The 61,463-nt window shown below is 35.8% G+C and overlaps 6 protein-coding genes across 7 annotated transcripts; 2 read left to right on the forward strand and 4 right to left on the reverse strand.

Moving 5' to 3' along the window:
- The first annotated feature begins 4,438 nt into the window (after positions 1-4,438).
- On the forward strand, positions 4,439-8,178 carry LOC123539710 (uncharacterized). Its single transcript, XM_053546588.1, has 3 exons — positions 4,439-4,662; positions 5,388-5,514; positions 7,470-8,178. The coding sequence occupies exons 1-3, from the start codon at positions 4,572-4,574 to the stop codon at positions 7,678-7,680; spliced, it is 429 nt and encodes a 142-aa protein (XP_053402563.1). The 5' UTR covers positions 4,439-4,571; the 3' UTR covers positions 7,681-8,178.
- On the forward strand, positions 7,788-11,671 carry LOC128546217 (insoluble matrix shell protein 1-like). Its single transcript, XM_053544904.1, has 3 exons — positions 7,788-7,808; positions 8,090-8,309; positions 11,142-11,671. Exons 1-3 carry the CDS (start codon positions 7,788-7,790, stop codon positions 11,471-11,473), a joined length of 573 nt encoding a protein of 190 aa, XP_053400879.1. The 3' UTR covers positions 11,474-11,671.
- A 64-nt stretch (positions 11,672-11,735) lies between these two features.
- Positions 11,736-19,536, reverse strand: LOC123539699 (steroid 17-alpha-hydroxylase/17,20 lyase-like). Its single transcript, XM_053546581.1, has 8 exons — positions 19,170-19,536; positions 18,671-18,740; positions 17,528-17,915; positions 16,407-16,545; positions 15,044-15,212; positions 14,150-14,251; positions 13,050-13,229; positions 11,736-12,088 (listed from the first exon to the last, which is right to left on the reverse strand). Exons 2-8 carry the CDS (start codon positions 18,731-18,733, stop codon positions 11,768-11,770), a joined length of 1,362 nt encoding a protein of 453 aa, XP_053402556.1. The 5' UTR covers positions 18,734-18,740; positions 19,170-19,536; the 3' UTR covers positions 11,736-11,767.
- Positions 19,537-22,842: 3,306 nt separating this feature from the next.
- LOC123539673 (flavin-containing monooxygenase 5-like) lies at positions 22,843-27,196 on the reverse strand. Its single transcript, XM_053546596.1, has 5 exons — positions 27,070-27,196; positions 26,228-26,439; positions 25,135-25,344; positions 24,489-24,584; positions 22,843-24,216 (listed from the first exon to the last, which is right to left on the reverse strand). The coding sequence occupies exons 1-5, from the start codon at positions 27,179-27,181 to the stop codon at positions 23,209-23,211; spliced, it is 1,638 nt and encodes a 545-aa protein (XP_053402571.1). The 5' UTR covers positions 27,182-27,196; the 3' UTR covers positions 22,843-23,208.
- Positions 27,197-32,577: 5,381 nt separating this feature from the next.
- Positions 32,578-38,551, reverse strand: LOC128557534 (uncharacterized). The gene is made up of 2 exons (XM_053544924.1): positions 38,288-38,551; positions 32,578-33,925 (listed from the first exon to the last, which is right to left on the reverse strand). The coding sequence occupies exon 2, from the start codon at positions 33,841-33,843 to the stop codon at positions 32,578-32,580; it is 1,266 nt and encodes a 421-aa protein (XP_053400899.1). The 5' UTR covers positions 33,844-33,925; positions 38,288-38,551.
- A 7,471-nt stretch (positions 38,552-46,022) lies between these two features.
- LOC123539665 (uncharacterized) lies at positions 46,023-55,618 on the reverse strand. 2 transcript variants are annotated; one of them, XM_053546608.1, is made up of 2 exons: positions 55,307-55,449; positions 46,023-47,972 (listed from the first exon to the last, which is right to left on the reverse strand). In XM_053546608.1, the coding sequence occupies exons 1-2, from the start codon at positions 55,315-55,317 to the stop codon at positions 46,637-46,639; spliced, it is 1,347 nt and encodes a 448-aa protein (XP_053402583.1). In that variant the 5' UTR covers positions 55,318-55,449; the 3' UTR covers positions 46,023-46,636. The 2 variants fall into 2 exon arrangements, with proteins under 2 accessions (XP_053402583.1, XP_053402578.1); XM_053546603.1 differs by having other exon boundaries at positions 46,030-47,972; positions 55,239-55,618.
- Positions 55,619-61,463: the final 5,845 nt, after the last annotated feature.

A 61,463-nucleotide genomic window follows, 5' to 3' on the forward strand; every position in this document is an offset into this window, starting at 1 on the left:
AATTTTGATGTTGTTGTTGTCGTTATTTATGATGATGATGATGATCATGATGATGATCATCATCATCATCATCATCATCATGGTCATAATAGTTGCAATTTAATTTTGAGCAATGCAAGAGTTATAACAGAGTTTTTATTTTTTTTTTTTTTATTTTGTTAGGTTAAAATGTCGCATCGACACAATTATAGGTCATATAGCGACTATCCAGCTTTGATGGTGGAGGACGACCACGGGTGCCCCTCCGTGCATTATTTCATCACAGGCGGGCACCTGGATAGAACCACCGACTTCCCGTAAGCCAGCTGGATGACTTCCTTCACATGAAGAATTAAATGCTCCGAGTGAGGGTCGAACCCACATCGTCGAGGGGCAAGTGATTTAAAGTCAGCGACCTTAACCACTCGGCCACGGATGCCCCTAACAAAGTACTGAGGAAGAACTGCTCAAGTTAAAGAGCAGACAGATTTATTCAAGGGCCATATATCCAGAGCCACTGGGACAATCTGGATGGTTATCAAATTTGACCGACATAATACATGTATGTCCATAGATATTGTGACCGAGCCTGGTGAATATTGGAATAAAAATACTACTCAAGTTAGACAAATGACACTGTCAATGTTAGATTTTTTATTATTAAAAGGCCTTAACTCCAGAGTACTTGGTTAATCCTGGTGGTTATAGAACTTTGCCGATATAATATACCCGTAGATATTGTGACCAACTTTGGTGAACACTGGATAAAGACAATTCAAGTAAGACAACGGAAATGTCAATGTACGGATTTTTTTAAAAATTCAAGGGCCATAACTCCAGAGTCACATGAACAATCCAGGGGGTTATCAAACTTGCCACAACATATTAGATAAAAAGATTACCAACAAAACAGAAAAAATAACAACGTACAACGCTAAAACGTAGTGTGACCCAGTTTGGTGAATTTGGGATTAGAACTGGTTCAGTTAAAGAGGGAACATTTATTTTTCGCAATTTTGAGCAATGCAGGGGTCATAAGTACAGCTTATTGAGGATCCAGTTGGTAATCAAACTTAACTGAGATGTAATGCCAATAAACATTATGAGCCAATTTTATGAACATTGGATATGAGCTGCTTTAATTGGAGAGCGCACAGTCATTTTTTTTTTTTTTTTTGCAATTGTTCAATCTTTTTACAGAATTTGATTTTAATAGTGATAATTGCATGGGCCATAACAAGAGTTGGAAGATCCACTTGGTTATGGAACTTGTGAGATATTATGCCCATAAACATTGTGGCCAAGTTTAGTGAGCATTTGATAAAAGACATCTCGTGTCAGAGAGTGGAAATCTTCTGTGGATGTCAACCACCCGCCGCCGAACATGTTTTCGTAGTTATATGGAAAGAAATATTTTAGTTATTTAAAAAGTACTAAGGGCTATAACTCTATTGTTCCTCAAGCCAAGTTTTATTGAAATTTGTAGGACTATATTGCCCAATACATTATAACCATTGTTTACTGAAATACTCCTGACTACGTCTTAAATACAAATTGCAATAACTCCTTCTTCTGGCAATTGGACTGAAACTTTGAGAGCCGCATTTCCCTATTATAATAACAGTTAAGGTTTAGGTCCATGTTTCGGAGAAAAAAGTTCGAACGTCATCAAATCATAGAAAGAAAGCATTGTTTTACATGAAAATTTAACAGCGTATAAAATATTTATATTATTCTACAAAACCATTGTCAGTTTACTGATATATGTATCGAATTCCGGAAAAGGACTGCATGAAGGGGCCACACTTCTGGACAGTTCAGCGGCTTTAAAAACTCACCATTTTTTAAAAGCTGTTACATGTCTTCGTTTTGATGCATTTGCAACATCGTGCGAGTGTTTAAACTTTACAAAACTAGGTAAAACATCGTTTTTGACAATTGTTTACATTTATTTCTTTACAAATGGCATTCTTATTTAAAGGGGGACAACTCATTAAGAATATTTTAAGTATCCAACTCTGTGGGACAGAACAGTAAAACATATATTGGACAGATAACTTGTGTGTCAAGATGCTGTTCATTTACTAAAAAAATCTGTTGTTTTGTGATATACTGCTAAACCTTAACATTGATACCAAATTTTATTGAACTAGTCTAAACTATGACTTGATGGAATGATACGATCATAAAGTCATATTTGTTTTACCATTGACTTTTGAAAAATAAGATTATGTCGTATTTTGAATAATATTATTCGATATTACTGAAATTTCGACATACAGTTCAAAAAGTAAAATTTCAAAATTTTTAGTAATTTTATTCGTGTGTTTGAAGATTTGTTCAGGATAGATAATAGTGACCAAGTTTGTGTAACTAGGGCAAGTTTCATCCAAATGGCAGCATGTTAAACAAGAGCTGTCCATAAGACAGCCAAGCTCGACTATTCGAAATATTGTCACAGAAGCAGGAAATTATTACCCAAAATGTTAAATATCTAAAGAGTTTTAAGTTCAAAAGGGGACATAATTTGACCAAAATGCATATCAGAGTTATGGGACTTGATGCTATCAACTAGTTTTATAACCCCGAAGAAACATGTTAAGTTTCAATTCAATATCTGCATTAGTTTTGGGATAGTAACTTGCATGCAAAACTTTAATCAGAATTTTCTAAGTCCAAAAGGGGGCATAATTTGCTCAAAATACATGTTAAGAGTTATGGAACTTGAAACAGAGAGGTTGGTAATTGACCTAGAAAAAGAATAAATAAGTTTCAAAGCTATATGCCTTTTGGTAATAGCTGTATGTACTTGCACGCAAAACTTTAACCAGGATTTCTAAGTCCAAAAGGGGGCATAATTTGCCCAAAATACATGTCAGAGTTATGGGACTTGATTCTATCAACTAGTTTTATAACCCCGAAGACACATGTGAAGTTTCAATTTAATATCTGTAGTAGTTTTGGAGATAGTAACTTGCATGTAAAACTTTAACCAGGATTTTCTAAGTCCAAAAGGGGCATAATTTGCCCAAAATACATGTCAGAGTTATGGGACTTGACCCAGTGAGGTAGGTAATTGATCTAGAAAAAGAAAAAATAAGTTTCAAATCTATATGCCTTTTAGTAACAGCTGTATGTACTTGCACGCAAAACTTTAACCAGAATTTTCTAAGTCCAAAAGGGGGCATAATTTGGCCAAAATACATGTCAGAGTTATGGGACTTGACCCAGTGAGGTAGGTAATTGATCTAGAAAAAGAAAAAATAAGTTTTCAAATCTATATGCCTTTTAGTAATAGCTGTATGTACTTGCACGCAAAACTTTAACCAGAATTTTCTAAGTCCAAAAGGGGCATAATTTGGCCAAAATAAAGGTCAGAGTTATGGGACTTGGTGCTATCAACTAGTTTTATAACCCCGAAGACACATGTGAAGTTTCAATTCAATATCTGCATTAGTTTTGGAGATAGTAACTTGCATGTAAAACTTTAACCAGAATTTTCTAAGTCCAAAAGGGGGCATAATTTGCTCAAAATACATGTTAGAGTTATGGAACTTGACCCAGTGAGGTTGGTAATTGACCTAGAAAAAGAATAAATAAGTTTCAAAGCTATATGCCTTTACATGATAGCTGTATGTACTTGCATGCAAAAACTTAACCAAGGTGTGACGCCGACGCCGACGCCGACGCCGACGCCGACGCCGACGCCGACGCCAGGGTGAGTAGAATAGCTAGACTATTCTTCGAATAGTCGAGCTAAAAACAGTGCCAAATATGAATTGCAAAAATCCGTTTTCATTACGAAACATATCGACGGTACCGAAACACCAGCCCGTAGATAAAGAGTATTTTTTCTGTTATAGCAAGGGCGAGTCATTAGCAAATAAGGTCTTTATGCATAGCTTTAAATCTTGCTTTCTGTCAAACAGAGCTTTAAATTGTTTACTTTGGTTATATGGCTTAATGCTGTTACCGGGTTTTTGATCTTACTAAACTGTATGCAAATCTTGTTTTGGCAATCGCAGAAATTTCGCTTTGTTATGTTAATGATGTTGATATGACCGGCTACAATACGTTACCTTTTCAAGTTGCCAGTGACCAGCAAATGCCGAGTCTAAACCCCGTATGCGGATTCCTTTTTTAAGAGCGAAAAAACGTTAAATAAAAAAAAAAAGTAAAACACGAGAGTTTCGCCTACATTGGCTGTATTGAAATGGCGCGATCGTCTACTGGGACGATGTCTAAACAGAATGAGTGAAAAAGATATGATTTATAAGAAAAATACATTTTCCCGCCCAACTGCAGTTACGGGGTTTTTAGACAGCGCCGATATGTGCAAACGTGTGTACCTTCTGAATCACACCTGTATCATAGATTTATATGTAACACATTAAAACTTGAACGTAAAAAAAGGAAACAATATTGTGCGTAAACAAGGTGGTATGAGGAAACGGTAGTTACAACGTCATAAGCAATGTCCGCCATGTTTTACAAGTTTGAATCATTAATTGTGGAATGTTATTGACACGGCGGTACACGAAAAAAGCATTTATATAGTTAATGCATTCGTTCGTCAGTGACTTTCACATTCTATGTCTGTAGCGATTCACATTAATATGGAGTTGGCTTTTTTTGTTTTCCTGAATTTTCTCCACTTTGGAATTTGTGGATTCATAAATGAAGGTAATTTGTTCTCTGCTTTAATTTTTACTTCAGTCTATAACACTAATTTAGCCTTTAACCTGGCGAAAGATGTACGAACAAGCGCTAAACTTTCATTAAATTATGTGCTCGGTTAACAAAAGGAAGTTCCTATTTTTAAAGCAAGTCCGGACTAGAACATTTACGAACTCAAAATAGCATATTTTCCATACGTAAGCGCTATCTTTAAAATAGTGTTGTTTTAAGCGTTGTTTTGGGCAATCATTTAATGTGACATTTCTCCGGTTTTCTTGCTATAGTTTTAACCATTTTCTGCAAAAGTAACACATGATTTGAATGGCCGTAGACAAATAACGAAAATGTACAGGTCATCCGGAATTCGAACCTGCGACCTCCTGATTGAAAGTCGTGTTATCAACTTATTGAGCTAACAGGGGAGATGAAATGTAAGATTTAGGCCACCTGGAAGATTCTACAGATACTCTAAGAAGAGTAGTATTCAGGATTACGGACTGTTCGAAATAAAACCTGGTTCAGTCAGAACAGCCAAGTGATAAATATTTACGACAATGGCAAACTGGTCTTTTTTCCTATCCACTTTGGCCCTAATATTAATAGGAGTAATCACCAGAGCAGATCAGTGTACTAATTATTTCCATGTGTCAACAATTAGAAAATTTTTCCAGAATTTCTAAAACATTGTTCTGGGCGGCGAAAGGAATATGGCCGTTTATTTACATCTGCAGGTTTTGCACAGTATGGCGTTGAACTTAGCGTGTTTTCCGGACGTTCCAGCCCGTCTTGGACTGTAGACAGGAACAACCCTCTCTATCCCCGGATAGCGGCTAGAATCAACAGGGCACGGTCAACAAGGTCAGCCATCTATATACAGATAAAATTCAGATACACGCATTCTGCATAAAATATACCTGGCGTTTCAGTAATGTCGTTCAGAAATTGTATAGGAAGATCTAGATAATTCGATTGCGTAGCGGTTTGATGTTTGACTCCTAACTATGTTTTCGTTCCTTATTTCAATGTAACATTATTTCATTTAACTTAGTTTACATTAAATTTTAGTTTAGTCTTCTTTTTCCTCTTTCCTAATAATACTTGGATACACTGGCGATAAGGAATATTTCTTTCAGATCTTAGATTTCTTAAGATTTGTTTCATATGTTCTGCAGTAGTTCACGTGTACATTAAGAATGCTTAAACATATCTAGTGTATTTCTTTCAATATATGAACATTCCAAAACCCATGCTGAACGTGGCATTACTCTCGCTACTAAGTTACGCAGATAAGGCATAAAAAAATAATATGTGACATTGCCAGACATAGGATTCGAACCCACAACCCCAATTTTGGCAGATAAACGCTTTACCGAAACAACACTGCTTGTTAGATATACTGTGCGCATTTTTTACTAGTTTTAATAAATGTAAACGTAATATCTCGATTCACGTTCGGGCAACGAAAATTAACTTAGTAAATACGCAAATCTAAGAAATACTTACGAGTGCCAGGTAAATACCTATGCACAATATTTAAAGAAACATGAGAAAACCAACATAGTGACTTTGCGACCAGCATGGATCCAGACCAGCCTGCGCATCCGCGCAGTCTGTTCAGGATCCATATTGTTCGCTTTCAAAGACTATTGCAGATAGAGAAACCGTTAGCGAACAGCATGGATCCTGACCAAATTGCGCGGATGCGCAGGCTGGTCTGGATCAATGCTGGTCGCAAAGCCACTATGTTGGTTTTTCTCAAGGTGCGGCTCATATTATGTTTAAATTTCATATTTGAACAATTATTACTACAGAATATCTAGGTAAACAAATATATAAACGTGTTTGTATGGATATGAACAGTAATGTCTGTTACATTTAAAATAACAGTATATATATAATACCACTACAGAAGAACACTTCTACTGAGGCCACTCATGTGGTCTTAATAGATGGGTGATCTTGTTATCAGATTTTTCTTTATGAATGCTATGGACCAATTTAAAATGCAAATTTATGTATGTAGCTTCTGACAGCATGTAGAAATTGAAACATGTTTGAAACGCTTGTTTTTATCATGTTGTTTTTGTTATTGTTGTTTTTGATTTGCTAAAATTATTTGTTCGTGTAAAACGTTATGTATGTTTTTCAAATGCGATGTCAGTACAACTTGTTTATGGCGATGTATAATTAATGTGTAACAAATTAAGAGGTGTTGTACGTAAAGGTCAAGACGTGACTGTTAGGTCTAGGTTTTTTTATCTAAATCACGTATAATTTGTGACGTCAAACAATTTCCTTGTCCAGATGAAATAGACGCAGTGTCTAAGTCGTTGTAAAATAAATAACATCAGTTCCGCGTATCAGACCTACGACCATAATTATTTTTCTACGCTTAATTTATTTAGACAGTGTATAAAATATACACTGCATTGTTCTGCAATCGAAACAAAAAAGTACCTGAACTAAAGCTATTCAAGATGAAAACTTCCACTAAACTTGCGGTTGACCGGCCAGCTAGGTCGTCCGCGTATGAAGAATAATCTCTAAATGGCCGAAAACAGGTCAAACTGGCCATATCTAACATATTATTTATATACTGGCGTTCTTAGCCTATCAAATATTACATGTACCGACTATTTCTTATCTCAATCCTTAAAACATGTCATTTTATTGCATGCCTTTAACTCAGAACTTTATCAACGAATACCATCAAACAGTAAGCTACTTTCAGCCTAACCACTTCTTTTTTTGTGGTCAGCCAAGGGCAAATAACTATGACATTGAGCCATTTGTCTAACCTTTATTACCTCCAGGATGAGCGAAAAGCTTGGATACAGTGGTTTCGTCGTAGAGATGAAAAATCCATTTGGACAGCGAGTGTTCAAGACAGTCGGTGCGGGTACAAATCCTCGACTAGAGTTGTTGTTACTTAATTCATCACCTTATCCAATCGAAAGATCTGTACGACGTCACGTGATTGACACAGTGAGAAGATCGGTAATGTATCGACGGAAATCAATTTGATTATCAAACTTTGCATGAAGGAGTTGACAATTATTAGATACAACGACTTAAATGGTGCCATATCGTTAAATATTCAAACGAAGTGGTTGACGTGGTTCGGGATCATCATGGTGCATGTTGATTTTTTTGTAGTTGTTTTTAAGATAAAATTGCCCAGAAATATGAAAGCCATTGATCATTATTTTGTTTTAAAGATAACTGTAACATTTTTAGGCAAATATATACCATTTTATTCTTCATATAGAACCAAAAATTGTACATAATGATGTTAGTTTAGACTAGGTACTAGTAATTATGTATACTTGTTTTTAGAAATTTTAAATACATGTATGTTAGTTTCATAAGGTCAATTTATACGGTGATTTTTAATAAAAGTTATATAATTTTTGATTGATTTATTGTTTATTAGAACTTTAAAGTATGTGTCCATTTTCCAAACGCCTTCCAGACTCCACCACAACCCTACATAAACCTGCAGGCCAGGTTCCCAGACAGACCTAGTTTCCGAGTCCGCAGTTGCCGAATTCCGAGGTTCGATCCTGAAAATTGGAATGCCCCACCAACTATCCGCCGAAACAATTGTTATAACTATGCTACACAGAGACAGACAAATAGCTTTGCTCAACCAGGTCAGTATGTGTTCACCTTACATCACACTCGCGTTCATATATGTTAGCTATAACGCAAGTGGAATGATTCTCATAGCCAGATCAGTACGTGTTAGCTGTAACGTCATATAAATTGTTTTCCTAGTCAGATCAGTATGCATTAGCAGTAACATCAGTGAAATAATTTACCTAACCAAGCCATAATATGTGGGTGTTGTTCACGTAGTTAGATCAGTGGAACGTGTTAGCTAGAGATCAGTAGCGTCGATATCAGTATTTTAAGTATAGCGTCCACATGTGGATTATCAAGACATATCAATATAAGTGTAGCGTCTATAGAATGGTTTATCTAGACTTATCAGTGTATGTAAGTATAGCGTCTACAGAATGGATTACCTACACGTATCAGTGCAAGTTTAGCATAGAATGCCTTGACTACACATATAAGCGTAACTATGTTAGTATAACGTCCACAGAGTGGATTACCTTGACATATGAGTGTATGTAGGTATAGCGTCCATAGAGTGGATTTCCTAGACATATCAATAAATATAAGTATAGCTTCCACAGAGTAGATTACCTTGACATATCAGTGTACGTAAGTATAACGTCCACAGAGTGTATTACCTTGACATATCAGTGTATGTAAGTATAGCGTCCGTAGAGTAGATTACCTAGACATATCAATGGATGTAAGTTTAGCGCCCACAGAGAAGATTACCTTGACATATCAATGGACGTAAGTATAGTCTCTACAGTGTAGATTACCCTGACATATCGATGGATGTAAGTTTAGCGTCCACAGAGTAGATTACCTAGACATATCAATGGATGTAAGTTTAGCCTCCATACAGTAGATTACCTTGACATATCAATGGATGTAAGTATAGCTTCCACAGAGTAGATTACCTTGACATATCAGTTTATGTAAGTATAGCGTCCATATAGTGGATTACCTTGACATATCAATGGATGTAAGTATAGCTTCCACAGAGTAGATTACCTTGACCTATCAGTGTATGTAAGTATAGCGTCCATAGAGTAGATTACCTAGACATATCAATAAATGTAAGTATAGCGTTCACAGAGTAGATTACCTTGACATATCAGTGTATGTAAGTATAGCGTCCATAGAGTGGATTACCTAGACATATCAATGGATGTAAGTATAGCGTCCACAGAATAGATTACATTGACATATCAGTGTATGTAAGTATAGCGTCCATATAGTGGATTATCTAGACATATCAATAAATGTAAGTATAGCGTTCATAGAGTAGATTACCTTGACACATTAGTGGATGTAAGTATAGCTTCCACAGAGTAGATTACCTTGACATATCAGTGTACGTAAGTATAACGTCCACAGAGTATATTACCGTGACATATCAGTGTATATAAGTATAGCGTCCATAGAGTAGATTACCTAGACATATCAATGGATGTAAGTTTAGCGTCCACAGAGTAGATTACCTTGACATATCAATGGACGTAAGTGTAGTCTCTACTTTGTAGATTACCCTGACATATCATTGTATGTAAGTTTAGCGTCCATAGAGCGGATTACCTAGACATATCAATAAATGTAAGTATAGTGTCCACAAAGTAGATTACCTTGACATATCAATGGCTGTAAGTATAGAGTCCACAGAGTAGATTACCTTGACATATCAGTGTATGTAAATATAGCATCTATAGAGTGGATTACCGTTCACAACGTCCATTGCTTGGTTTACCTGAATTATCAGTTTGTATTGGTATAAAATCAATAAAGTAGTTTACTTGACATATCAGTATGTAGAAATATAACATCCACAAAGTAATTTACCTGACATACCATTATGTTTGCATAGTGACCATAGAGTGAGCTATAAAATCTTGAGTATGGTTTCCGCAACCAGACCTGATAGCGGGCTGTTACGAAAACAAAACAAAAAAATATTCGAGTTTAAATCTTACTTTAGTAGGATATTGATATAATTTTTCGTCTGTTTCAAAAATGAAAAGTAGGTCAATCATTTCTCCTCTGTGTATCTCAGATAGCCTCAAGATTGAGTGTTGCCACGTTAAAATGAGCCACCATGCGGTATGAAATGTCGTTGAGAAACAATTTTATAAGGCTAACGTAATGTCTAATCTTGCATACCGTATATTTCACGCACGGTTCAACTGCGGAACCGCTTCTTTTCATGAACAAATTTAGATTTAAAGAAAAGGCTTTACAAGTCATGTCACCATTCTGTCAGTTTGCCCTTCGAAGCACAATGTGAAAATTGGCTGAAGGAAAAATTAAGGTTTTTTTAAATTGGTCTAACAAAAAATCAATTTCAGGGCACCACTGAACTCTTTATATCATCTTTGCAAGCTTAAATTTGATTTTGTAGTGTTCAGCGTATAAGGAATCTGATGTCTGATTATAAAAATGAGCAAAATCTGACTCGAAGTCGTAATAAATGAAGTCGTTTTTATATAATTGTCGAATAGTCAATAAACACATTTTTTCACAAAAGATTCAGAATTCAAAGTCTTGGCCTTTGCCCTCGTACTATTGTCCATTTTAATCGACCTGGCGGGGCGGGGTTTCGCGACGGTCCACTGCATTATTGTGCAGGATATGTAGTATATTCGGCAACCTGATTTCTTATTCACTGGCCATCTACCTTACACTGTAACCACTGTAGCTCTACCTATTTTGCTCGTTTTTTGTGATTACCATTATTTGCATAAGCCAGAGATTAACTCTGCCCCGCCAGGTCAAATAAAACGCACTATAGTGTGACTAATCTCCGATAAACATTTATTACTACACCATTAAGAAACAACAAGTTAAATAATATTATAGTATATTTTTAGGCCGAGCGTCTGGTCGAGGTTTCTCCAGACCTATGACAGCCCGGAGTGTTCTCAGCGCCACATTTCGTGATGGTCTGATTCCACTGCCCTTCTTCAACCCAAGAATGTTCCCAGGAATATGTTACATAGCTTTGGCCATCTGGCCGGACACAGACTACCATTTCTACCGGCTCGACAGTAATATGCTTTGGTCCCATAAGCCTGGTAAAACCATGGCCAAGAATACGGACAATAGTGGTGATCTGATTGTTGACCCTAGACATGCCGACAGAGGACAATATACGATATTTGCAGGTTACCTTGGAAACCATCCCGGTGTTAGGGTTATTTAAGCCATCCTATGCACAATCATGCCGTTTATCAGTATTATTGTAATTCGACAGGGTTTTAATCTTACAAATATAAATTTACAGATTTGATTTACGTTTTTCTCTAAACTATTTTGATTAAAGTTTAAAATGAAATAAAAATAAAACATGAATAATTTGTCCGTTTACACAGCAGCTCGTATGACATAGAAATTAAATGTCTTACAACGGCACTGATCTCGGTATTGAGACAATGAATAAAAAGGAAATAAAGACAATCAAAAGATAAAATTTCCGAGTTATTTATTTAAATACAAATTATCTGACTTCAAACCGAAACAGCAAGTCTTTGTCTGGATGAACAACAGCGTGAGCCCAGTCTGTCACAAATCTGAGAGTTCGAGTCTCTGGAACCTTTGAAATATTGAATCTGTGAAGCATGACAGCTGTGGCAATTTTAAGCTCTAACCAGGCGAGGTGCTGGCCTATGCACACTCTCGAACCAGCCCCAAATGGTATGTACATTTTAGAGGATACCCGACTGGTGTTGTCCAGAAACCTAAACGGAATAAATTCTTTCGATTTTGACCACTGTCTCTGGGAGCGATGAATACCCCATGTGAACGCTTTTATGTCAGTCTGCAAAATATCAAATCATATTTTATTAATAAACTGGGGCTTCTGCAAATCAGATATTAAGCGTATCATAGATTTAGGCGCCCATTAACGAAAGGAGCAACACACTTCTGAGCTGAGTTGCTTTGCCTCATTACACATACTTGGCCCAACATTTACTGTCATTACTGAAAACTGAGAACCCGACAATGATGCAGCATTTCGTGGTGTGATTTTCAGCAGAATGGAAATAGTATATAAACAGCCGATGTGAATGATTCTGGTAGAAATGGTGTTGGCATACCAACCCCAAGGTCGCCGCTTCGGACCCTATTGCGGCTGCAACCAAGGCTCTAAATAAGGCACCGATAAAGTGCTTTTCTCAGAGGCGAAATTTACTTGGTTGCAGTCTCTATGCCTGTAAAGGACTTCCTTCCACAACAGCAGTCTTTAAGTGCTGTTTGACGGCCTTATAATGTCTCTCCGTGCTTGGACTCAATTTATTTTACATCTCTGACCCTTTTAGATCATGAGGTCTATTCAGTGTGTTTTCATAATAGAATTCAGCACAGCAATTTGGCACGTTTAAACAGACTTCATCAAACCGAGTCTGCTATTACTTTGCTCGGTTGCGTTCTATGCTTCCAAAGGATCTTCGGACATATTTCATTAGGGGTGATTCAAATAACCGTCATTATTACAAATCAAATTACTTGTATTCATTTTAGGTATTGTACCCTTAATAATATTCGGCAATTTCCGTGAGATTACATATTCTATGTATCTTACTTCGGCATTCTTCGGCGGTCACAAGCATTTTTCGTACCTGTCGGAAAATGCCGATATCGCATACGGATAATATGTTATCAAACGGAAATTGCTGATTATCGTAATCGGTCCACTACCTTAAATATCCCAGGGTACATTTTACTCATTTAAGAATGCCTAGAGTGAGCATCTACATATAAAATACAGATATACATACGTTTGCTTCGAATGTAAAATCTCCCACATTGACCTCTTCAAGCGTCTGTCTGCTGATGAAAGGAGCTATCGGGTACACACGTAAAACTTCTTTCAGGACGGCTTCAAGTTTTGGAAGTGCAAGCGAAGGATCTTTATACAGAGCGTCGATATTTTCGTCAACCTCTTCTCGCAGTTCTTCCTACAACAGTTTAGAAGTATTTACGATAACACTGTTAAGCTCATACTTATCACTGACAATGAAAATGTATCAAGCGATTTGATTTCAATTTTTAATAAAAGATACAAAGACTTTGAGTGTTGACATAGCGGAGATCACAGCGTTACGTTAGATTGTCACATCCTCTTGTGACAATGACAATGACAATTTTTCTATTTGACAATTACCCATATCAACACAAATACAGCTGATATAATAATATGAATAAAACACTGGTACCCAACAACGGTTAAAATATAGTATTACAAATAGACCACTTCTATCAATTCTAACTAGAGTCAAGATTGGTATAAAATGGAATATACTAAAGGACATTATACGAGTATGATATAATTGTGATGTCAACTTGGCATGACTTGTACCAAAAGTCGCCCGCAATGTCTATATATAATAATATATGAGCCGCGCCGTGAGAAAACCAACATAGTGGCTTTGCGACCAGCATGGATTTAGACCAGCCTGCGCATCCGCGCAGTCTGGTCAGCATCCGTGCTGTTCGCTAACGGTTTCTCTAACTGCAATTGGCTTTGAAAGTGAAAGCATGGATCCTGACCAGACTGCGCGATGTCTGGATCCATGCTGGACGCAAAGCCACTATGTTGGTTTTCTCATGGCGCGGCTCAATTATAACTTATAAAACAATATAACCCTATGGGGCATACCGAAAAATTCAAGACAGTTATGCAGTATATTGTGTGGTGCGGATAACAGTTACTGCATTCTCAAGAAATGGCTGATGTTTTCAGTCATTTTCAGTTTGAGTTCATTCAAGTTCATGCGGTAACCGACACAATTCAATTCAACATCAAACGTTATTCATATCTCAATGAAAACTCAATTACCGCATTTCTCTCCTTGATATTTGCCATATAATTTATTACCTGTACATCTGTATAGGTGGTTAGCAGGTAAACCAGCACTGGTATTGTAGCAGCTGTAGTTTCAGAACCCGCCATTAGGAACAATTTCATATTGTCTCGAGCCTATGGTTAAAAACAATATCAATATATATAAAGGTATTTAGGTCAAATATTTGAGAAAAGTCTCAAATCTCTAATTAACAGTTTTCCTTATTTATACAAAGACTATATTTCAATTATATACCATTCTATGTATCTCAATTGGTGGTAGCGTAAACATTCTTGACTAAAAATATTTTAAGGCTAAAATGCATTCATCCTAGGAACATTTTACTCCTGAAAATACCGAACTTTTTTACATGAACATGCAAAAACCGGAGCTGAATTGCAATGGAAGTGTTATTGCTCAAAATTGCTGAACTTTACAATGAAAGAAAAAAGCACTGCCAAAAGGAATTGTTGATTATAAGTTCGAAAAGAATCGATATATTTTGAAAAACTAAAGGTTCTTACTACCACAATCTGTTTTTGCTTTTTGTACTTTTTATGTTTGCTTGTTGTTGTTTGTTTTTTCTTTTGTTTTTTGTTTTATTTTTTACGAAATCTGTGATTGCTTGTTTCTTCACATAATATGAAAGAGATGCGAGCTGCAATGTAATCTAAGTCTACAAATTCGGCATTATAACCTACACGTAGACAAGGTTCACAGACTCCAGATTAAACGATTACATTCCGACCCGTCGTAACATTATTTTAGATAAATGAGTATAACCAGCGGCATTCTGCAAATCAGCAAACTGGCTTCCTTATGTCAAAGATGTTGTGAAATACTTATTCATAAAAAGCACCGGAAATCTACATGGGATGTTCATGTATTTGATATTGATTTTGGAATACAATGAATACTATACTGACCAAGTCAAAACCACACGCCTCGTGCAGTTTAACCACTAATCGTTTCTCTTCGTGACGATCTTCTATTTTCAGAGCGTCTGCTAGGATTTTTGTTGTGAGCTTTTCAAATGTGTCGTTTGCTTCTTTGAACTCCTTACTGTCAGCAGTTATCTCCCCTAACGCGTAGCATCTGTAATAGTAGTTTAACCTCTTTAAAACGACACCTGTATAGAGCAGATATCTCCCTTACAGGGGCAGTAAATTTTCAAAAATAGGCTAATTTGTTTATAAATCAACCTCACCAGAAGAAAAAAACATCTGTAAAGCAGACATTTTGTTTATAGATCAACCACTCCTTAATAATAACCTCTGTTAAACGAACACGTTTTCCGCGCAAAGCTCCTCTACAGGGTTTGCATTGTACATACATATTTTGTACTTTTATATAAAAATAAAACAAGCTGCTCATTCAAATAGAAACACAAAATCATATGACACAAATGAATTAGAAAAAAAAATCGAAAGGATCCGTCTCTACAAAGGCAATAGAAATCACATTAAAAAAAGATAATATTGTGTAACGGGCAACAGTTGACAATAGCTGCGGCAAACTATATCCAGTTTTAACTGAAACAGTCAAGCGTGCGAAGCGAACGGGAAAAAAAACTTTTTTAGTAAGACCTGCCATTCTTTCATAAAGAAAATACCCGGAGTAACTGAAAATGGAAAACCGATTGACTAAAAGGCATGAAAATAAAAATGTTAAGAGAAGGTCATGCTCAGGAGTCAGAATGCGTGATTTTAAGTCTTAACCTCGTGTGTGTAAAAATGATATGAGCCGTGCCATGAGAAAACCAACATAGTGGCTTTGTGACCAGCATGGATCCAGACCAGTCTGCGCATCCGCGCAGTCTGGTCAGGATCCATGCTGTTCACTAAAGGTTTCTCTAATTGCAGTAGGCTATAAAAGCGAACAGCATGGATCCTGACCAGACTGCGCGGATGCGTAGGCTGGTCTGGATCCATGCTGGTCGCAAAGCCACTATGTTCGTTTTCCCATGGCGCGGCTCATATGTACTTAAAGATGCACTACGCACAAATTAATGTCATAAACAGAAATATGTACGACAATCATTTTTCACTTCCTATAAATTACCATAACCTCAGATCATGAGGATCTCGAGGTCATAATACTGGATATAAAGTGTTAAAAAATCATGAGAAATCTTAGTTATCACACCGGAAAGTACTGAACCAGCTGTCTCCATGCTGTAACCACTACATTTTCGTTTCCAGTACTGGCAGTAGTTTTAAAACTTACGAATTTAATTGTCTAACAGATTAGCTTTAGTAGGCCTTAAACATAAAGCTGGTTATACCTTACCTGTGTAATATTGTCATCAGACATTTCAGTAGTAGTTTTTGTTGTCCCTCCAGTGCGTGCATGTCTAACTGCAACAACATATGTCCCACAACATCCATAGCCATCCGTAATGACCAGTCCGTGACATTCACAAGCTGACCTGTTCAAATTCATTTATAGTCCATTTTAATCAACCTGGCGGGGCGGGGTTTCGCGACTGTTCACTGCATTATTGTGCAGGATATGTAGTATATATTCGGCGACCTGATTTCTTATTCACTGGCCATCTACCTTACACTGTAACCACTGTAGCTCTACATATTTTGCTCGTTTCTTAGATTACCATTATTTGCATAAGCCAGAGAATAAATCCGCCCCGCCAGGTCAAATAAAACGCATTTATAGTTCTTCTTAACTAGAAATCTTCTTAACTACAAAAAAATTCAAAACAAATCTTACACTGCAAGAACTGAAATAAATGCGTAAGTTAACCACACAAATAATCTAGAAACATACTTAATAGATATGTAATTCATTAAATTTATTAAATGATAATGGTTGATGAATTTTACGTGTTTTCTTTATTCAAAGTTTAAGCAGAATAAATATGATCAAGAAAATGAAAATATTATACGAAAAAAAATGTAAACAGAAGAACAGCTTTTCAAAAAGCAATAATTTTACTAGCCTGGCTCCCTGGCTGCATGGTTATTTTTTATATATACTATATGAATACTGCAAGCAAAATAAGTAAAATCTTAAGCCTCTAAAATAGCACATCTATCTTCGGAGCCAGGGGCAATAAAAATGTCAATGCAGAAACAACCTGCCTGAGTTACTTCCCTCTTAATGAATAAACTTATATATATGTAAATAAGAACAAACATAGGGACGGGAGCCAGTCAATAATTTTACTAGCTGATGGCCGTTCACGCTACTTTAAAACCTTAAATGAAACCATTTTGTGACCGCATTGATTTACTTATCTGGTGCCAAAAAGACTTGGTACTACAATCCAACTCATCTAAGTTCAGTGTCGAAACAAATTAGTGCCAAAATGACTAGACCTCTTTAAATTACATTTAGATGGTAAAACAACTACATAACCACAATAGTTTAAGCCTATAATACAACATGCTTACCTGCATTAGCTTCGTCTGCTATATTATCACAGAACTTCTCCACATCTTTGATTATCAAATTTCCTTTCTCTTCAAGAACAGATTTTCTGAAGATAGTCGCTATCGCCCGTCTGACTTCCGGACTCCGATTTGTTGAACCCAGTATCGTATCTTTAAGTGGAGAGTTTTCTAAATAATCATGCGCTCCTTTCTCCAGTTTGTTAATCACAGTTTGTGTTAATTTCTGATCGAAAATGTATATTTTGTTATCAAAGCGGAATAAACCAAAATCTTCGTAGAAATCTGTCAGAAATTCAAGTTTTAACAGATTGTCGTCTCCAAATACAGACTCCAGTAATTTGTTTAAGATAAATCCCGCCTCTGGAATTGTTCCTTTCCTATGTGGCAACTACAATATATATATATATATAAAGAAAACATTCGATTTAAATTGTACATGGATTCCAACAATCATCTCCCATTTTGAGCCTGACCGTAGATGTTCATATGCAACATTGAAAAAAAGAACTTTTCTATTCATGTAATTATGAATATTCTAATTGTACTGCTGATTTATGTTTCTAACAGATGAAATAAAAGCGCTATGGAACTTTAAATAGATACTGTGAAATCATTAATATTCGTGGGGGGATTAATTTTCGTGGATTTCGTGGTGGAGTCAATCCACGAAATTTAATCCCAACGAACAACTTAAATTCCCATTCATTTATGTTCGAAACTTTGAAATCCACGAATTCATATCCCCACGAAATTACCGTTTTGACCAAAACCACGAAATTTAATGCCCGTGAAATTTAATGATTTCACAGTATATGAGGAAATAAAAAAGGCTAGGATAGTCTTATTCTTATTCGTTGGTATATACTGCATTATTTTCTTGATAACCCAGCACAAAAGTATTATGACCCCTTTTCATGATATTTTTGTCGTTTTAATCATACATTATCAAAGCCCCATCCATCACGCACGCAGCGAACTCCAAAGCTGGAACTTACGCTAATGTATGTTTTTTTTATATCTCTTTATACACGGGTCTTGTAATGTTTGTTCATGACTTTTGCGAAGGTTTGCTTCTGCAACAGTGTGCTCATAACATGATTAGGCCCCTAATAATGTGCATAAAAATGTGCATGTATACCATACCAGACGTTGTAGAAAACTGAGAACTGCGAGGATGCATCTCGCCAGTGCGCCTACTAAAGACATTTCTCACCTGAAAATGAAAACAAATAACACCGAGACTGAAAACTAAGATCAAATCACATCTTGAAATCATACAGTACACACAGGGCAAATCGACTGTAAAGAGTTATTATAAACGGGAAAAAAAGATCTCGTGAACTGTTTTTCATATGCGGAAAGATCAATGTATCAACATTAATGCAATATATGTATCAACATTAATGCAATATAAGTCTGTCAAATATAAAGGTGCTAAACGTCTGTGACTACTAAAGGTCGGTGACTTTCATGGTGTTGAATCATATTACGGTGCACCGACCTGAGGTTACTTAGTGTAAACAGTTAGTACACGGTCATTAGCGGTAGCTCGTCTGATGGTGCGTAATAATCGCCCCAGTCATGCAGTGTAAATGAAATAGGTTACAACGACATAATAATTTGCACAAAAATGCGTTCTTACCGGTGCTACGTGAATCCTGATGTAACGTGTGTATTACAACATTGTTCTTGAAAGACTGGAATTTGGGCACATTATGATCCAGATCTGTAGGAATTCGAGAATTTGAACTTTCAGAAAGTGTTTGAATATTTCACAGCTTTGAATGACTTTTAACAGTATGTTTACTTCCCATGCCTAAGTTATGCAAAGGTCAAAAAGTTCATTGCAGTTTGCAGTTGTCATATCAGGTATATTTAGACACAACTGACCTAGGTACACAAACTTTATCTGGAGACGCCGAGGTCTACCTGTCTTACACACAATATTGTTATCAGTGCCATAATAATATGTAATATCCAAACTTTATCTTGGATTTTGAATATCCGCTTACAGCCGAATCTTCAGATATATTTAAAAGTGTCAAATTAGTGGCCTGAAATCTATTTTGAAAATGACTGAACATAAAAAAGTTAAAGCTGAATCAACGAAGGCGATTGTCACCTATGATGGAATTTTCAAAGGCATGTACGACGACCAATTGCAGGAAATGTTCCAGGAAGGACGTCGAAATTTTGCGAATGGAGACTGGAATGCTGGTATGAAAACATTTGAAAATATGTTAGAATTGTCACAAGATAAACCAAAGGATACGAAAACTCTGGAGGAGATAGTGAAGGAACTGAGAAGATACGAGTCGTGTAGAATCGAAGCTGGAACTAAGCCGGCCAAAAGTGTGGACTGGTCAGCTGTTGCGGACAGACCATTGGAGAGACTTGATGAATCATTGTTCGCTCTACCTCAAGGCGTGTTCTTCCTTGACATCGGTCATCCAGGGAAGTCTGGGTTTGTGCGACTGGTCGGCAAGAAATTGTTGTCGGATTTTTTTCTAGCGTTCAAGATTCCAGAACTGTTCTGCAGTTTAGTGAAAGCTGATATGGTATTAGGTCTATATGTAGACCAACGCGTCAGTGACTCGAATGTTACAATTTTCTATCATCCAATCGACAAGTCTGAAAAACTCTGTGTTATGCAAAGCATTATGTCTAATGGAGGAGCAGACACTGAACTGACATTTCCGTTTCCGCTCATGCGCAGTACGACAAGATGCGAATGGGGTTCTCCGCCGGAAGGATGGGAAGTCGACGACTCGTATGATATTATGCTCGGTTGTGGCGAGGAACGCATTCGGGCTTATTCAATTCAGTTCCTGCAATCTGCCGGGCTGGAGAAACCAATACTGTACGACCCAGCATGCTCTACGGGTGTGTTTCTGTCTACCCTTCAGCAAGCTATTCCCGGAAGTTATACAATCGGGCAGGATCTCAGTAAGCAGATGGCAAACTTTGCGAAGGATCGGGTCGATGAAGCTCACTGTGCAAACGCACTGGATCCAAAGATAGAACCTGGAACCGCTGATGCAGTATATGTAAGGTTTCTGAACTCTGAGGTGATTAAAACTTGCGAAGCTGAAGAGCTGTTCTTGGCATTATTACCGACGGTTAAAAAGGGCGGATATATCATCACATTTGGACATACACCTGTACTTCTTTCGTCGTCAAACTTTCGGCGGCTGGAAGGATTTCAGCTTAAACAGTCGATCGGCGTGGCTGTTGATAAGTGTGGTATATTTCAGTATTATGTGATTCAAAAGACCTGATTATCGTTTTTACATGCTCAGATACATGTGGTGTAGCCTAAAGATAATTTTTGCAAGTTGGTACATTTGACTTATGTAGCTTTTCTGAAAATGACATTATACTGTTTCACATTTTAAATAGAACTCTTTGTTTTAGTCATTAAAATTAGTAAATTGACTGCTTTTCTTTTAGTTTTCTATACTAAATACTTAGAGACGTCACACACTTTAGGTCGACTAATTTAAGGTTTCGGTTAGTCAGTCACATTTAAGCAATATTATGTTACATTTTTCACTTGTAAAATATTCTATTAGAGATCTATGTAAGATACGATAAGACACATTACAAATAGTTAGATCCCACTTAGAAATAAATATGTTAATGTTTTTTTTTTATAAATGTTGTAATTACTCGGAGCCACACTTTATTAGACAGAAGTTTTTTTTCTTTTGCCAGCATTTTTTAATGAATGATACGAAAATAATAAATAGATAGTTAAGAAAATTGGCAATGATTTACGGATAATAAACGTAAAGCCATACAATTTTGAATGAAAAACAGACAATTTCAAAGTATTGCTCGGACATACAGTCACAAAGTAACGTGTTGGCGCGTAAGCTATACTAACATAAAAATAGCAAAAATCACAACTCTAAAAGTTGTTTAACCTTGAGCCTGCTGGCGGCAAGTAATTCAGCCTTTGCGACCTGTGCAGACCAAGATCAGCCTGCACTGTTCGCTATTCAGTCAGTAAATTTTCATTGAACACCCCTTCGAATAAAAAATGGTACTACTCAAATTGAATGATGGACCAGTCAATTTTAGACATTTAGCAGGCTAAGGGTTAATTAAGCATGAGCAGGCACAACGGTCGTTACTCAATGAATTACTTCTATGCTTTGATTAAAATATTTGTTGCACATATGGCACTACTGGCACTCAGTATAATGACTTTTAAAGTTACGTTGTGAGGATAAGCCAGTTTCAGTGGCAGATAAATCTGGAAACTACTGGCGCCCAGATATACACTTCACCATATCTCAAGCCTTGATATTTGTCCATAATCTACAGAATCCTGTTCGCCCCCCCCCCCCCCCCCCCCCCACACACACACACCCTCCGTCAAAAAAAACAGCAGAATTTTAATTTCCCGATGCTAGAGCGAAAATTAAGACGATAATTATTGCCCTAAAAATCTCGCGAGGATTGTTAAATCTCTCATGTATATAATACATTATGTTTTGGGACAAGGCGACAATGCGACAGTTATTGCATTGTCGCGTGTTGGTGAGGCGAGAATTAAAGTGGCACGAACAGGATTCCGTAATAATCTTTAAAAATACATTGAGAATAGTTTGAAATGTGGCCTATGTTTGCAACAAGATGTTGTTAATAATATATCAACATATACATCGAACCAAAATATGATGTTATTTGCGTCTTTTTTTTTTATTTACGACCTCAACCCAGATTTAGCAAGTCGCAAAATACCCATTTTGAAATTACTATATTTTACATGAGGACGAATTTTGATATGTAGTATAAATAAAAGAGTTATCAGATATACAATAGTGGTATCAACTGACGATTTCTGATTAATTCACATTTAGTCTGCTCGGTCTGGAAGTTTATTTATTTATTTATTTTGTTTGGTTTAACGTCGTACTGACACAAATTTAGATCATATGGCGACTTTACGCTAAATAGCTGATGCCCAGGAAGGTGCCGAAACAACTATGTGCGTAACGACGAATATTCCTTGCTTTCTTAATACAATTTCTGAAGGGCCGTTATTGAATTCAATGGTATATATCATGTAATTAATTAATGCAACTTTTAAACCCTTGCACGTTTCAATTCCATTTTCTGCAAGTTGCCGAGAGACTGTTGTTACATAAAATCAATTAAGGAATCGTTGCTTTAGCAATTTTTTTAACAAAATTCGCTCACCCGTTTAATTTATTCATTTTAATCTAAATGTATAAATAGATTTATACACAATGCTGACTTAAATTATATGTGATTATGGCATAGGTATGAAATGAAAATAAGAAACATTTGATTAAATATAACTTTATTCATAAAAGAAAACAATTTGTTTTATTATATGAGAGGTAAGCGTATACTTCTTTTGCTTTCAAAATGTAAAAACAATGCATGAGGGTCAATCTAGAAGTCCTCTTATAAAGAAATGGTATACGTGATCATCAGGTTAAAATCTAAAAAGAATAATTATTACTTATGGTGACCTATATATATTTACAAGTGTTTTTATATCTTAAGATGAATAGATGGAATGTACTGTCACCAAAACTCTAAAGCATTCATAATATTTAACTATAACATGTCCGGCTACAGAGGACCGTTGCAACCATATGAGCTACCAAAAACTGAGTATCTTTTTGAATGTTTGTGAGTACCCTTCAATTTCTTATAAGATACGTGTGATATCCATTCGAAAACAAGAATGTCATCAGTATTAACCCTAAAATAATAATAGCAAATTTCTTGAACAGTTCGATCCACCCGTCATACAGCCCATCCTGTTCATGGTCCCCAGCTTTTCTTGTTTGCATAGGGTACCAGGTTTTTTCTCGCACGTGACCAATTGCTTTTCTTGCGCCTTCCCATTTTCCAGGACCTTCTAGTCTCCATTGTGGAGGCGTAGCTGGACAGAAAAACACCCTGTACCAGAGTTTGAAGTCTTGGAAGAACAGTTTCCAGAGGTTTGGTCTACATCCGATGAAATTGGCGACTTCGTCAATGTACTGGATGAAATATATCTGTGTCGTATATCGAGGGGAGTCAACATATTTCTTCCTAATGAATTCCCGCCAATTTTCTACAGCGTTTAATCTTATGGCATTCGTTGGCAGTTTACTGTGACCGGCAAACACGTTTGCTGCCCATCTTGCCTGTGCTTCTAGTACTGGAGGCAGGGGACCAAACGGCTGGACGAGTCCAATGACTGCTAATGTGGAAGGGTTCAATTCCGTTGGCCATACCAGTTTATAAAGATATGAAAAGTGGCCATTCCTCCTAATAATTGACTCATCCAGGAAAGGAAAGCTATAAACATATCCAGTCCCTAAAACAACAACATCGATGTCCTTGACCTCTGTACCATCAACAAAGACAGCGCCGTCTTCCGTAAAATGCTTTACATCGTTGTGTATGCTGATGGCACCAAGAAGGATACGGTTCGGTAAATCGTCGCTTATGGTAACACCGGCTGATTCGAAGTTGAAATTTGGTGAAAGACCATAGTTACGGTGTTTGTATCGGTAATTCAGTTTGTAGAAATGGTACGGTCTCATAAGTTTCCATGACAACGCCTGTCGGAAACGTGTGATTGCAATGTGGTCGTACGGAACGCCGTAGTCTGCTGCACGCTGTATGGTGTACGTTCCTCGACGTGTACTCATATATACCTATAACAAGATGTAAAGAACTAGTTATGATTTTGTTTACGTTTAGCCTTACTAATTAAAAAACTAAGACAGTCAAAGGAAAAAACAACAGAAACACAACTTCTGGCCAAAAATACAGTCTAACCTGCTGACTTTGTTTTTATATTATCTGTATCAAACCAGTTTGAACTGTCTTGTGAGACAAACTTCTGAACAGTCACAAATCGACAAAATTTTACGGCCTTTTAGCTGAGATACGAAAATAAATTTGAACTATATAATCCTGATCTTACATGTTTAGCGTGCCGGCTAAGCTCACATCCAACATCAGCGGCCGAGTTGCCAATACCAACAATCAGTATATTCAGATTCTCATAGCCTCGGAAGTCCTGAAAAATATCAAACATCTTGAAATCATACAGTACAAACAGGGCAAATCGACTGCACAGAGTTATTATAAACGGAGAAAATATCTTGCAAACTGTTTTTCACTGATGTGCGGAAATTGACACATTACATACTGGTATCTAAAAAGTATCCCTTTTATTATGCTCAATATGTTGTATTTAAGTACGAGGAGGGACATCAGAGCTTTTGTCTCGTTCTCATGACATAGTATGACGATATTTTCCTATCTTTTACCGACGTAACATAGTCCCCGAGTTTACTTTTTTATATGTCTTTTCCGCACTGAGTTATTTTTATACCGTTTCAACGACATTATTCCGATTTCATTCTTTTATATTTCGTTCCCACTATATAGTGTACATAGTCGAGTTTCTATGTCGTTGGAACGAGATAAAAATAAAATTGAATGTCCCATCTGTGCTTCCGTATACACCATATATCGGTATGACCTTTACCTTGTAGCCATAGGCATATAAATGAAAACAAATATACAGTTAGGTGTAATAGGTATGAAGATCTTGGAACCTTTACCTTGTAGTCGTGGGTATGAAGAACTTTTCCTTTGAACTTATCTAGCCCTGGTAAGCTCGGTCGGTTCGGCTCTGTCAAGTGTCCGTTGGCGATCATCACAAAGTCGAACTTTTCTTTGCTGGTTTTATTGCATTTCAAGTCTCTGGTTGTAACGATCCACTGACCAGTCTCTTCAAAGTTTTCCGCCTTTTCTACCTTTATAACTTCGGTCTGAAATTATTAAGACCTAGATTTACATTCTTTTCTCTGAATAGTTATTGGTTAAATTTGACGCCAAAGATGTCCAGGATGTAACAATAATGATATGGTTCATTGACGTAAGATCATCGAATCCTTGAGCTGGTCTCTAGATAGTAGGTAATTATAAATACAGAATTTGAAATATACGCGAGGAATGTCTTTAAAGGGACTGACCTCCAGATCGTTCGACAACACAAAAAAATATTTTTTAGATATCTGGAAATAAATGCTATATTTCTTAAGAGGGCATTAATACTTTATAACTGACAAACTATATGTTACGGAAACACATGAGAATTTGCTGTTTTACTACTTTTTACGATGAAACTCGAAAAGCGTTTATAACGCTTTACTCCACGTAAACTGTCTCGATTATAAATATCTATATTTTGAAGTCATAATTCACTAATTACGACGACGGGAAAATGTCAATATTGCCGCGGCGGTCCGGGGTTCGATTCCCGACGCAGTCATCTTTTTTTATTGATTTGGAATTCTAAAAATATTTTAGAAACAAAATTTCACATACTAATGTTCATAATATGACCAAACTTCAATTTGAAAGAAAAAAATATTTTTAGCCAAATCTGGAGGTCAGTGCCTTAAATGTAAATCCATCTAGGATAGAAAGGTATGCTTGAAAGATCAAGCAGAATAAACCAGAAATGATTTCGTTTTACCAAACGTATGGAGATTTCTTTGGGGACAAAGTACATGATTCCGTAAGTATGTCAATTACACATCAATACATACTGCATATCACGGGCAATATAAAAAAAACTCGGTGAGTGTTTATAAAGTAAGAAAAAATCGTGCATGATACAATATGAAACGAGCATTGTCACAAAAATACCTGTAATTTGATGTATTTCATCAAACCAAAGTTTTCTGCATAAAGATCAAGATATTTCTTGAAATGGGTGTGGTGCATGAAGTTTGGGAATTCTTTCGGTATAGGGAAGTCACTGTAGCATGTCATCTCTTTACTCGTGTTGATGCTGCACGAGTTATATAGGCTCGGTTCCTGGTCATTGGACGCGAAATCTCTATAATGCCATAATCCACCTGGAAAATGAAAACAATTTGGAGTGTTTGAAAGAAATAACATAAATTCATTTCTTTCATGTTCGCTGATACGATTGACGGTCAACAACTCGAAGAAATGTACTTTTCAAGCTGGGATATACTTACTGATCTCATACTATTATATATATTTAAAATTTAAATTTAAATCATAATATAAAATAAAAATATATAATAAGCATTACAGTAAAAGCCACCAACTTTTAAATATCTAAAAGATCAAGTTTATGTTTTAAATCCTATGTACCCTGTTCAAATTGTAGAGTAGATCTACTGTCTGAGCCGACTTTTCTGTAACGAGGTTTTTCCTTGATAACTTCAAGGATATAAATAGAAACTTTCTTATTATTTAAAATTTGAGTTTCATTTCAAAATTTTTTAAAAATTCAATTTTTACTTTATTTTTTGACGGGATATAATGTAACTTTTTAGACATCTTAGGTAGCATAGAGAAGGGAGTTGTGTGTTATAGCCCCATGCATATAGCAGACATTGCCTTTATTTTTTTAAAGAAACAAAAAAAAAACGTTACATTGACAACGTTTGCTTCGGATCCTGGTATCCGAAAATTTACTTTTAAATAATCGTACTGCCAAGCTAAGTTATACTTACCAATATCAAAATCTTTTTCAAAACACGAAGGTTGGATTCCCTCTTCTAGGCACTGCTTGACGCCCGCCAGGCCCGCTACCCCCGCCCCTATCACACAACATGTCTTCGACATCAGGAAAATTCTACATGTACAATATTGAATGAGATTGTTTCACAATGTTCCTTGTATTACATTCACATAATAATAGAATTAATTCTAAAAATATTCGAATGCAACTATTCTAAATCATATCAAGTATTTCAATAATACGCGCGCACACGCGCGCTTTTAGTTATTCGTCTGCTGGTAAGTTTTGACTGTTCAGGACTGGCTGTTTAATTCGCAAGAAAAAGAAACTTTCTACTGAATTACTTTACTATAAAACATTCACTTTTATTTTTGCATTTACCAGAATATAAATTGATAGTTTAATGTAATGTGATACAACATCGTTATTCGAATAAATGAATATGGTATATATAATCAGTAACTTTATACTTACAGTTTCCACAATCCGCTAAGTCTCTTGCTACTTTTCTGAAGTACTGTACTAAATTCAACCGGCAGCTTAAAACTTGCGTAACAGTAATTTCATGATAATCAGCTGTTATTTCTCTCAGTTTTATAATATCGTTATAAAATATTATGAAGTGCTCTTTAACCTTTATCTGAAAGAGGACCTCTATAATAGTGGTCAGAATGGTTTGTCTTTATCATAGTATAACGTTTCATTTCCATTATTAACCGTTTCATTCAATGAATCCGTACACAGGTTTTTCTTTCTTTCGCAAAACAAGATACGTCTTAAATCATTCTATCTTTTGGCGAAAGATTTTCCCTAGGCCATTCTTTCCCACGGTTGAGAGTTAGATGATGTATTTTCTATGTGGATTCGTTTTATATTCTGACTATAAGTTGAACTGTAGAATCTTTTTTTTTTGGGGGGGGGGGATTTAATAGCAAAATATTTCTAGCATGACCATTATTTTTGGTAAATTAGCTTGTGGTCATATGTGAAAAAAAAAAACATGTACGATCATCTTATGATCAATGTTTGAGGAGAAAATATAGCAGGTTTCTTTTTATTATGATTCGTAACAGTAATAACAGACTTTTTCAACCAGTAGTCATTCAATCAATGATTTTTAAAAAAAAATTCGGTAAAGTGTAAGTGCTACGATGTCCACAACCTTAAACAATTAAGTGTATGAATACAAATATGCAAATTTATTGTTACGCGAACAACAAAATAAGATCTGATGTAACTCGACCTGAAGCGATAATATTCAGCAAGTGGGTTGTTCCTCGCCATTGTATCATACCGCAGTACTGTCCTAGAGGTCACGTAGGTAATAATACAGAAAACATGGAAACCCACAGGTCGCCCAACATGACAAAATTGAAAGGGTTGCAGGCTCGGTTTGGCTAAGTTAGTTCATGGACGGTACTACCGCTTTGTTTGTTTCTGGATAATTCGCGCTGTTTTTAACAGTTTTTCAGTTATGTAACGGCGGTCAGTTAGCCTAAGCAGTGTTCCTTGATTCTGTTCTAGTACAACTCTGTTCTCCGCAAGTAACTGTCAACTTCCCCACATGAATCAGCGGTGGAGGCCAAGTGATATCAGACAAATCGTCAGGAAGAACATGCGCCTCGCCTGAGGATCGAACTCACGACCCCGCGATCCGTAGATCTGCGCTCTCCCTATTGAGCTAAGTGGGCGGGCTATTGAATTAGTGGGTTCGTGACATTGGATCGTATATGAACCTGCAGCGATATTTTAAACCGGCAATCTGTAGCAAGTCATGGGATAACAGGTCCGTTTAAGAGATAACTACATTTTAAACTTTAATCTTCCGTGAAAAAAATGGCCATTCTAGTGTCGTTGATAATCAAGTACCAAATTATTCCCAAAAAATTGATTTATGTTAGATAAATCCATGCATTTACATAACTGAAGCCAAACAATTGTTGCAAAATGGAAAACAAAAACTCATAATATTTACTGCAACACTGCTTAATCAATCAAAATCATTTAACATAAAATAATTTTGGAAAAAAAACTCGTATTAACGGTTAAACTTTTCGTACCAATGTTCTCAAACTGAAAGAAATGTCATACATATTTACCTTTCTTGACCGTGGTCTCTTTTCGTTTAAACCATCGAAGTGCTTTTTGATTTTAATAGTCCCTATTTTATTCTCAAAATATGAAAATTTCAATTTCTTTCAACCTAAGCCTGAGGACTTTAAATTCCTGTCATCTTTTCATTATTAGAAATATTGAAACAATCAAACTGTTATGAAAACGTTTTCTGCTCTTCCACTTCAATTATAATCATTATAAGTAAAATAAGTCAAGGTTGATAAAAATATATGTATCAAAATTAAAACGACTGTTTCGTCAATTACCCATTTTTTGTTTGTTTGTTCTCGGTCAGAAAAAAGTTAAATCAAGTTAAGATTAAGTTTGTCTGACCGAATGTCAGGCATTCTGTCTAGCACTTTCGTCAAACTTGCCGACATTCGGCTATAACAGGCAGATTTGCACTTGCTTACTAACATAATTATACTGGCTTCAGGACTGACATTCTAAGTGCATGTTTATGTTTCACATGAGTTTTCTTTCACATTAATTCCAGGAAAATCGAAAGCTTTCTGGTAAGGACTAAATCAGTATATATAATCAACGGCAGGCTGTAATCAAACGCTTTTGAAAGAAACCTAAAAAGCTGAATGACTTAAAAAAAATATTTTTGTTCTTGTTTATAGTAAAAAAAAAGGCCAAGGGGTAAGTTTTGTTGTATTTTCACACATATTATCAAATAAAGAACAAAACTGTCCATGAAGGACCAAATCAGTGTGTGTACGTTAACTAAAATATGCACTGGAAAAGTATTAATTTTGAAAGAAAAGGTTGAATGTTTTGAAACAAAACTTCTGATTTATACTAAGAATTCCTAAGATGTCACTTTCTATCCAGTATTAGACAAACTGATTAGCAGCAGTTGCAGCCACCATCAGTGCTTTGAGTTTTTTGAATTTTTAGTACCGCAAGTTAAACACAGCCATAGTCTTTTCCGTCCCAATTTCGCCTCACGAAAGCTAGTCGGACAGACATGATAATATTGAATTGAATCAGTCGTAAAATGAGTATGTATGCATGTTTTTTCCTTATGTCACTGGATTGTTTATTTAAACTGCTTTTTGAGAATTCGTCTCCCTGACTTCATATATTTTCTTGTAAATAACTACAATTCAAAAAACCTTTTACTCTTAATAAAATGATGGTTAAAATAGTTTAAAAGATGCAAGGTGAATTGTTTAGTGATTACTCACACTGTGAAACAGTTTTGGAACATGGTTTTAAAGATCTATGTGGCTAGAAATGCAGAGATTTATGAACCTTGTTTTCAGGGGTCTGTGACAGTGTGGCACATTTCAAATGACCTGTTAAGATTTGTCTTTACTGTGAAGTGATTTTTTAGATTCCACTGGAATTTTGAAGCAAGTTTCCAGGAAAACAATTATGTTCTTTTACAGTTAAGACAAGAAATATTCGTCGGCTAGAGATGTTCTCAGTATGGTTGATAAAAGACTCGCACTGAAACGAAAACAAATTTTCCTGTAGACATTTGGCACGCACCTGATCTTTTTTGTGGTATGCAGAAATTGCTTCAGAAGTCAAACATGTACATGTATATCTATTAACAACTGGATCATATATTAAAGACATACAAGTTTCTCTTCTTGTTTATTGATTTATTTAAGCATACCAGTAATACATGTATACTGTTACAATTAATTTATTCAATATTCAGAAGAAAAAAATTCAGTTGACTATGTAGCTTTAATGGTCTGGGATACATCTTGTTTAAAGGCACTGATCTCCAGATTTTGGCTAAATGGCTTTTCCTTAAATCTGAAGTTTGTCGTTTTATGAACATTAGTATATGAGTCTTTGTTTCTAAACTATCTTGAAAATGCCAAATCCAGAGAAAAAAAGATTTTCACGGGTCGGAAATCGAACCCGGGCCGCAGCGTCAATTAAAAACCTTTTCGCTGTCTTTACCAATATCGCCACGGAGGATTACATATTTAAAGCGTTGAATATAGTTATGATAAAGGCAGTTTGCCTCAATTAAAGCGTCACAAACGCTTTTCGATCTTCATGGTAAAAAAAGTTAAAACAACTAAATCTTATGGGTTTCCATAACATATAGCCTGTCAGTAATTAAGTTTCAAAGCTTTCTCAGGAAATATTGGATTAATTTCCTGATGCCTACTTTGTTGTTGTTGTTGTTGTCGTCGGACGATCTGGAGGCCAGTGCGTTTATTATGTTAAACAGTTTTAATGAAATCTACCAATGCTGGTTTTGACATATATATATTACATGTATAATATATATACATCTATGGATCATTAAATAAAACAGACAATCAAATGTATCATGAAATCGTCAGTCCTATCTTTCGATTTTATTTTCCTGTGTATGGTTTTGTTTGGCCGGTCGTTTGCAGTTTACGAATAATGGAGGCCCTCCTGAAACCGCAACCCGTAGACGTCGAACGACTTAACGAAAATGTTCAATAAATGAGCCGCGCCATGAGAAAACCAACATATAGGCTTTGCGACCAGTATGGATCCACACCAGCCTGCGCATCCGCGCAGTCTGGTCCGGATCCATGCTGTTCGCTAACGGTTTCTCTAATTGCAATATGCTTTGAAAGCGAACAGCATGGATCCTGACCAGACTGCGCGGATGCGCAGGCTGGTCTGGATCCATGCTGGTCGCAAAGCCACTATGTTGGTTTTCTCATGGCGCGGCTCAAATGATTTCAGCAAATTCAAATTCTTGAGCCTCTTACGGATGACATCAACTTTTCCAGATATATAACGCATCAGCTGGAGACGGTTTTGCACGTTTTACGGTAGCTGGGCTTGCACTGAATTATTTTTGTTTTAAAGCAGTTACATACTCTCAAACATCACCAGAACAAGAAACGAAAGTATTATGACAGATATATGCAGTATTTTTGTTAAACCATAACTGAGAGTCAGGTCTGTATTGCAATTCAGTGAACTCGTTATACGGGTTTCGAAGGCAGCTGGTATAGCAGACTCTTTGCCGGATGGAAATGTCTGCGATTTTCCTAGATTCTATTAAAACACAGCTCACCATATCAATCCGTATTTAGCATGGATGTGACTAAATACAGAGTTGGTGCACCTGTGATATATTACAGACTCCGGTATATACCGGATTAACTAAATTTGAAAGAAAATATCTTAAATGTATATATTTTGTAACCATGGTGATACTAACCCTAATCTCTAGTCAGTATATTATGCATTTGATACTCTAAATGCGTGCGGACATGCAAAAAATGAGTAATTTTGCCGTGCGCTCCAATGGATAATAATTCCGCGCAGGCGCAAAACGGCTGCACCAACTCTGCAATGAGAAACATTCATTTAGCATTGTCTTATCATGGCAGACAGAAGCTTTACTGACTGACAACTACGTCTTCTAACGATATATTTCAAAGACTTTGATCTTCTCATGACCGTATGCACTTATTATGAGTTGTGAGCGTTTGTCATCGAAACACATGGCTAAAATGCCACCTGTATCTGTGAGTAGAATTTGTTTTACAATACCATCAACTATGGTTACAAGGTTACCACTCTTGACATCACTGATGCATACAATATCGTCGCGAAGCTTGCAGATAGCCTCTGGCTGCTGTACTTCCTTAAATGTATTCTTCGATAGAAGATAGCCGTTGCTATCCATAATGATAAGTCCATTGTATCTGTCAGCAATCCACATCTCTTTCCCGTTACTGGAAAATGCTAAACCGATTGGACATCTGATAGATTCAAAATATGACCTCATTAATACCCCATTTTCATTGTATAGCTCAATATGACCTGGGCCTTCTGCCAACCTTGCTTTCCCTCCACCTCTACCACAGCAGACAAAGATAACACAATTGTTATAAGATACTCCCCGGCATTTATCTCCAAGAGTAAATGAACTTAACAATCGCATTTGTTCATTGACTTTGACAAACTGAACTTTCTTTTCATGTAACAGGGTAACAGCAAACTGATCGTCGAATATCTTGCAAATACCGAAGGGAGAGCCAGGCACTTTCAGACAGGATACAAGGCTATCAGTGCCGTTTATCTGTTTGAGTTTCTTGTTTAAAAAATCAGTCAGAAGTATATTTCCCCTGGTTGTCAGGCAGATTCCTTGTATGTTATCACGCCTGTTGTCGTCTTCTTTTACTCTGCATTCATATTCTCTCTGCATTGTCATAGAAATATTGGGCGATAGTTCAGTTAGTTTTCCCATTACTCGAATTTCGTCTTGAAAACACTCAAGGGCCCTATCAAATTTTATCTTAAAATCTGGAACATGTCCACTCTGCTCCATTTTGTCAACTGAATCTTTGATTTTCTTTACGCTTGTATTTGTTGTCTTCATTTGAACAAATACTTCTGAATCGGTTTCATCTTTAGCTGCCTTTAGCTGTTGTTGACTTTTACCGAGTTCTGCAAGTACCATTTCAAGTTTCTTTTCATCGGCTTCAATATTTTGCATTTCCCCTTCGAATATTACTGTAGTTTCATCAATAAATTCTTGTTCAATCTTATCAAGGTGGTCATTAATTTTCTTTCTCAACGCTCGAATGTCTTTCAGTATTTCATCTTTATTCTGTTTTAGCTTCTTTAAGTCAACGTGTTTCTTTTTAAGTAGCGTGCTAAGACGAGACTCTAGACTCGTCATCTTGGACTCTAGATCCTGAAGGTCTTTGCGTTTTCTTACATCTTTCGCAACGTCGGGTATAAACTGTATTCCACGACAGACACTGAAAAGGAGGATATAATAGTAGGTAAGTTGAATTTTATACCAATTTAGGCCATTCCTTTATGTCGCGCTGGCATGCACGCGATTTACGTAGCACGTTTCGTTTGGTCGCCCTGGTGCGTGCTAGTGCGGCATAGCGAAACTTTTGTGTGTCGCTTTCACGTACATTCCGACGCGACAAAACGAAACTAACAACACGACATAATGTGTGCACGAAAACTACACACAAAATTTTCAAATTTCTGTTATGGCATGTTTGCGAAAGCCCTAGTACGTCACAATGAAATGTGCTACAAAAACCGCGTGCACGCTTACGGAAGCATGGAGGGGACATCGGATTTCTTATTTTAATTTATCTCGTGGCCACGAATTATAACTAAGAAAAAAAGAGAAAAAAAATGTTATCTCGTGGCAACGAGATACTAGTATAACTAAGAAAAAAACATAAAACAATTTCTTAATTCGTTGTAAGAAAAAAAAACGAATTTGCTAACTCGTGGCCCTTGTGACCTTGACCTTCTATAGAGTGACCTCAAAATCAATAGAAATCATCTATTCTGCGTTTTCAATCATCCTATGAAGTTTCAATATTTTGGGCCAAGTGGTTCTCAAGTTATTGATCGGAAACGGGTTTCCACATTCAAACCCCTGTGACCTTGACCTTTAATTGAGTGATCCCAAAAACGATATTTGTCATCTATTCCATAAGCCCTATTATCCTATGAAGTTTGAAGGCTCTAGGTCAAATGGTTCTCTAGTTATTGATCAGAAATGAAGTGTGACGGGCGGGCGGACGGACGGACAGGGCAAAAACAATATGTCTCAGCCAGTTGGTGTAGACATAAAAATATCTAACATAAGATTGCTAATTTTCAATCACTGTGCGTATTTCAAACATATTTGCAATGGCAGATGATAATCCTATTCAATCCTATTCATTATATCAATTTCACGCGGTTCGCTGTATAGCATGAATTATTACATACTCGTTTCTATTCCCCGTTAAGCTACACTGGTACCGGAAACATTTTTCCATACACTGACGCCTGAATTTCATATAGGGTGCGTGACGTAATTCAGTGTGTGATGCTGCACTATTTTTTCTATTTAGTTCAGTATTGTCAATCCTATTCAGGCTATTGAACATATTTTTGATATTTACATAATATTTATACGTGTAGATTTGTATGTAATAAAAAGGTTATTATTTTTGCATCGGGAAATATGCACTCGTTCTTCAGCGGAAGAATATTGCGCTCCTAAAGTCGCGCAATATTTTCGCAGAAGAACTCGTGCATATTTCCCGATACAAAGCTAATAAACTATAAATATTTGTCTTAAGCGTACCGTACTGGATACAAGGTAGTGATATATTGGTCGGTCTTTATGCACGTTTTTCTCGTGGTTGAGTATATATGTTGTAAAAGTGTATTCTACCAGGCGACTTCACACAAAACTAGATTTCCATTTTTAAAGTTATAATGTGTTATTTCATGTGAATATTCATATGTAAAAACGGTTGTAGCTTCATGAAGATTTTTCAGCTTCGAAGTAAGCTTATATTTATTAGAATATGCCGTGAATATTATTTTTATTTTTGAATAGGTTTTCGTTTTCAAGCTTTTTTACTAAGGGATTCCGAAAATGATATTTTTCGAAAATTGTTTGAATGTCTGATACATTATCATAGTCATTTTATGATGGCTCTCTGTATTCTAAGTCCTTTATTTGATGACAGAGGTTCATTAGAATACATTTTACATGTAAAAGAATATTATTAAAGTACTACTTGCTATGTATTTTTGAAAACACATCCAACAGCAACATGTTAACTTCATTTTGCGTATGTATTTGTGGTACAGAACTATTCTATTGGCAGGTTAAAAATGCAAATGTGGACTATTGACATTTATAATATTGTTAGAATGACGTATATCCGCAAGGAACGAGGCCCGATCGACATTCGGCGATCTGACATTGACAAATGGGTACAGGTTTCCAGAGTAATTTTCATTTAGCAATTCAAATGTTTTTGAGCTCTGGTTTTTTCCTGGGCGAGTCGGTTCGCACCATTATTTTCCATTGGAATTTGCTAGAATTACTTTAGAATTTCAATTTTGACTTAGTGGATTTTTTTTTACGTTAGAAAAATTACTTTAGAAATTCTATTTTGTTTTGGATTTCGTGGGATATTCTTTCTATGTTTGAAGGCAAAGTTTCGTAGATTATTTTACTCAAATATTTCGCGGATATACGGCTAAATTTCTTTTTTTTGCAATATCAAACTATAGATATTGAGAAGCGATTATTAAGATAAACAAGTGCATGTATTAACCTTTATGATATGTATTATGTATGCATTTTGTTTTTGTAACCTGGCTGCACTATTCAATCTTAAATAAACCGCTCGTCTGGCAGACTTTTATTTCGATAAGACCATCAAATTCTACACGTAGGAGAGAGACAGATCTGTGTCACTTTCCAGCTGAACAAAATATATGGGAAATGAAAGAACAACGTATTAGCAATTGTTCTAGCGGAAAATGAAAATACAATAAAATTATTTATGTCCAGTGGAAAATGGAAGCATATTACAATATAACTTATGTCAATGAAAATTGAAAACGAAATAACATTTTGTAATAACTCGTGTTCTAGTCATCAAGATAGCGGTAAACGGAAATATATTATAATAACTTCTGCCAATAAAAACGGAAAACGAAATTACAATATAATTACTCGCGTTTTTCATTAATTCAAGTGGAAAACGAAGATATAATATAATCACCAGTGTTCTCAACAAGACTTATAGAAAACATGTACATGTACAATTCATTTATAATGTTCTACATCAGCGTTAAATGAATATTTAAAGATATTCAATGGCCATCTTTCACTAAAATATTTTGTCTTTAGAAATTAACTTCAACTTGAAATACAGATCTATAGTTGCTGAAAGCTAAATTACAAAAAAAGCCTCTTCGTACAGCAATACAGCAATGCATGCGGAAAACGAAAGTGCAATATAATAGCAATACAAGCGGAAAACGGAAGTACAACATAATAACTTGTGTTCTACAGCAATACATGCGGAAAACGAAAGTATAATATACTAGTGGTAACTTGTGTTCTACAGCAATACATGCGGAAAACGAAAGTACAATATAATAACTTGACTGTATTCTACAGCAATACAAGCGGAAAACGAAAGTACTATATAATAACTTGTGTTCTACAGCAATACATGCGGAAAACGAAAGTACTACATAATAACTTGTGTTCTACAGCAATACATGCGGAAAACGAAAGTACAATATGATAACCTGTGTTCTACAGCAATACATGCGGAAAACGAAAGTACAATATAATAACCTATGCTTTACAGTAATACATGCGGAAAACGAAAGTACAATATAATAACCTGTGTTCTACAGCAATACATGCGGAAAACAAAAGTACAATATAATAACTTGACTGTGTTCTACAGCAATACAAGTGGAAAACGAAAGTACAATATAATAACTTGTGTTCTACAGCAATACATGCGGAAAACGAAAATACTATATAATAACTTGTGTTCTACAGCAATACACGCGGAAAACGAAAGTACAATATGATAACCTGTGTTCTACAGCAATACATGCGGAAAACGAAAGTACAATATAATAACCTATGCTTTACAGCAATACATGCGGAAAACAAAAGTACAATATAATAACTTGTGTTCTACAGCAGTACATGCGGAAAACGAAAGTACAATATGATAACCTGTGCTCTACAGCAATACATGCGGAAAACGAAAGTACAATATAACTACCTATGCTTTACAGCAATACATGCGGAAAACGAAAGTACTATATAATAACTTGTGTTCTACAGCAATACATGCTGAAAACGAAAGTACAATATAATAACTTGTGTTCTACAGCAATACATGCGGAAAACGAAAGTACAATATAATAACTTGTGTTCTACAGCAATACATGCGGAAAACGAAAGTACTATATAACTACCTATGCTTTACAGCAATACATGCGGAAAACGAAAGTACTATATAATAACTTGTGTTCTACAGCAATACATGCTGAAAACGAAAGTACAATATAATAACTTGTGTTCTACAGCAATACATGCGGAAAACGAAAGTACATTATAATAACCTGAAAGTACATTATAATAACCTGTGTTCTACAGCAGTACATGCGGAAAACGTAAGTACAATATAATAACCTATGTTCTACAGCAATACATGCGGAAAACGAAAGTGCAATATAATAGAAATACAAGCGGAAAACGAAAGTACAATATAATAACCTGTGTTCTACAGCAATACAAGCGGAAAACGAAAGTATAATATAATAACCTGTGTTCAACAGCGACACAGGTTGAACAGCAGACTGTGTCATGATCAGGACAGTAGACATCTATAACCCTTCCTCCATGTTAGGTACACCTCTGGCTTGGCAGCTGCGGTCTCTGTACGTTCGATTGTTGCAGTTTGTCCAACATCTGGTGCCCTTTCATGGCGGAAAACTTGTTATGATCATTGACACATGATGTACACAGATTTTCATCACACTCCACACAGTGTTTCACCGCAGCAACATTTTTACCTCCCTTCGAAAAGGGTGAAGGTGAACATGGAAAACTGTGAAAATCATCTGATCCTTTATAAACAGATTCTCCAAGTTTACGACCGTCAACCGCCATGATTGGGTATTATTTACTTCCTTGACAATAGGGAAGCCTCGGCCATCTCCGGAATCCTCCGTTAGTGTGAACAGAGTGACTTCCGTGATTGTATTCGACTTGTGTAAGATAAATCTTGTATCGAAGCTTTAGGTTTTAAACAGTGGTTACTTCCCTTCTTCGTGTATGATGGCTACAAATATAGGCACATTAGATATCTGGAAATAAATGCTATATTTCTTAAGAAGGCTTTTTAACTTAATTACTGACAAACTATATGTTACTGAAACACATGATAATTTGCTGTTTTACTACATTTACAATGAAAATCGAAACAGGTTTCTAACGCTTTACTCCAGGTTATGTGTATCGAATATAAATATATATATATATTGAAGTTGCATTGGTTACGACAACAGGGAAAATGTCTTTATTGCCGTTGCGGTCTGTGGTTCGATTCCCAATGCGGTCATCATTTTTCTTGATATGGAATTTTTGAAATAATTTAGAAACAACAACTCATATTCTAATGTTACTTCAATTTGAAGTCAGTACCTTTAAAGCTGCTCGCCCTCAGTTTGGTCGAAAATATTCAATTTCACAAAAGCAACATTTTTATAACAAGAATGTAAAATGAAAAGGCATGATCAACAAAATAAGCGAAAATCTACGTAACGTTCTGAGAAAATGGCTTATGAAAACAGGTTTACGGATTCACCGCTCTATATGGATGGCGTTATGTTGGAAAAATAATAAACCGTTTGCAACGCTTTACTTTTTCCTACATAACCATATAGTGCTGTGAATCCGTAAACCTTTCTGCGGGCGAGCAGCTTTAATTAATACAGGACTCCTTAATAAATGAGCCGCACTATGAGAAAACCAACATAGTGCATTTGCGACCAGCATGGATCCTCAGGAATTGGCAATTTATGGGATTTTTTGAGTGTTTCCCAACCAACAATAGGACAACACTGGATCTTTCCAGACAGAGAGATATGCGTGTATTGGTGCTCTACAATGAGCGCTTGAAAGAACCGGGTTGTCTTTTCATAAAGAATGTTTGTCTCTATGTTCCTGGAGCTTTGTCTCGACTTGTACCTCTGGTCAGATGCCTCTGTATCTGCATTGTCAGAGGATGAATTCGGTCCACGAATGACTTCCATGTATGCCTATGTATGTAAAACATCTTTGAAACTCATTGTCATGAAAAGGTGCTATATAAATTTGGTAGTCTATAATATATTTCTGTTGGTTGCACACAAGTATCTGTTTTGCAATTATGAGAGCAGTTGTGCTATTTCCTTGATCTGCATTTCGATATTTTTGTGCACAAATGCAAAGTTTAGAGAAATTATGAAACGTTAGTGACAGCAGATATTATCCTAGACATATAGATATGCAAAGAATTGTTAGATTTTGGTATGTAGGATTAGGAATACCCTTTTAGGCTTGGGTTTTATGGTATCGCGGTTTTTTACTGTTTGGAAGTACATTTGAGGCTATGTAGAGGAGATGGTAGTGTGTTTTGCGTTGGAAACTGATAAAAAACCTGCTATGGATAAGATTGCATCTTTTTTGCTACAACAAGCGGTCATTATGGAAGAAACAGGATGCAGATAACAGATGTCCATCTGCGCAGAAATAGATATTCGTCAATAGCAAAGCATTTCAAAAGAAAAATTCTTAAAATATGCCCAGAGATAAAAGTAGTTTAATGTAACAATAATGGACAAACGTGACATAACTGCTAATGAATAATGGACAAACTTAACATTTCTAACTGTGAATAAAGGACAAACATGATCTTTCTGCGGGTGAATAATGGACATTACTGCCAGTGAATAATGGACATTTCTGTAAGGGAATAAAGGACAAACTTGACCTTTCTGCTGGTGAATAATGGACATTACTGCCAGGGAATAATGAACAAACGGGACATTTAAGGACAATCTGGACATTACTGCTAGTGTAAAATGGAAATTTCTGCCAGGGAATATAGTACGGGGGCCAATAAGGTCTACCATGCATCCCCCTAGACTTTTTTCATTGGTACCAAATTGTTCGGCAGGACCAACTCTTTCAAAATAAGAAATGTTCCCATGAAAAAAACTCTTTTGAACTATATATGATTTCACTGTTTCCATGGGAACCGTTTATTTTTGAAACGGACAACCACATAGATGATAAACAGTCATATCTTGGTCAGTTTTGGTGATAAAACAATAAAAATTGTGTCAAAATGGAATTAAAAAGATATTGGCCTTTAAATAGCAGTATTTTTATGTTAATTAACTAATTTGCATATTCATGAATATTAATGAGAATTTTACAAAATGACAAAAATGTGTTAAAAAATAACATTTTCTAAGGTTCAAATCAATTTAAATGTACCAAACAGCTTTGATCTGGTCTTAAAGTTTCTCGATGTGTTTTAATATATCATTTTATTACGCTGATGGTATCATTTTTACTCAAAACTGGATGTGCTCAGCTAATTTGCATAAAATGAACCAGTGTCACAAACAAGGAATAAAATTCTGAGACCACTTAAACTGAAAAAAAATGATATAATTGATTATTATCAATGAAATAACAATTTTTATGTGGTATATAATGTTCGCAGACATTGCGTTAACACTTTATTGCAGGAAGAATAAAAATGTGACATACATTACACATGTTACGTTACCATTTCAACAACCTTAATGTATTTCATCAATTATTTAGAAAATATTCCAGAAACATAATTAATATTACTTATTTTGTACTATAATAATGCAATATGCTTCTTTATTTGTCAGACAGTGTGACTTTTTTCCGTAACACACTTTACAATACGTTACCACTACGATTCTTTTTAAAAAGATATTTAAGAAGAAATTGAAGCCCAAATTGTCACACGCTGATTTATTTAAACTGTTAGTGGTAAGTTTTAAGAAGGTCTTCTCCTGTTATTTCAGAAATTGCCTAAAATATATATTGCAATATCCATGTAACTATAATTTTAGATTGAATTTCAATAAAACATAAAATAATATCCATCTGTACGTTCATAATATTATGATCATATAGCTGATATGTGCAGTCGTCCTGTGAGTAAAAATCAAGTTTCATGCATTTTAGAAATAGAAGCATTAAAAGAACATATACAAAATCAACCCTAGCTCGATAGGATGAATCATAGGGTCTTAAGTAAGATATCCGGATGAGACCTTTGCCCACCATGACGATTCAATAAAGATATTGTGTCTGAAGTCAAAAGACTTACACCTGTATAATACGGAGAACTTAGCACTTGCCTGTAGAGAACTGAGTAGTTCCGGTACAAAATCCAGGGACACTTTTTAGGTTAACTGCTCAACATTACATGACTGAATTTTTGTTGCAAAGCGGTGCTAAACCAAAACTAACAAACAAAAGAAAATATGCAGGTATTTAAGTAAACACTTTAGATTTAAAACTTTTACCAGATTGACAAAACTGTTTTAGTGATACCAAAATCAAGATATAAGAAATATATAAAACTTTGTAGATATGAAATAAAGAAAACTATTGTTGTCATTTTGAAACATTTACAAGAATGACAGAATGTACAAAATATTTTTTGATATTTTAAATTGTAGAGACAAGAACTAAATTGCATTATGTGATGGAATATTCCTGGATATACAGGAACATTAAGAGAAACACTACTAAGAGAAGCTATGCATCAATTATAACAAATAAAGTTTGATTATCAATTAAGTTACATACCAACGGTTAGGACAAAGGCATTACCTCTCTTTGTCAAAAGTTCAAACTGTAGAAAGATACTCGAAAATATGTTACAAATTGCTTCAGAATCAAAGTGTAATCAAATGTCATTCATATAAATAAAGTGATTTTTGAGAGCCTATGACCTTCTTTTGTCAGTTTCTTTCTATTTTATAAATAATAATATGTTACATTTTATTCATAACACCTAACCAACAAGAGAGCAAATATGCTATATTAGGTAACATTAAAGTGAGAATATCGTAAGTCACATCTTAATCAAGACGTGCAGAATGTGATTTTCTTGTAACACTGCTGCCTCAAATGTGTGCAGTTCATATACTATCGAATCAAATCAGCTGTTATTTTGCTTGGTTGTGTTGTTATGCTTCCAAAGGATCATCTTAAAAAATATTTGCTATCACAAAAAAGTCTTTAAGTGCCATGTGATGTTTATAAAAAGTCTCCTCGTACTCGGTTTCAGTGTTGTTACATTTTCTGGCCCTTTTGGATCATGTTTACTAAAACATAATTCCTCTTAACTCCCTGGGGCCGAAATGCGACTATAGGCGTTATATTTTCTACCCCTATAGCGTCGATATGCGACTATACGCGCGTTATCAGGACTCCCCAGGACGGCGATTGACGAGTATATTCGAGGCACCGAGATCACGATGATTGCGATAAGTACTTGTTAATTTTTGATAATCTTGACAAAAGCAAAATTACTTTGCATACTGGCTATTATTTCTTTGATGTAATAATTACTAATTGTACTAATAATTAGTTCCCTTGTTAAAATAAATGTCTGTAACTATGCGGTAATGTAAATGAAATAAAAAGACGATCTCCGCTGTGTTTCGTTCATACTGTATTTCAAAAGAGTAAAATAATGTCGTCGGCCAGAAATCTTTCTTAAAATGAAGAAAATATTTATTTATTATCATGCTGATTCTCAAATATCAGTTCCGTCGGATGATGATTCCGACGATGCGATTCCATTATCAGACAAATGAATGGTCGGAATGTTAAGTTTTAGAAGGCTGAAATATTGGTACTCTTACATCACATACGACACAAATGGATAAAAAATAACACAACAAAGCATAAAATACAAATATATATATATGGACTTAATCAGTGTGTATGTAATTAATGGGATGCAGTAGAAAAGTATTCAATTTGAAAGAAAAGTTGAATGTTTTGAAAAAAGTTCCGATTGTCACTTTCCAGTATTTTACAAATTGATAGGCAGTGCTCTGCAGTCACCATCCGTGCTTTGAGCGCTTTGATTTTTTTATTTTCATGGTACCGCCTATAAACACAGTGAGAGTTAGACACAGTATTAGTTTTCCCGTCACAATTTCGCCCTACGGAAGTTAGTCGGACAGACATTGAATCATTCGTAAAATGAATACTTATGCATGTTTTTTTCCTTGCAAAATATCCATTATGACGCTAGATTAGTTTATTTTAAACTGCTTTTGTGGGAATTCGTCTCCCAGACATCATATATTTTCTTGTAAATATTTAAATTAAAAAAAAACAACCTTTTACTCCTAAAAAGATAGTTATGACAATAGTTAAAAAGATGCGAGATAAACTGTTAAGTGATTAGCCACACTGTGAAACAGTTTTCAACATGGTCTAAGTGACTAGATTTGCAGTGATTTATAAACCTTGTTTTCAGGGATCTGTGACAGTGCGGCACCTTTCAAATGACCTATTAAGATTTGGCTTTACTGTGAAGTGATTTCTAAGGAATTAAAAAAGATTTCACGGGATTTTTGAAGCAAGCTTCCAGGAAATCAAATATGTTCTTATACAATTAAGACAAGAATTATTCGTCGAATAGAGATATTCTCAGTATGCTGGTGGATAAAAGACTCGCACTGGAACAAAAACATATTTTCCTGTAGACATTTGGCAAGCACCTGATCTGTTTTGGGGTTCAGAAGTCATACGTTTTTATTATATATCTATATAAATTCTGTCGAAAATACTGCCTGTATTTCACAAGTAAATATGAACAGCAAGAAAAAAAGGCCGTATTGTACCTTTTGTATTGTATGTTGCCGGACTATTTTCATTTAATATTTATGACCTGACACAGTTCTATAAATAGCGCACATAAAAACTTAAAACTTTAATCATTTCTATTTTAACATCGACAAACAATAAAGATTTCGTTAGATAACAAAACGACAAACAAAAAGACGGAGGTATATAATAAAAGGATCATTACAACAGTAGCTTGATCTTGGATTTTGTATTCGGCTCTCGTAGATTTTGCAAAAACGATCAAATCTGGCAACATCCACACCAGCCGAATACAGCATCCCAGATCGATGTACTTTTATATTATTTTTTTAGATTTTTTAAGCATACCAGTGATATATGTATAACTGTTACAATTCTGAAAAAAAATAAAAGTTGCCCAGGTTAAAAGTAAGAATGGTACAAAAGCATCATTTGACTATCTGGAATATATCTTGTTTAAAAGCACTGACCTCCAAATTTTGGCTAAAAGTGACTTTTGTTTAGAATTGAAGTTGGTCATATTATGAACATTAGAATATGAGTTTTTGTTCCTAAACTATCTTAAAAATGCCAAATCAAGAAGAAAAAGATGCTCGCGTCAGAAATAGAACCCGAGTTGTGGCGGCAATAAAACTTGACTTTTCAGCTGCTTTACCAATATCGCCACGATGGATTACTATTTAAGTCGTTGAATGTAGATAGTTATAATAAAGACAGTTTAACTCGATTTAAGCGTTACAAACGCTTTTCGATTTTCATGGTAAAAAGTAAACTAACTAATTCTCATGTGTTTCCATAACATATAGTCTGTCAGTAATTAAGTTTCAAAGCTTTCTTAGGAAATATAGGATTAATATCCTGATGCCTAATTTTTTAAATAGTTCTTTTTGTTGTACGATCTGAAGGCCAGTGCCTTTAATATGTTGAACAGTAGCCTATTAATGAAATCTACCAATGCTGGTTATTGACATATATTTATTACATGCATAATACACATCTAATGGATTAATAAATAAAATCGACAATCAAATATATCATAAAATCGTCGGACCTATCTATCGATTTTATTTTCCTGTGTATGGTTTTGTTTGACTGTTTCACATGACTCACTTGTCAGTTTATGGATAATGGGGGTCTTCCTCAAACAGCAACCCGTACTCGAACGACTAACGTTTGTTGAATAAATTGCCTTTTAAACATGATTTAAGCAAATCCAAATTCTTGAGCCTCTTACGCATGCCACGAAATTTTCACGACATTTAAGGCATCAACTGTTAACTGATGACGGCTTTTGCATGTTTACGGTAGCTAAACTTGCATTGAATTAATTCTATTTTAAAGCAGTTACATACTCTCAAACATCACCAAAACAGAGAAACGGAAGTATTATGACAGATGATCGTATATCCTTTCCGCAGCCTTAACGTACTAAAACGTATTAGCGTCTGATGGCCCTTCCACGCTTCCGTAGAAACAACATTTATTATACGAAACTTATTTTGAAAATATTTCTGAAATGTCTAGGTCTGCAGCTTTCAAATACGGTTATATCTTACATCTGAGGCATATACTGACACTCTCAGACAACATCAAAAATGACATTCTGAGCGATTTGATGAAGTTCCAAAATTATCAATGTACCCTTGGTCCGTTACGGACCCCTGTGGGATTTCTGTTTATCCAGAGCTCAAATATTTTTTCATAGATTAAAAGCTGACATGCTGTACTAAAGCCCAGGTAATTTCAATTCGTAATAAAGTGCTGAAAATTGACTCCCCAATAGCAAAAAAAAAAAAAAAGAAGTCCACGCGCATACATTTAGACGGGGTGACCCCTGCGCGTGAACCCTGACTATCTACGAATCAAAATGCGGCTTTCGTTTTCAAGTTTAGCATTTCTACTTTCATTTTATTTACTTCCGGAAATAGCTGAAGGTCGAGTGACGTCATTTTCTGTGTTGTCAAAAACATACATATGCCTGGCGAGATTGCATAAATATGTGCTGGCCGTCCTAAGGTTATACAGCATTTTTGTTTACCATAAGCGAGAGTCAAGTCTGTATTGTATTCCAGTGAACTCGTTATACGGGTTTTGAATGCAGCTGGTAAGCAGACTCTTTGTCGGCAATTTTGCTAGATACAATTAAATCACAGTTCACCATATCAGTCCGTATTAGGCATTGTCTTATCATGGCAGAAAGAGTTTTACTGACCGACAACTACGTCTTCTAACGATATATTTCAAACACTTTGATCTTCTCATGACCGTATATATATATTATGAGCTGTGAACGTTTTTCATCGAAACACATGGCTAAAATGCTCCCTGTACTTGTGAGTAGAATTTTGTTTACATTACCATCAACTATGGTTACAAGGTTACCGCTCTTGGCACTGCTGATGCATACAGTATCGTCGCGAAGCTTGCAGATAGCCTCTGGCTGTTGCAATTCCTTAAATGTATTCTTCGATAGAAGACAGCCGTTGCTATCCATAATGATAAGTCCATTGTATCTGTCAGCAATCCACATCTCTTTACCGTTACTGGAAAATGCTAAACCGCTTGGACATCTGATGGATTCAAAATATGACCTCAGTAATACACCTTCTTCGTTGTAGAGCTCAATATGACCTGGGCCTTCTGTCGGCTTTTCCCATCCACCACAGCAGACAAAAATAACACCATTGTTATACAATACTCCACGGCATCTATCTCCAACAGTAAATGAGTTTAACAAGCGCATCTGTTCATCGACTTTGACAAACTGAACTTTCTTTTCATACAACAGGGTAAGAGCAAAATGATCGTCGCTTATCTGGCAAATACCGAAAGGAGAGCCAGGCACTTTCAGATAGGATACAAGGCTATCAGTGCAGTTTATCTGTTTGAGTTTCTTGTTTAACAAATCAGTCTGAAGTATATTTCCCCTAGTTGTCAGACAGATTCCATGTAATTTATCACACCTGTTGTCACCTGTCACCCTGCAATTATATTCTCTCTGCATCGTCATCGAAATATTGGGTGATAGTTCAGTTAGTTTTCCCATTACTCGAATTTCGTCTTGAAAACACTCTAAGGTCCTATCAAATTTTATCTTAAAATCTGGAACATGTCCACTCTGCTCCATTTTGTCAACTGAATCTTGGATTTTCTTTACGCTTGTATCTGATGTCTTCATTTGAACAAATACTTCTGAATCGGTTTCATATTTAGCTGCCTTTAGCTGTTGTTGACTTCTAGCGAGTTCTGCAAGTACTATTTCAAGTTTCTTTTCATCAGCTTCAATATTTTGCATTTCCACTTCGAATAGTACTGTAGTTTCATCAATGAATTCTTGTTCAATCTTATCAAGGTGGTCATTAATTTTTTTTCTCAACACTCGAATGTCTTTCAGTATTTCATCTTTATTCTGTCTTAGCTTTTTTAAGTCAACTTTTTTCTTTTGAAGCAACGTACTAAGTCGAGACTCTAGACTCGTCATCTTGGACTCTAGATCCTGAAGGTCTTTGCGTTTTCTTACATCTTTCGCAACGTCGGGTATAAACTGTGTGCCACGACAGAGACTGAAAAGGAGGAAATAATAGTAGATAAGCTGAATTTTATGCTGGCCGATTTAGGCCATTCCTTTATGTCGCGTTGACATGCACGCGGTTTACGTAGCACGTTTCGTTTGGTCGCCCTGGTGCGTGCTAGTGCGGCATAGCGAAACCTTTGTGTGTCGCTTTCACGTACATTCCAACGCGACAAAACGAAACAAACAACACGACATAATGTGTGCACCAAAACTACACACAAAATTTTCAAATTTCCGTTATGGCGCGTTTGCGAAAGCCCTAGGACGTCACAATGAAATGTGCTACAAAAACCGCGTGCACGCTTACGGAAGCATGGAGGAGCCATCGGATTTTTTATTTTAATTTATCTCGTGGCCACGAGTTATAACTAAGAAAAGCAAAAAAAATCTAACTAAGAAAAAAACAAAACATTTTCTTTGTTCGTGCATGGTCACGAAATAAAACTAAGAAAAAAAAACAACAAAAAACGAATTTGCTAATAATGGCAGATAATCAATCTGACCAAAGTACATCTCCTATTACGCTACGAATAGGACCTAAGAACGACCTACTGATAGCCTCGTTCTGACGACCCTTTCGCTAGCCAATCAGAGCTTAAAATAACATTTTGCAAATCTACATTTAGCCTTGATTTTCGATATTTACAATTCTTATGTAGGAATGTGTCAGATTGCCGGTTAGCTCAGCCGGTTTGCCACTTGCTCTGTAAGCGAGGGGTCCCGGGTTCGAGTCCTGCAATGATTGCACTTTTTTTCTTACTCTTTGACATTCGAACAAGTCGTCTGATTGGTTCGAATAAAAATAGATTTGCGAAAATAAAAATAGCTAAATCCAAAATATACAGAAGACGTATGTGAATGGGTCGTTCTCAGATCTTCGTTTAAAAGATCAAGTACTTAAGTCAGATTGGCAGATAATAATCCTATTCATTATATCAATTTCATGCGGTTCGCAGTATAGCATGAAATATTTGTCTTAATTAGGCGTACCGTACTGGATACAATGTAGTGATATCATGCACGTTTTTCTCGTGGTTGCTCAACATATATGTTGTAAAAGTGTATTAGATTGTCATTCTACCAGGCGACTTCACACAAAACTAGATTTCCATTTTTAAAGTTATAATGTGTTATTTCATGTGAATATTCATATGTAAAAACGGTTGTAGCTTCATGAAGATTTTTCAGCTTCGAAGTAAGCTTGTATTTATTAGAATATGTCGTGAACCTTATTTTTATTTTTGAATAGGTTTTCGTTTTCAAGCTTTTTTACTAAGGGATTCCGTACTGGTTGGGAACCAGTTTCCGGACACATTTTAATATTTCGGCTCCATTATTCCCTAAAACAATATTTGACATAAATGAAGCCCAAACTGCACAAACTTCAGCTCCTTCCGCATCCGATGTTGTAATCAGCATCGCGTTGTGACGTAAAGTATGGGTTCCACGAGGCCTCAAGTGGAGTCACTAAAAGAAGTTATTTTCCCCGTGAGGTAAACCGGTAGCCAGACAAATATTTTAACGATATTTTGCTGTTATTTCGATATCGAAATAAGTAACTATTTTACATGTTTCTTTATCATTAATCTCTTCAAAAATGCACATGAAACATAACCCGACGTTCAATAGCAGCTACGAAAGCAAACCGAAGTTGACTATAAACAAGAGCTGTCTCCATAGGATGACACATGCCCCCGATGGCACTTTGAATGAATAGTTATGGCCGATGTTAGAGTTTAGGACCTTTGACCTACGGACCTGGGTCTTGCGCGCGACACGTCGTCTTACTGTGCCACACATACATGCGTAGTTATTTCAAAATCCATGCATGAATGACAAAGATATGGACCAGACACGCCCATCAATGCACTATCATGAAATATGACCTTTAACGTCTAAGTGTGACCTTGACCTTTGAGCTACAGACCTGGGTCTTGCGCGCGACACGTCGTCTTACTGTGGTACACATTCATGCCCAATAATTTTAAAACCCATGTATGAATGACAAAGATATGGACCGGACACGCCCATCAATGCACTATCATGAAATATGACTTTTAACGTCTAAGTATGACCTTGACCTTTGAGCTACAGACCTGGGTCTTGCGCGCGACACGTCGTCTTACTGTGCCACACATTTATGCATAGTTACTTGAAAATCCATCCATGGATGACAAAGATATGGACCGGACACGCCCATCAATGCACTATCATGAAAAATGACCTTTAACGTCTAAGTGTGACCTTGACCTTTGAGCTACGGACCTTGGTCTTGCGCGCGACACGTCGTCTTACTGTGGTACACATTCATGCCAAGTTATTTGAAAATCCATCCATGGATGACAAAGATATGGACCGGACACGCCCATCAATGCACTATCATGAAAAATGACCTTTAACGTCTAAGTGTAACCTTGACCTTTGAGCTACAGACCTGGGTCTTGCGCGCGACACGTCGTCTTACTGTGGTACACATTCATGCCAAGTTATTTGAAAATCCATCCATGGATGACAAAGATATGGACCGGACACGAAAATTGCGGACAGACCGACAGACGGTTCAAAAACTATATGCCTCCCTTCGGGGGCATAAAAACTCGAATTTCGTCTAACACGAATTCTTGATAATTCCAATAGATATAGTATAAAAAATAGTGCAAAAATCGACAGCCCTGCATATTTATGTAACTATTACCGTGAAATTAAAAGTAGCACATGTTATCAGCAGACAATCAATATGTAGTTTAATTATTTCTTCCCGACTTGATACCTCGGCAAGTGTAAACTACAGCGCATGCGCAATGCTATCTTCATGCCCCGCAAAGACAGAAATTTGTTTTGTAAACACAGGCGAGGTATAATTACAAAACCTAACATTATACAGCCTTGTAATATAGTGGCTTGTTGTAGACATGAAGAACAAATATCTAAATGATCTAGATGAAACAATTACGGGAATAACAACGGAATAAAGCGGATATTACATGTGTCCGGAAACGGGTCCTGTCCGGAAACTGGTTCCCATATTTTTTTTGAAAATTGTTTGAATGTTTGATACCGTTATCATAGTCATTTATTTGATGACAGAGGTTCATTAGAATACATTTTACATGTAAAAGAATATTATTAAAGTACTACTTGTTATGTGTTTTTGAAAACACATCCAACATGTTAACTTCATTTTGCATATGTATTTGTGGTAAAGAACTATTCCATTGGCATGTTAAAAATGCAAATGTTGACTATTGACATTTATGATATTGTTAGAATGACGTGTTTCCGCAAGGAATGAGGCCCGACATTTGCGATCTTACATTGACAAATGGGTACAGGTTTCCAGAGTAATATTCATTTAGCAATTCGAATGTTTTTGAGCTCTGGTTTTTTCCTGGGTAAGTCGGTTCGCACCATTATTTTCCTTTGGAATTTGTTATAATTACTTTAGAATTTCAGTTTTGAACTGGACTTAATGGATTTTTTTTACGTTTGAAAAATTACTTTAGAAATTCTATTTTGTTTTGGATTTCGTGGAAGATTCTTTCTACGTTTGAAGACAAAATTTGTAGATTATTTTTCTAAAATATTTCGCGGATATAAGACTAAATTTCTATTTTGCAATATCAAACTATAGATATTGAGAAGCGATTATTAAGATAAACAAGTGCATGCATTAACCTTTATGATATGTATTATGTATGCATTTTGTTTTTGTAACCTGGCTGCACTGTTCAATCTTAAATAATCCGCTTGTCTGGTATTGCATTTGATGTTGACTTGGTATTTCAGAAAGATAGATAAGACCATCAAATTCTACACGTAGGAGAGAGACAGGTATGCGTCACTTTCCTGCTGAACAAAATACATGGAAAATGAAAGTACAACGTAATAGCAATTGTTCTAGCGAAAAATGAGAATATAATATAATTATTTGTGTACAGTGGAAAACGGAAGCTTATTACAACATAACTTATGTCAATGAAAATTGAAAACGAAATAACAATTTGTAATAACTCGTGTTCTAGTCATCAAGATAGCGGTAAACGGAAATATATTATATTCTTACACGACCAGCGAATAACCTACTGTACAGCAAAATCTATCTCTGGTTATTCTGCAATAAACTACTCGCGTGCAATGCCGTCATCCGATCAAGGTGCGTAGCAAGGTCGTAAAAAGTAGTTAGCATTTTTTCTAACACTATTGATACTAGTATGTCGTGTTAGAATCGAAATAATAAGTTCCCAAGTGTGATTTATCGTAGATTCTAACACGACCAGCAAATAACCTATATACATGTAGAGCAAAATCTATCTCGGGTTATTCTGCAATATACCACTCGCGTGCAATGACGTCATCGGATCAAGGTGCGTAGTACGGTCGTAAAAAGTAGTTACCACTTTTTTCTAACATTTTTGATACTAGTATGTCGTGTTAGAATCGAAATAATAAGTTCCCTCCGGCCTCCGTGATATATTCTTACGCATAAGAAGGCAAAACACGGGTTTTTTAAGAAATAATAAGTTCCCAAACGTGGTTTATCGTAGAATAACCCGAGTTTGGAGTTCTTATGCGTAAGAATATATCACGAAGGCCGTAGGCCTGAGTGATATATTGTTTCGTATAAGAACGAAAAACTCGGGTTATTCTACAATAAATCACACTTGGGAACTTATTATTTCGATTCTAACACGACAAACAAGTATCAAAAGTGTAAGAAAAAATGGTAACTACTTTTTACGACCGTGGTACGCGGCTGGATCGGATGACGTCATTGCACGCGAGTGGTTTATTGCAGAATAACCCGAGATAGATTTTGCTCTACATGTATGTAGGTTATTTGCTGGTCGTGTTAGAATCTACGTTCTAAAACGATTAGCGAATAACCTACATACATGTAGAGCAAAATCTATCTCGGGTTATTCTGCAATAAACCACTCGCGTGCAATGACGTCATCCGATCCAGGTGCGGAGCACGGTCGTAAAAAGTAGTTACTATTTTTTCTAACACTGTTGAAACAACAGGTTATTCTGCAATAAACCACTCGCGTGCAATGACGTCATCCGATCCAGCCGCGTAGCACGGTCGTAAAAAGTAGTTACCATTTTTTCTAACACTTTTGATACTAGTTTGTCGTGTTAGAATCGAAATAATAAGTTCCCAAGTGTGATATATCGTAGAATAACCCGAATTTTTCGTTCTTATGCGAAACAATATATCACTCAGGCCTACGGCCTTCGTGATATATTCTTACGCATAAGAACTCAAAACTCCGGTTATTCTACGATAAACCACGTTTGGGAACTTATTATTTCTTAAAGAACTTCTGCCAATACAAGCGGAAAATGAAATTACAATATAATTACTAGCGCTCTACATTAACTCCACCGGAAAACGAAGATATACTCACCAATGTTCTACAAAAAGACTTATAGAAAACATGTACATGTACAATTTATTCATAATGTTAAATACATCAGCGTTAACAACTTAAAATACAGATTTATAGTTGCTGAAAGCGAAATTACAAAATAGCCTCTTCGTACAGCAATACAGCAACGCGTGCGGAAAACGAAAGTACAATATAATAACCTTTGTTCTACAGCAATACAAGCGGAAAACAAAAACACAATATAAGGTAGCAGGGTACACTTCGAATTTTGGTCCCCGTCAATATTTGTAATGATTAGAACTTCGTGATTTTAGATGTCTGTAAATTAAGGTGAGAGTTCTTTAGAAAATTTATACAGCCGGTACATGTAAAATTCTGATGTCAGTTGTAAAACTAACTGCTGCTAGCTTTGTATGAATCAATGAGACACCTTTTCGCGGAAAAATTCAAATCACGGAAGGGTTCTGTGCTTGTTGATTGGTACTGAGGAACATTTCCGCTATTTTGTGAAAAAAACGAGCTGGATGGGCCCCCATTCCGTTTATATCCTGAAGCTCAGTTAGGACAATTAAATTGAGAAATTCAATAAAATTGGGCATTGTTCTTGCAGCGGGATCATTGCAGGCTGTTCAAAAGGTGCAAAATTGATGAATTTGTCATGCTATTTTTAATGTAACTAGTAAAACCCTCTTTTGTTCATTAACTGAAGAATCTTAAGGTAGCAGGGTACACTTCGAATTTTGGCCCCCGTCAATATTTGTAATAATTAGAACTTCGTGATTTTGGATGTCTGTAAATAAAGGTGAGAGATAATGATTTTTAATTCTTTAGAAAATTTATACAGCCGGTACATGTAAAATTCTGATGTCAGTTGTAAAACTAACTGCTGCTAGCTTTGTATGAATCAATGAGACCGTCTTCCTTCGATTAAGCAGAAATCAACTAAACAATGTGATTTGAAAGAAATAAAGCATATAGTTATCATGTATTTGTATGCTTTCTTAAAATCCAACAGAAATATTTGCCATTTATAAGACTCTGTAGTCCATAGGTGTTCTACAGCAATACAAGCGGAAAACGAAAATACAATAGTAACCTGTGTTCTACAACAATACAAGCGGAAAACGAAAATACAATACAGTAACCTGTGTTCTACAGCAATATAAGCGGAAAACGAAAATACAATACAATAACCTGTGTTCTACAGCAATACAAGCGGAAAACGAAAATACAATATAATAACCTGTGTTCTACAGCAATACAAGCGGAAAACGAAAGTACAATATAATAACCTGTGTTCTACAGCAATACAAGTGGAAAACGAAAGTACAATATAATAACCTGTGTTCTACAGCAATACAAGCGGAAAACGAAAGTAGAATATATTTAGCAATACAAGCGGAAAACGAAATTACAATAAAAATAACCTGTGTTCTACAGCAATATAAGCGGAAAACGAAAGTAGAATATCTTTAGCAATACAAGCGGAAAACGAAAGTGCAATAAAATAACCTGTGTTCTACAGCAATATAAGCGGAAAACGAAAGTAGAATATATTTTGCAATACAAGCGGAAAACGAAAGTACAATAAAATAACCTGTGTTCTACAGCAATACAAGCGAAAAACGAAAATACAATATAATAACCTGTGTTTTACAGCAATATAAGCGGAAAACGAAAGTTGAATATATTTAGCAATACAAGCGAAAAACGAAAGTACAATAAAATAACCTGTGTTCTACAGCAATACAAGCGAAAAACGAAAGTACAATATAATAACCTGTGTTCTACTGCAATACAAGCGGAAAACGAAAGTAGAATATATTTAGCAATACAAGCGGAAAACGAAAATACAATATAACAACCTGTGTTCTACAGCGACACAGGTTGAACAGCAGACTGTGTCATGATCAGGACAATAGACATCTATTACCCTTCCTCCATGTTTGGTACACCTCTGGCTCGGCAGCAGCGGTCTCTGTACGTTCGATTGTTGCAGTTTGTCCAACATCTGGTGCCCTTTCATGGCGGAAAACTTGTTATGATCATTGACACATGATGTACACAGATTTTCATCACACTCCACACAGTGTTTCGCCGCAGCAACATTTTTACCTTCCTTCGAACAGGGTGAACATGGAAAACTGTGAAAATCATCTGATCCTTTATAAACAGATTCTCCAAGTTTACGCCCGTCAACCGCCATGATTGGGTATTATTTACTTCCGTGATTGTATTCGACTTGTGTAAGATAAATCTTGTATCGCAGCTTTAAATTTTTAAATAGTTGTTACTTCCCTTCTTCGTGTATGATGTTAAAGGAACTGGCCACCATATCGTTCGACAACAAAAATATGTTTAGATATCTTGAAATAAATGCTATATTTCTTAAGAAGACTTTAAAACTTAATTACTGACAAACTATATGTTACGGAAACACATTAGAATTTTCTGTTTTTACTACTTTTTAAGATGAAAATCGAAAAGCGTTTGTAAATAAACGCTTACTCCAGGTAAAGTGTCTCGATTAAAAATATCTATATTTCGAAGTCACAATTCACTAGCTGGTTACGACGGTAGGAAAATGTCTTTATTGCCGCGGCGCGGTCATCTTTTTTCTTGATTTGGTATTTTTTAAAATATTTTAGAAAAGAAAACTCCTATTCTAATGTTCATATGATCATGACCAAACTTCAATTTAAAAGAAAGATTTTTTAGCCAAATTTGGAGGTCAGTGCCTTTAATTAATACAGGACTCCTTAATACATAACTGCAATGTCTGTCATGTAACTTATATAATCACACTTGTTTTGCAGATAAAGACATTTTGTCATTTTGTTAAGATAAGATAAGATAAATTTTATTTTGAGTCGGCAAGACAAGTAACAATACAACATAAGCACTCTAGGTGCTTTTGAACGGACTATGTGTTAACAAATTTATAAGGAACAAAAGTAAAACAAGCTGTAAAAGAAGGACATGATTAAAAAACATATGAATATTAAAATTATTATTGTTGCAAATTAACCTAAAAATTATATCAAGCACAAAGACAGAACATTATAATGATATTGCACAATCAGGGAGATCTAGTATATAAAACAAACCATACATATTAGCACATGAAAGAAACATAAAATGACATGGCAGCATTTTGATGTGTTACTGATAGATTTAAGATTTAGCAACCATGTAATACAATATATTTAAAGACCATGTAATAGATTTAAAAACCATGTAATAGCTGCTGTTCTAGGTCGGTGACCTAAAAACTGCCATAAGAAAATAAATGTAAGTGAAACCATCAAAACAAGCACAAAAGTGCATCATTTAAAAGAAAGCTAAAAGGAAGTTATCATCTCAGGATCAGACATGAGGTGAACTGAACAGCAACTACTACATGATAGCAAGAAAATTCCAGAAAGCATAACTGCAGGAAAAGCTAAGCAAATACAACTGCATGCAAGACATAACTGAAAGACAAGGCAAAAATTAGATAATAATACTACTGCATGATGAAAATCAACAATGAAATATGGTAATACCTCGATTTCTTTAAAACCTGCTCCGCGGCTATTTAAATTCTATTGTGTGTATGCAATCCATGATTACAATAGGTAACAGTTAACTGCCACGCACCACACTTTATTTCATAGTTCATAGTCAAGAGCTTCATGCTTTTTTCAGTGACAATTTTAGGTTAAAAGGTAGGACTGGAGCAGGTCTTTAAACATAGGATAAACATGTGCAATAAATGCTCATAACAGTCTTGTGAATTTAGATTTTATGTTTTAGCCTAAACATTTGTCACAAGACTTTTGTCTTATTATTTACTAGATTTCCAAGAATGTAGAGATACATTCCACGGAAATTGTAAGTTTTTTGAAAATCAATGTTCATGGCAAGGGCAATTGTGATAACTTTTAATGCAACATGCAAACATGCAACAGATGGGAAACAATAACTTTTAGTAATTATCTTGGTCTAGAAATCAATATAATGTATACAACATTTTCCTTTAACTGCAATATCTAAACTTAAAGAGAATTTATCGTAAATGTAAATGAATGAAATAAGAATCTGTTGAAATAGCTTCATCATTTTGTCTGTTTTGAAATTGTGCATAAGTCAAAGTTCGCCCTCAGCAGTCTGATCAGTTCCTAGGCAGTTAAGAGTATTTACTGCAAGGTGATTTGCATATATTCCATTGTAACACTTATGCACACATGTGTGTACTTTGTTTAAAAATTGAATGCTATTTTCTGTGCGTTTATACGGGTATAAACCACATTGTTACTTCTTGTAAATTCATGAATCGCGCTAACGATTCTTGGATGATTAGCAAAAAGCCTTCCAGAGTGGTTCATACCCATATAAACGAACAAAAATAGCATTTAATTTTTAGCTCACCTGAGCAATGCTGCTCAGGTGAGTTTTTGTGATCGCTCGATGTCCGGCGTCTGTCTGTCGTCTGTCGTCTGTCAACATTTAGCTTGTGTATGCGATAGAGGCTGTACGTATTTTTCAACTGATCTTCATGAAATTTTGTCTGAATGATTGCCTTGATGAAATCTAGGCCAAGTTCGAAAATGGGTGATTTGGGGTCAAATACTAGGTCACTAGGTCAAATCAAAGAAAAACATTGTGTATACGATGGAGGCTGTATTTTTCAAGTGATCTTCATGATTTTTGGTCAAAATGATTACCTTGATGAAATCTAGGCCGAGTTCGAAAATGGGTTATCTGGGATCAAAAACTAGGTCACTAGGTTAAATCAAGGAAAAACCTTGTGTATGCAATATAGGCTGTATTTTTCAATTGATCTTCATGAATTTTTGTCTGAATGATTATCTTGATGAATCTAGACCAAGTTCGAAAATGGGTCATCTGGGGTCAAAAACTGGGTCACTAGGTCAAATCAAAGAAAAACCTTGTATACGCGTTAGAGGATGTATTTTTCAAGTGATCTTCATGAATTTTGGTCAAAATGATTACCTTAATGAAATCTAGGCCAGGTTTGAAAATGGGTCAGTTGAGTCAAAAACTAGGTCACTAGGTTAAATCAAAGAAAAACCTTGTGTTTGCGATAGAGGCTGTATTTTTTAATTGATCTTCATGAATTTTGGTCAGAATAATTATCTTGATGAAATCTAGGCCAAGTTTGAAAATGGGTCATCTTGGGACAAAAACTAGGTCACTAGGTCAAATCAAAGAAAAACCTTGTGCATGCGATAGAGGCTGTATTTTTCAACAGATCTTCATGCATTTTGGTCAGAATTATTAAATTGATCAAATCTAGGCAAAATTTGAAAATGGGTCATCTTGGGTCAAAAACTAGGTCACTAGGTCAAATCAAAGAAAACCCTTGTGTATGTGATAGAGGCTGTATTTTACAATTGATCTTCATGAATTTTGGTCAAAATGATTATCTTGATGAAATCTAGACCAAATTTGAAAATGGATTATCTGGGGTCAAAAACTAGCTCACTAGGTTAAATCAAATAAAAACCTTGTGTTTGCGATAGAGGCTGTATTTTTCAATTGATCTTCATGAAATTTTGTCAGAATGATTATCTTGATGAAATCTAGACCAAATTCGAATATGAGTCATCTGTAATCAAAAACCAGGTCACTAGGTCAAATCAAGGAAAAAGCTTGTGTATGCGATAGAAGCTGTATTTTTCAATTGATCTTCATGAATTTTGGCCAGAATGATTGCCTTGATGAAATTTAGGTCAGGTTTGAATATGGGTCATCTTGGGTAAAAAACTAGGTCACTAGGGCAAATAAAAAAAAAACCTTGTGTATGCAGTAGGGGCTGCATTTTACCCCGGATCTTCATGAAATTTGATCAGAGTATTTGTTTGAATATGGGTCATCTAGGGTCTTAAACTATGTCACCCGGTCAAATTAAAGAAAAACCTTGTGTAGGCAAAAGGGGCTGCATTTTACACTGGATATTCATAAAATTTGGTCAGAATGATTGCCTTGATGAAATCTGGGCCAAGTTCAAATATGGGTCATCGGGGAAACGTGTTAACACTGTTATGATGTGTTTCTCAGGTGAGCAACCTAGGGCCATCTTGGCCCTCTTGTTATATCTACATTTTACGATAGCATGCTACAAAAATAACTGATTTGCTTTCCAGGAGTATCAGAAAAGCAAAATAAATGTCAAGATATCGATCTTTTTGTCATCTTATAACAGAACAGTCGAACGTTCAACTATAATTTGCTTTCCGATTAAAAATACAATTCCTCGTTTTTATTTAAAAAATATTTTTAAAATTTGAGCCGTGCCATGGGAAAACCAACATAGTGGCTTTGCGACCAGCATGGGTCCAGACCAGCCTCCGCATCCGCGAAGTCTGGTCAGGATCCATGCTGTTCGCTAACGGTTTTTCTAATTGTTATAGGCTTTGAAAGCGAACATCATGGATCCTGGCCGGTCTGGATCTATGCTGGTCGCAGAATCACAATGTTGGTTTTCTCATGGCGCGGCTCATTTATATTTTTAAAATTTATACAGTCGTGTCTATTCAATTGTGATCTTTGACGTCAGAAAATTAGTAAAAGCTATTATAATAATTAAATGTTCTTTTGAAAGTTTTGGCGTCCAAATTGGAAAGAAGTTTTGGAACGGAGCCATTTTGTCCATATTTTTGGTGAAGGATTACGCGTGCAATCTAGCGGAAAGGGCCGTCATTGATATTACTGCAATGTTGTTACGAATTCTCACGGGGAGGCTCCCCGGACCCCGCCGGAGGAGGGGATTCCTCTCCCCCCACACTCTCCCCTTGAGTAACATTTAATTTGATCACGCTACACCCCTGGTTGCAAAAAAAAAGCCAATGTAATACTAACATACAAATTTAATAAGGTGCATTTTTCAATGAACCTACCTATGGTAACACAAAGCTTGTTGCATATGTTTACCTTCACCTTGTGCATATGTTTTTCCTTCAAGCGTCGACATTGCACAAGTACAAATTTCAGTAATTCATTTATAACATGGAAAGATATATGTTTGAAATTTTGCAATAATAATTACATAGATTTAATTATTGTATAAAACAGAACAGCAGTATCCACATGTAAAGAGGTGGCGTTCCTTATCAATGCATTTTTTGTGTTTGTTTTGTCGGTCTGACATCAAGCTAAACGTATTGAAAATTACCCTGTCTTGGACAGAGTGTAAGGGGTATTATGGAACAGAATTAGGGCAAAAACTGCATTGTGCTTTCGTATATCCAATCTTGCGATTTACATATATGCATTCGTTATTCTCATGTTCACATGCTTCCTTCGGCCATCCCATTTTGCATTGTTACATGACCATTTGTGCATCCTATGGTTACTTCTTCATTAGTCTATGATATTATCTTGCTTTCGGTCATGCTGCAATGTGACATGCATCACTCGATGTATTAGCTTGTGGTTAACCTAGACACACCTTCCCCATGTATTTATGTTGTCTATATACTGATGATATGGACAGAAGTGGCACCTGGACAGGTTGAAAGTGCTTACTCGTACGCATGAACAGCTAACAAAGTTTTAAACAAACACTATTTCACTTGTCACAATGTAGAATGCAACATAGCACTAAGCATAATGAGGTTGCCATAATGTACATTTCTCATTATGATACCAGAGGGCGCTTTTATATTCGTGCTCGGAAGCTTCCGCTATGTCACGGAAAAAATACACTGCGAATTTTGGCTATGTGTCCGGTGACCGGACCTAACCTGTTTGATTTGTCTAGGCGTCCGGTAATCAAGTTCGAAAAGGCCTGTGTATCATCAGACATGTACGCATCTTATTTATTGCATTAAGTCAATTGAGATACAACTCGTTTTTAGCTCGACTATTCAAAGAATAGTCTAGCTATTCTACTCACCCTGGCGTCGGCGTCACACATTGGTTAAAGTTTTGCATGCAAAATACATAAGGCTATCATTTAAAGACATATATCTTTGAAACTTATTTTTCCTTTTTCTAGGTCAATTACCAACCTCACGAGGTCAAGTCCTATAACTCTGATATGTATTTTGGTCAAATTAAGCCCCCTTTTGGACTTAGAAAATTCT

Source organism: Mercenaria mercenaria, chromosome 1 (genome assembly GCF_021730395.1).
Source record: "Mercenaria mercenaria strain notata chromosome 1, MADL_Memer_1, whole genome shotgun sequence".
NCBI lineage: Eukaryota > Metazoa > Mollusca > Bivalvia > Venerida > Veneridae > Mercenaria > Mercenaria mercenaria.

What these genes read in the sequence shown, in the direction of transcription:
- LOC123539710 (XM_053546588.1), top strand. Translation starts at nt 4,572, where the DNA reads ATGTCTGTAGCGATTCACATTAATATGGAGTTGGCTTTTTTTGTTTTC. An exon ending in TTGTGGATTCATAAATGAAG is followed by an intron (nt 4,663 to 5,387) that starts GTAATTTGTTCT and finishes TTACATCTGCAG; the next exon opens with GTTTTGCACAGTATGGCGTT. An exon ending in AACAGGGCACGGTCAACAAG is followed by an intron (nt 5,515 to 7,469) that starts GTCAGCCATCTA and finishes TATTACCTCCAG; the next exon opens with GATGAGCGAAAAGCTTGGAT.
- LOC128546217 (XM_053544904.1), top strand. Translation starts at nt 7,788, where the DNA reads ATGGTGCATGTTGATTTTTTT. An exon ending in TGGTGCATGTTGATTTTTTT is followed by an intron (nt 7,809 to 8,089) that starts GTAGTTGTTTTT and finishes ATTGTTTATTAG; the next exon opens with AACTTTAAAGTATGTGTCCA. An exon ending in AAATAGCTTTGCTCAACCAG is followed by an intron (nt 8,310 to 11,141) that starts GTCAGTATGTGT and finishes GTATATTTTTAG; the next exon opens with GCCGAGCGTCTGGTCGAGGT.
- LOC123539699 (XM_053546581.1), bottom strand. Translation starts at nt 18,733, where the DNA reads ATGTCTTTAGTAGGCGCACTGGCGAGATGCATCCTCGCAGTTCTCAGT. An exon ending in AGCAGACGAAGCTAATGCAG is followed by an intron (nt 16,546 to 17,527) that starts GTAAGCATGTTG and finishes GAATTTGAACAG; the next exon opens with GTCAGCTTGTGAATGTCACG. An exon ending in AGGCGTGTGGTTTTGACTTG is followed by an intron (nt 14,252 to 15,043) that starts GTCAGTATAGTA and finishes TTTTAACCATAG; the next exon opens with GCTCGAGACAATATGAAATT.
- LOC123539673 (XM_053546596.1), bottom strand. Translation starts at nt 27,181, where the DNA reads ATGTCGAAGACATGTTGTGTGATAGGGGCGGGGGTAGCGGGCCTGGCG. An exon ending in TGAAATACATCAAATTACAG is followed by an intron (nt 25,345 to 26,227) that starts GTATTTTTGTGA and finishes TAATAATTTCAG; the next exon opens with ACCGAAGTTATAAAGGTAGA. An exon ending in TTAGCCGGCACGCTAAACAT is followed by an intron (nt 24,217 to 24,488) that starts GTAAGATCAGGA and finishes ATCTTGTTATAG; the next exon opens with GTATATATGAGTACACGTCG.
- LOC128557534 (XM_053544924.1), bottom strand. Translation starts at nt 33,843, where the DNA reads ATGACGAGTCTAGAGTCTCGTCTTAGCACGCTACTTAAAAAGAAACAC.
- LOC123539665 (XM_053546603.1), bottom strand. Translation starts at nt 55,579, where the DNA reads ATGGCGGTTGACGGGCGTAAACTTGGAGAATCTGTTTATAAAGGATCA. An exon ending in TGTGTCGCTGTAGAACACAG is followed by an intron (nt 47,973 to 55,238) that starts GTTGTTATATTG and finishes CCTCCTTTTCAG; the next exon opens with TCTCTGTCGTGGCACACAGT.